A 72,089-nucleotide genomic window follows, 5' to 3' on the forward strand; every position below is an offset into this window, starting at 1 on the left:
GTGTGGCCAATGAACTCACGAACTACGCACAAAGGAGGACGCGGTATATGGAGATTAAGGAGGAGAAGGAAGATTTGGCGAAGCGTTTGATGGCTACACAACTCGAGGGGGAAATGTTCAAGAACCGCCAACGTGAATGGAAGGTGTTTATGGAGCCGCATGACGACATTGTCGATCCCGTCTTGTTGGAATGCGTTTTAGAGGAAAAACGCGCTCTCGGAAAAAAAAAACGGGTGGCCATGTAATTTTTAATTTTAATTTGAAGTATTGTGTTGAACTATTTAATTTTTAGACATTTGTGGTTTGTATGTTTTTTTTTAAAAAAAAATGGAATGTAATGTTTGTTGTGTGTTTTATTTGTTAATGTTTTAGTATTTATATTTATATAGTTTTATTATATGTAATAAAAAAAATGAAAAAGAAAATAAAATTGGGTAGGATTGGGTATGTATTACCAGTGATTTGGGTAAAAATTGAGTAGAATTGGGTAGTTGTGAGTTGGAGAGTTTTGATTGGAAAATGATTTGAGTAAGTTTGGGTAAGAATTGAGTACTCCTTCCTACCTTAACGGCAAATCTAACAAGGTTACGTTGAAGTGGATAACTTTGCATTTCCAATAGGAAGCTGAGAGTTCCAACAAGTAAAATCCATATAAGATACGGAGTATTAAAAAATCAGTTTCTTATCCATTTTACTCATTTTACATATTAGATTTCTTACGTACATAACTTGTTTTACGAGAACCTTCTTCTATTCTAGTGAACTAGAGTGAAGGTCCGTGTGTTGCATGGTCGGGCTTTACGGGTTATTTTGTATGTTTCTTTTATTTAGCGGTTTTTTCTTATGATAGTTTGAAATTTTCTAAACAATACAAAATGATATCAAAAGAACTAAAAGGAAAAAAGGCGTTAATCTTATTCAAAATCAAACCAAAGTCAACCTGATAAACTAAAATAAATACTTCTAAAGCTTGAAATACAACTCTACACACTCTCTCGATCTCAAAGCCCTTCTGATAACCTGCCGTATAAGAAAGAAAAAAGAATACGGCTCAGCAAAAAGCCCAGTAAACGGTATGACAAAAGCTAAAATATAATTTCAAATGCGGAGACGTATATTAAAAGAACGAACTTATTACCTTAACAAACTTATTTCAAATCAAAGTTTACATACGCATAGTTCACAAATACCATATACATTAACAAATCAAATTAGACTATAAAACCAAGTTCCATAAAATAATGCACATAAGAGTCAAACAAAATTACTTGTCAAAGGGTCGAACGCTTCATATGACACTACGAAAACGCAAACCGTCAAACTTACAAAATGCATAGGACCGATCCATACGCCTCCTATCAAAATATCAAAGTGCGCATACCACTACCAGGTAATCAAAAGGAGACGTCGTAGATCAAATCAAATACACCGCTACGGCCGGTGCCACGTCATCGGTGTCACAATAACACGCCCATGGGACCTCCATGGATATGTTACTTTTATATGTATATCTTAAGAAACCATTTTAATTGACTTATATATATATATACTTAAATATATCAAATGACAAACTTAGTTTTCGGACAAATAAATAATAATTACATATATTTCGAGACATTCTAAAATATTAACTTAAAACCACATCTTCATCCACCCAATTCTTATAAAATTTCAATAGAGTCACTTATAAATTTTCGGGCCAATCAATATGATTCATAGTATGCGACTGTATTAATTTCCGTGGCCAATGAATATTCGAGGGACATATCATAAATCACAAAATGCGACTGTATTAATCTTTTGGGGCCAATTAATATGATTTATAATAAGCGACTGTATTATTATTTCGGCCAACGAATATTGAAGGGACATATTAGTGTACAAATCATCGCACCAAATGTAATATACCAAACGCATCTTTTCGGGACCATACTCAAATTGGGTTTGAAGAGATGGTTTTGACACAAATATAAAGAATAAAATATTATGATTCCCAAATAAATATTTCTGAAGGCAACCTCGTTAGTACATCAAAAGTCAGGGATATCACAATATTTATACAAAGGATAACAAACAACTAATTTTTCAAATAACAAGCATCTTTTATAAAAATAAATACACATTTAATCATATTAAGTTTTGAGAGAAAAGATTTTACCGGAAGGATCCTAAAACCAACTACAATATCCGTACAATAATATATACATATATAACAAATAAAAGTCTTTGAAAGAAAATATTGGACCGAAAAGCTCCTAATTACCTTTAGAATATTCGTACCTTAGTAAAGGTCTAAATTTTCAAAAGTCGGTGTACTCCACCAAGATTAGCAAACAAAATTTACATTAAAATAATTTAACTAAAATCAATATACTTTAAGAATTTCTATAAGAATTAGTTATTTAGATTTATAGTATTTTCTTTAATATGGTTAATAACCATAACTTGTTTAAAACATATATTAAAATGATAAAGTTTGTCATATGGCTGACTGGCTTTCTACTTGCATGTACGTATGCGGAAAACTCGTTACAAAGGTTGTCATTATATTGCAACATCGAAAACTAACAGTAATATGATTAATCGTTTAGCTATTGATCAAATTTTTCTCGATCCATTTCTATATAACGTCTTGTGTCTTATTATACTTAAATCGAAAGAAGAACTTTTGTTTTATGCCATCATCGAAAAGTTTTTGTTTTCTGTTTCGCGAGTTTGTATCAATATTATAGATCGATTACCACAAAACGTACGTACATTATTAGTATACTTTTTATATCTATTATATAAACACAAGGTAGATATTTAAATGAGTTGATCTCGATATACCTCTACGGATGAAAGATGGTCCTCGTAAACGAACTCGAATAGATCTCGAAACGAACAAGAAACAACTCAAGGGTGATAGCTTAGCCCGAAGCAGATCTAGCTACGAACTTTCTAACCTATGATCTAAACATAGACTCTTGTTTCTAAATTTCTGATCAATATATCAAGGATTTGCGGTCAACGGAAGAGTGGGACGTACGATGGTGTAGTTTCTGTTTCGAATGGTGAAGATGTGCTGAAAACTTATGATCAATGTGTATTTATATATATCTTAAGGTTGGGTTTGATGGATGAATAAAAGGGAACAAAATCTGACTCTATAAAATAGATTGTAGCTGAGTAATAGAGGATTTGATTTTATCTAATTTGATCGTCTCTTTGATTTATATGACCAAGTTTCTCCAATTTTGATCAAATATTTAGTTTCACTTAATTAACACAAATTGCTTTTGTGCTCAATTTGTCTACTGCCGCAAGCCGTGCAAGATGAGAAAAACTAAAAGAAGATTTAATATTTGTATAGAACTTATGATTATAGTTACAAAGTATATTTATTTGGCTTTATAAATTTGGAATACATGTAGACGTAACCTACACCCAATCGATTTGAATTCTTTCTTTTCACTAATAATAATTATTATTATTTTAACAGTTATTGATTCATACATACATATCCCTTAGTAACTTTTGATTCAATTCATTCCATATTTATTTAACATTACTTCATTTGTTTTTAAAGTCGATGATTCTAAATTCCTTACATGTTGTCTAATATCTTTCTTAACCAACGCTATACATATTCACGTTAGTTTTTAAATTTCATGTTCTATGACACTAATAATTTAATTATCAAAAATAAGGATGTTAGTGATATCGTTTTAATTAGCATACGCGTTATAACAAACCATTCAATTAGTATTATATCATTCTCTTAATACATTCGTGTCATTTTTTTTACGACTTAATCTATCTATCTATATATATATACTTAGCCCATATTAATACTTCTAATTTATATTTACTTAGATATTTAATTTGGGGTACCAAATTATCAATACCAACATACATCTACACTAAACTATATATATTATAATAAATAGATAGATAAGCATTCAATACCCTAATAATCCTATTAAGTCATTAACCTTATTAAGTATCATATAATAAACCCTATTAAGTACATATCGATAAAGCGTCAAGAATACGCTAATTTTTCCACTATCATGATAGAACTTTTAATTATATATAGATTATCAATACCAACATACATCTACACTAAACTATATATATTAAATAGATAGATAAGCATTCAATACCCTAATAATCCTATTAAGTCATTAACCTTATTAAGTATCCTATTAAACCCTATTAAGTACATATTGATAAAGCGTAAAAAATGCGTTAATTTTTTCACTATCATGATAGAACTTTTAATTATATATAGATACAGATAACCAACAAGCCAACCTTCTTCTTGGATTCATTTAGGAAGCTTGGATTCATTTAGGAAGCTTAGAGTTCCAACAAGTAAAATCACATAGAAAAAAAAATCAGTTTCTCATCCATTTTACTCATGACATATTAGATTTCTTACATAACATGCTTTACGACAACCTTCTTCTTATTTTGGTAAATACATAAGCCGACAACCCAACCAACCCATATCACTTGGATTCATTTAACAACGCGAGCCCACGTCGAGCCATCTGGAATTGTTGCCCAATGTTTAGTTGCAATCGAGCAGTACACAAATAAATGTTTAGATGTCTCCTCAATAGTAGAACAAATCGAACACAAAGTTGGGAAGTAAAAAAAAGTAGATTGATCGATGAGAACTCCTTGATCCTATGTACCGAATTAACACCCACATAACCCATCTAAAGATAGAGTTATGTTAATTTAACCATCTATTGATAACTCTTTCGGTCAAATTCACTCGAGTAAGTAAATTTAACTAATGTGAGTCAGGTGCGAATGTTAAGTTTATCTTTTTGAGGACCAAAGGGTCCCATTATGCTGATTAGACAAAATTACCATTTTTTTTTGTTTTTTGAACGGCGTTATAGAACCATTTTGTAGAGGGCTATAACAAGTGTATTGAGTGTTAATCTATCGAAAGGGTTTATGTGGCATAGCAAGATGGATATTTTGGGTATTTTAACATTTGTTTTATTTTTATTTTTTTTAAAAAGTGTAGATTACTCACAACGAATGGTCCAACATACGTTGTCTTAACCGGATCCGCGATAGAGAGACCCCTCACTTCCAATACCTAATAGGAGGAGAAACCCCCAACTAAGCCGCTCAAATACATGACATTTAATTGGGATAAAACTCTGCCCCCTCTGCAAGACTCAAACTCACGTCACTGGAAGAGTTCAATTGTGAAATTCTTTAAAATGTCTTTCCCATGTCTCAAACTCGAGAATTTCAATAAGTAAAGTTGGTGTTTAACAACTGAGTTATAATGATAATACTCTTGGGTTATAAAGTTAGGGTTTTATCACAACTTATGGTATATTTTCTAGAGTTTGTACTTTCTAAATATTTAACATTTTTATATGAATCATAATTAATTATCATTTTTATGAAATCATAAATAGTCATCATTTTTATGAACTATAAATAAATCTATATTTTTATATAGTACAAAGATTAGTCTATTAAATACATCATTACTTATAATCAAGGGCATAAATTAAGTTAGTATAGAGTTAACATACTTGATAGAAGTATACATTTTATGAAGTTGAATTCTTATGTTCAATGCTAAGCAAAATAGCAAATGAATTGTTTAGAATATTTGATATAAATTAAGAATAAATATTAGTGTTAAAAAATATAAACAGATACATTAGTAAAACTCACTTAAAATTTTTAGAGAAAATGTCATAAATAGTCCCTGTGGTTGTTGGTATTTGCATTTTGTCCCCTGTACTTTTTTTCGTTGCAAACAGTCACTTGGTTTTTCATTCTCATTGCTAGCAGTCCCTGACACTAACTTCTGTTAATTTTAGCCATTAAATCCCTCACGTGCATATCACAAATAGTCACTGTGATTACGAAATGGTCCAAAATGCCCTCACGTGATATGCACGTGAGGGATTTAACAGCTAAAATTAACAGAATTTAGTGTCAGTGACTGCTAGCAACGAGAATAAAAATCAAGGGACTGTTTGTAACGAAAAAAAGCACAAGGGGGCAAAATGCAAATACCAACAACCACAGGGACCATTTCTAACATTTTCTCAAAGTTTTAATTGACTTTTAAGTCACATAGAAAACGTGAGATTATTATTAGGGATCAAGAAAATGCCACATCTCCTAGCAAAAATGTTTTGTTCCTTTAAGATTGATGTATCTTTTTTATATATACAAATTATTTATGTTTTTTATATATTTTTTTCATAGGGTATTTTTAAGTTTATGACATCTAAGTACCTAACCTTGATTTGTTTTCAGTTTAACGGAGATTGTCATATAATACTTTTAAAATTAAGTAATCATTTGAAGAAGGAAAGCAAACCGATATAAATGAATCTATATATTCAAATGTAATACCTCGGAAATTTAAGATATTGTTCTAATGATTAAAAGTAAAGTAATGTACGAGTAATATAAGTAGCTAGCTATTGATATGTTTTTTACTTGTTTTTGTTAAATGCCTAGTCGTTTGCTTACAAATACTAAGAAAATAGCCAGTGAAATTCAGGCGCAAATAATAGAAAGGAGAATTTTATTTATTTATTTATTTTCAAACTTGGGACATATATCAAGATTAAAATTAGATTTTTATCTGTAAAGTTAAATTAGAAGGAAGAAGAAGATAAGGTCAGCGATTTTGATAAACTCCAGGTTGGTTTAAAGGGGAAAACAAGGAGTCTGGAATTTAAGAGGATTAGAAATGATTTGTATGAGTGTTAAATATTTCTTCTTAATCCAGATAGATATTAGGATAACTTCAAAAAGTTTAGATAGCAAGTTAGGTTATATTTTGAGTCAAAAAATCATCACCAAAAATTATAAAAAGTCTAGTTTTTTTTTTTACAAGAAGTTACACGTAAATTATATGACCATTATAAATAAATATCTTGGTGCTAAAAACCTTTAATATTTTTATGTCTCATATGCTAAGGATATATCATATCTCAATTAAAATATATCAAAAGTAGAAGTGTGTAGCTTTCCTATCCATTCTTTTCCTCAACTTTACAAGATTATTTCTTAGGAATAATCCAGAACATTTTCCATTTCTTTCTAACACACACACGTACAAACAAACCATACGTCACAAAAAAATAATACTCCGTAAAAGAAAATAAAACCTACAAATACAAAGAGTATATAAAAATTGAAATTGCTAGAAACAGAACCACCACACAACACTCACAAAAACAAAAGTATAACAAAAATATATTCTTTGGAATCTTTCATCATTTTTAGTCCAATAAATTGGCCTTTTTTCTGATATACTTTTTCTAAACCCCAATTCTCATTAAAAAGTTCAGTACTTCTATTCTATTAATTGATCTTTTCATTTAATCCAATTAAATTTCTATTTTCTGATTCTCTTTCTCTTTTTCTGTGTGTGTGTTTTAGTGTTTTGTGTGTGTGAGAGAAAAACACATAAAATCCTGCTTACAAAATAAACTGATACCCAACAATATGTGTGTACAAGATTTAGAAAAGGTTAGTGAAGAAAAAGACAATTTGGGCCTCTCAACAGATCATCATAACACAACTGAATTTCCTTCTGATCAGATCAATCTTTCCAATTCTTTCCCTGTAAGTAATTTTCAAGCTCTTTTTGTTTTTATATATATATATATGTATGTATATATAAGAATTATCATTGAGTTTAGGCAATTTGTATCAATTCCTTGATGGGTTTTGCATAAAGTTTGATAATTTGAAATGGGTATTTTTTATTTTGGATTAATTTTTTTTTTTTGTTTTGGAATTTAAGCTGTTTTTCTTGTGTTGTAGGTAAGTGAATAAAGATTGTAATTTTCTTGAATTTACTGTATAAAAGTGAGAATTACTATTGAGTTTGAGCAAGTTGTTTCATTTTCTTATATGGGTTTGTTGTTATTTTTCATAAAGTTAATATCTTGAAATGTTTGTTTATTTTCTATGTTTAAAAGTTGTGATAGTTTGTGCTGATCTTGAAATTAGCTTGTTTGTTGATGTATTTCCTTAGTAGTAATTGAAGTTTGATTGTGAATTGTTATTAACAAAAGAGTATGTGTTTGGTTGAAGTTGATATGATTGCAAATTTGCAACTTGCAAGACATTTTTAGCAAAGTTTTCTTTCTTGTAAAAAGATTGTGAAGTGTCCAATGGTTATTTTGGATAGAAGTGGACTAATTTGGAAAAAAAGTTGATAACTTTACATCTTTTTTCCATGATCTCATGAAATTTCCATGTATATGTTTAGTTCAATATGGATTGTGAACTGGATTGAAGTGAGTTTTCTTCATTACTTCTACTTATGTGTTTGTATATGGTTCTGTTTATGACTTTGATTTAGTTGTCATTATGCTTATTTAATAAATTTTCATCTTTTGCACTCTTTTCTTTTATTGAATCGCTATCCTAGTTGTAGAAATTTAAATTCATTTACGCTCATTAATCACCTTGTTAAACATGCCTTGGTTCATGACTAATCATAGGATTGTTATCTTATATCCTGTAGCAATATACTTATATCAATGGTTTTGCTATCTAGTTATGCTTATGGCTAATAAAGTATTGTAGGTCTTTTTGCTTCGAAAGTGTGCACTTTGGTCACAGATGCCAATTGTGATAATATTATTGTTTAAAATGAAGCTTGGTATGGAGTGAATAGTGGTGTACAACTATGTTGATGAGAATATGGTTAGAATAGTTGGATCGACAGTTACTAATTTTTCAGTTATATATCTACTATCCGATTTTCTTCCAAAAATTGGGGAAAACAATCTTCTTTTATTGAATGTAGCACTTAGATTTCTCATGAAGTAATAAAAATCCCAGTGAAGATTGAACACCTTAGGCAAACGGTTGAAGTTCATATAAGCCATTTTAGGTTATTTTTTAATATTAATCATAGACCTTCCCATGTATTGTAGGTTCATACTCTTTCCGAATGAATCAACTATATAAACTAAGTAGATGCCTACATATTTCTTAAACCAAACTGAAAATTAGACTATCAGATGATTAGCTTTGTTAACAGTATTACATTTTCATCAGATGGAGAGCATTTGTGAGGATACAGTAGTTGCAGAAGAGAAACAGAATAATTATATCCCCATGCTTCGTTCTGGGGAGTGGTCTGATATTGGTCATCGACCCTATATGGAGGACACTCACATATGCATCCCAGATCTTGCTAGAAATTTCAATAACAAGCTTCCGGGTGAAGATGCTGTCTCATTTTATGGGGTAAGTTCCTTCCCTTTTATATATTAATATTGATAACCCTGTTTTTTCTAAAGATGTTGAAAGCTAAAAATGGTGTCAATTGGGTGGTAACAATAGGTATTTGATGGGCATGGAGGAGAGGGTGCGTCGAATTTTGTGCGTGATAATCTTCCAAGAATTATCGTCGACGATGCTAACTTCCCATTGGAACTTGAAAAAGTAGTCACGAGGTCTTTTATGGAAACGGATGCTGCATTTGCCAGGTCATGTGCTATTGAATCCTCGCTTTCTTCCGGCACGACAGCACTTACTGCTATGATCTTTGGGAGGTCAGCTTTTGTTTCTTTACTTTTCCAATTATAAGCCGTTAGTTCGTTACCAAAGCTGCTCAACTAGCCCATCTTGCCACATATTATTTACAGCTTCTCCACGGATGACAGTGGGCAAGAAATATTAGATTATGATAAGTTGCCAAATATGGGATGTTGGATATCTTCATAATTTAATTACACATCCAGCCAAATATATGGATAACCGACCCATTATTTCTAGACTATAATATGTTTCAGCTTTTATGATCGTAAGAAATTGTGTTTTAAATTCCCATGGTTTTATATTTTTAACAGATCACTGCTTGTGGCAAATGCCGGAGATTGTCGGGCAATTTTATCTAGACGTGGGCTAGCTTTTGAGATGTCAAAGGACCACAGACCGTGTTATGACAAGGAGCGACTTCGTATCGAATCCTTAGGTGGGTTCGTTGAGGATGGTTATTTGAATGGTCAATTAGCTGTGACCCGAGCCATAGGTAACTGGCACATCAATGGGCTCAAAGAAATGGGCGAGCACATTGGCCCATTGAGCGCCGAACCAGAGCTAAAACTTGTCACACTAACAAAGGAAGACGAGTTCTTGATCATTGGTAGTGATGGCATCTGGGATGTGTTCAGAAACCAAAACGCAGTGGATTTTGTTAGGCGGCGGTTACAAGAACATAATGATGTGAAGCGTTGCTGCCAGGAGATGGTGGATGAAGCAATGAAGAGAGGAGCACTTGATAACCTGACGGTGGTTATTGTCTGCTTTCAGGCGGAACCACCACCACATGTGGTGGTACAGAGAGGTAGAGTAAGGAGGAGCATCTCTGCTGAAGGGTTGTTGAATCTTAAGTTCCATCTCGACGGGTAAAAAAGAATCGTTTTTTACCCTTTTTTAACCAATTTGGAGACGATGATGAAAATTAGGTAATACTAGTTGTAAATACATTCATGTGAGAGAAGGAAATAAGGTAAGGGAGGATACTACTTGTATTTTTAGAGCCAGGGGATACAATATGTACATTCATAAAATGGTGATTCATCATTTGAAATTTTATCTTGGATTATTTAAGGATACATGATGAAAGAAGGCAATTTAATGAGAGCTTAATGCATGACATGATGAAAAAAAGGCAATTTAACGAGAGTTTGACGCACGATATGGTGATTGATGCATCAATGGAGGCCTAGACCGCTCTGTTCTGCGACCTTCATGGTCAGGTTGACGGTCACATTTGGTTCAGTAAAGAGTTTACAGTACACTAAAATGGCATGAATATATCTTCGTTGAACCAAGAATAAATTTGTAGCATTTTGATTCTTTTAAACGTCTATAAGACTAAAAGGAGTGGTGCCAACTTTGGCCGACTCTCGCCCCAAGTCACCATAAGTCGCCCCCCACACCACCCCCTTTGCCCGACTTGTGTTTTGTCTGACCTCCACAGCTCACTCCTTTGTGCTTCAAAGTCAGCCAAAGTCGCCCTGAACACCCTCCCCCCCCCCCCCCCCTCCGCCGACTTCTCCTAAATTCACCCATTTTTACCTTTTTTACATACAACACTCCCCTACCCCACATGACACATGGCACAAGTCGTCCTACTCTCCAAAATCCACCCATTTTCACTTTTTTTAATGGGCAACTCTTCTTAAACCACATGACACATGGCACAAGTCGCCCCTCCCTCCCTTTCTTCCCACTCCTATTAGTCTAATATATAAATTTGATATGTATGTGTATAATTTTGTTAAGAGTTAAATTCATTACGTGCCCTTGTGGTTGTCGATAATATCTCTTTCCACCTTGTGCTTTTTTTTTTCCCGTTGCTAGATACCTTATGGTTTATGTTAATTTCAGTACATGCCTTTTTGGCTAACAAACGAAAACAAGGGAGAACTAGATTAATTAGGAGGGAGAATTACGCCTAAAAAGTGATGTCAAGTGTATCCACAAGCTTCTCTTTTAGTTATAGTAAATAGGGATTATGGCACCGGAGTGTTACCAACTATGACTCAATTGTTATGTAATGTAATGATCTTTTAAACTAGCTACCTGATGTAAGAACCTCTCATTTTTGTTCTTTTCATGTATCGGTTGACTTGTTGTATCGGTAGCCGGTAACGATGTTAATTTTATCTGGGATTATGGAAACGTAGTGTAACTAACTATGACTCGATAGTTATGTAATGTAGTGACCTTAATTCCCGTTAACTCATTTTTCCGGTGACTCATATTTTTCTGGGCCACACACCATTATCAACAACCCATACCTTTAACAAGAAAAATTCAGATCTTTAACAAAAAGAAAAAAAACACACATATATGACGACGATCATGGTTACGGTTGTGGGTGGTGAACTCCGACAAGATGGATGGTGAATGGTCTTAGACTCCGACGAGGTTGTGGTGGGTGGTCTCAGTCTAATTTTTTCTTTCATTCAAAAGGTGCAACCATCTCTCCACCGTCTTCACATCCGGACACATGCCACCGCTGACTGTCACAAAATCCTAGACAACCACCGTCGTCATCCTCTGTCAAAATCCCCCATTTTACCCCATTGTAAACCAACGTTGCTGGATCTTGATGGTGGATGAGATCATAACACAATCCGATTTGGGGATTAGGGCTTGTCACCATCAAAAAGTGAAAGATGGAAAATGATTGTTATTATCATTACTTGATCTTGGAATGAAAAAAGAAACAAGAGCTTTGAAGGGGATTTTGATTGGATGACAAGTAGATAGATATAGATATATGGCATAGTTTTCGTATATGTATATATACATCTATCTATTTCTAGTGTTGAATTGTGTTCGAGATTTTCACATTTGCTCTCCGGAAAAAAAATGTTCTTACTTAAGATAGTGTCGGAAATAAACCGGAGAATATGACCAGAGTATAAAGTTGTCGGAGTAACCCCATAGCATACATCAAGTGAACAAAACAGAGAATTTCCTACATCAATTTAACACTTTTGTAGGTCATTACATTATATAACCATTCACTCATAGTTGGTTACACTCCAGTGCCTTAATCCCTATTCTTTTTTTTTTTACGTCCAACCCACGATGGAAGGTACTTACATCATATACCAATTTGAAAGATCACTACATTACATAACCATTGAATCATAGTTGGTTACACCCCAATGTCATAATCCCTAGTATAGTATAGTACAGTATAGTATAGATAGATAGAGAGATATCGCTAAGTAGAAACACTTATAACTTAACGTATATAAAATTACCTCAACTATACACTACTATGTTACATTAAAACTTAACCTCATAACGGGTCCGAAAATTTGTTAGTTAAAGATAATCGGAGCTGATCTTGAGTGTACAATTGTCTGCCCATTTTCACAGTAGCTTGTTGGGTCATCAACTCGTTTACCACTGACACACTCGAGTGTTTCACTTCCAAATCGAGGTCCTTCAATGCCACCATTAGTCTTGCAGCAGGGTGGTTTTTCTTGTTACTTTGTATCCTAATTATAGCATCCCAACCAATGACCTTCACATCAACTTCCACATCCGCCATATCTTCCGGCAGTGAAATGGCAGCGGACGATGATTGCTTCGAATTTTCACTTAATAACTCTTTCTTTAACACATCAAGTTGGTTTCTTAGCTCTTCTATATCACTTTCTGAGGTCTCAACTTCCAACTTCAACTCATTGATGTACGAGATCGCGTCGCCAAGGAGAGACGACTTGTCCATCTTCGAGACGTTTGGAAGAACAGCTCGAAGAGCATAAAACTGTTGGTTTATCTTTTCTCTCCTTTGTCTCTCTGCTTCCACATGATTCAATGGTTGTTTACTTCCATTAGCAGGCTCTCGCCCTCGCTTTCTAGTCTTTTTCTCCAATTCCACCATTCTACTATTCTTCACTTCTTGAATCACAGACGCATCAAGATCTGAGTGATCCGAATCAGCTCCAGTCAATCCTCCACCACCACCACCACCACCTGGTTTCACAGTACTCGAAGACGGAAGCACGCCCGAGACAAAAGAGAGCATCCCATCTTCGTTACTCCCACACGAAGTAGAAGATCTTTTCTTCTTATTATCACTGTTATTGTTATTCTCTTCATTTCCAAAATGAGATTTACCCAAAAGCATGCTACCTGTAGTCATTTTCTCGTCAATACTCGATATCTTCTCTGATTCGGATTCGGTATTAGACAAAATCCCAATTCTCTGACCCAAAAAATTCAACTCCCTAGCCCTAAATAATCCATGAGAATCAGGGCTAAGGTTCTGGTTTTGAAGTGGCTTAGACGAGGGGATAATTTGAGGAACCATCACATCCACCGAACCCACATCCCAGGCATCCGATACAGTAGACGAAGAGGGGTCAATTTCATTAATATCATCATCATTAACTTTATTATCACCAACGGGGAACTGCATCAGAAAAAGAGGTTAAGAAGAGAAGAAATAAATCTTATCAACAAGTTTTAACCTCCATTCTTATATGGACTCTAGTAAATATGTGGAAGAGCAAAACTTTCTGGTTTTCTAGGCAATTACTTCGTATTTGGATGAGCATAACTCCCTGGTATTCTAGTCATATGAGAGAATGGATTAAACATTTAAACTACTTTGTTGTATGACTTGTATCTAATAAGTATAAAATTGGATAACCTGTAGAGATAATCTTGTCAAGTCAGATTCTAAAGGTTCAATTTTGTCAATGAGTGAGCTTGAAGTAGACACCATGGTTTCATTGATGACCATATCCTGTGGATTGTAAAGTTTCTGGGATGAGTAGATGGAGCTAAAATCTTGCACAAAGAAAGGTTAAACTGTTTTCATTTATAACCTACTAAACCCATATATATATGATTACCATTGGTAGTGCTTTATTAAGTTTAGATGTGAACTCCATACTTTTATCAACAATAGATGATTTTGATAACTCTGAAATCTTGTAACTTTCCTCCTGTGTTGTTTTTACAATACAAGTGAGAGATAATTTATCAAACTCTATTATAATACACCCTAAAATCACCACAAAAAGAAATCATGACACTAAACCTAATTATAATTGTTCAGTTAGCTCATGTAATAGAAAAGGGAAAAAAACTCTATAAAGCATTATCCGTGAGCTAACATATTAAAACTGCAAAGGGAATTAGAGATCTTAGATTTTTATTTATTTTTTCTATACATTTATTACTGTAGCTCATTTCCTTTCTATTCAGGCAATTAATCCCTATATTTATTACTTACCATTTCCGGACCATACATGACGCATCTAATGGTCTTGACTTCTGTATATGATTGATACGGGTGCTCTTGTTTACCAGTCATTCTCCATCCTCCTACCTCTGTTACCATTATAAATTTTCTCTTTATAAAGCTTAACTTTAATGCAATTACCCAACATTAGCTTTGATTAACAGGAAGTACCTACCTGTATAGTCGATTTTACAATCAACCAAAATCCTGAACCAATCAGGAGTGAGTTTTCCAGCCTCCATTAACTCAAAAAAATCACGGCGGCAAAGATAGTAAGCCCCTGTACTAAGTTTAAATTCAGGAAAATCTTCTCCGAGAACTGCAACACATTCTTTGTTCTCTTGCAAGGCTTCATTTGCTGCTTCATCAGTGTACACAAGAGTGGCACCGCACCAATGTATATCCAGAAGACCCTTGATCACAACGATAGACACAGTAACTGTCTCTTCAATTTGTAATGCTTTCCCCATTGGCCAATAGCTTGACCACATACCAACCTCATCAGGTTTGCCGAAGACTCTGGGGTTGTACATCAAGTTTAAACCACTGGGCGTACTAATTTTTGCAAACCATACCCAATCTTCACCGTGCGCTGTATATTGAAAAGTTATGAGTAATCCGTCGAGGCTCTTGAGCTCGGGGCATGCAGGCACTTTAAAAGACAATAATGTCGATTGTGATGTATACATGTAATCAGTATCAGTCATCATGTTTGAATTCTTTATGTTTGGCAGAGATGTGCTCATTATATTAAATTCGTACAGCATCTGTGACACAGAAGCGGAGGATTCCAGTAAGTCATGTGTTCCCTGGGTGGGGTTATATTGTATATATAAAATTATTTTTTAAAAAGGCCAACCTGGACACACGAACTCCTGCCTTTGGTAAGCTCGGCATCTCCAACCAAGCACACGTTAAGATCTTGATATTCTCTGAGCCAAGTCATGTGTTTCAAATCAGATTCTTCAAGCTTGGTTAGTGGGATCAATTTGAAAAGGCCTTCAACTTCACACAAATTGACACAGCCTTCATAGCCAAATTCTTGCAATGCGAATCGATGTGACTCAAAAGTTACTACATTCAACGAATTACAATAATAAATGTACAATTCTGCAAGTGTACTCGGAAGACATCGCAGCTCTTTAAGATCATTGCAACCACTGACATCAAGGACCCGAAGACATTTAAGATAATTGTAACTAGGCAGGAAGTCAAACGGACTATTGACTAGATTCAAGTATATCAAAAGCTGTTGGTCTTTGAAAGTAAGAGGAAAATAATCAGTGTCACTAATATTGCAGTTCATTAGGTATAACTTCTGTAATGAATGCGGCAAAAGAAAGGAAGTCTGCTGACTACTTTTTATGGTATGAAAAGATGATCCTTCTTGAGTTACTATTGGACTTATTTCCTCCCTCATACAAAGTTTTTTACATCCTGTTATATTCAATATGTCAAGACAAGTAAGATCTCCAAGGGCTACGTGAGTCAGACTTCTACAATCCCAGAGAATCAAAATCTCAAGACAACGAAGTCGATGGATATTTCGGATTTCACGTAGCTTCTTTGAGCTTCTAAGATTTAAAATCTTGAGTGAATGAAAATCCTGTTTCCAAAGTTATATGAAAAATGAGAGGGAATGGCTAGTAAACATCAAGACCATGAAAAACTAAGGAACAAACTGTAGAAAGAGGATGCTGAGTTCTCTACCGCAGGCGGTTCAAATTCTTCCAAGCAGCTATAGCTCATATCTACAGCCACCAAGTTTTTCATGCACAAGCTGGAGGGTATGGCTCGTAAACTGAATCCAGTCCAGCAGAGCCATCTTAACTGTTTTGAAAAATTCTCGTAGGGTCCAGTGAGATCCACAGAGTTTAACTGGAGCAATTTTAATTTGTCCATCTTCTTAAATGACTCTGTAGTTAGGTCCGATGACTTCAATAACATTGAAAATTGTAAAAATTACATACAGATGTCCGTCACTAAGACAAGGAAAAGCTTCAAAAATCATAAACTAGGTAGCTTTTGACAGCTCTATTACCTCATACTCATATGACTCTTGTTGATTTAGCAGCTTTATGTCAAGAGCCAGACCTTCGATTTTTTTTGAACCCTAAATAGAAAGATGACAAACGTATAAAACTAAGAAGGCGTGGAAGGTAAAATAAGATGCAATTAATATTTTTCATACCTTTCCTTCCTGCAATATATCGTAGGACTCCTTATCTCTCCAAACTCTGCTACGTTTTGCAGGGTTTTTGGGTGACTCTTTATAAATAATAGTTCTTGCCATTTCTTGAATCAGTCGGTGCATCATCAGTGTTTTGTTTGGTGAAACAGAGAGAAGGCAGCTTTTAAAAAGAGATTCTATTCCAGACAAAGCCGAGTAATCAGGCTCTAATATCTTCACTACATAATCTATGTGTTTGCCAACAAAGAAACAGGCAATATGCAAAAACAAATCTCTGTCAGAGTCAAGTGGCAATGACTCATAGCTCCCTATGAGTACCCTATGAATTCCAGAATGAAGCTCTTTTTCACACGATTTCAATCTACTTTCCCAAAATTGCTTGTTATTCTGAGATAGGGAGGAACCCAATACTTCAAGAGCAAGTGGATTTCCTTCACAATACCAAAGTGCCTTCTCTATAAGATGGTCATAACCTTCAGGTGGAGCTTTGGATCCAAAAGCATGAAGACTTAACAGTTCTAATGAATCATTAATATCAAGCGATTTCATTTCGAGCTCTTGACACCTCCAATAAGTAGACTGATCAAACCATTTATGTGCATTACTTTCCCTTGTTGTTATTATAATCTTGCATTGTGTTTCAATTCCAGCTCCAAGTAAGAGAAACAAGTGGCTCGGTTCAACAATGTTATCAAGAACAATGAGTGCCTTTTCTGTTTGTAGGGCATTTTCAATTTTACAGGTACCTTGCCAAACACTAGGAATTTTTCTCTTCTTGCCCTGTAAGATATCACTAAGAAGCTTTTGTTGTAGCTCATGCAATTGTTTTGTTGATTTACTACCAATATCTTCCAAGATGCTTATGCTTCCAAAATTTTCCCAATTAGAGTAGACAATGTGCCTGGCCAAAGTCGTCTTACCACTTCCTCCCATGCCCCAAACTGCTAGTATTTGGGCACTGGATTTTTCTAACCAATTATCGATCTCCTTACGCCAAGTATCCATCCCTACTAGATTGGCTTTATGATAAACTTTTTTGAGATCAAGCTTTTTCTCAATGATGCGAACAACTTTTTCCGAAAACTTCGTTTCAGGCCTGCATCAAAACACAGCAAGCACATAGCTCTGAAAATCCAAGAGTGCGCTCCCTTAAGTCTATACATAACATATGAATATAGCTCATCACATGACAAGAATGTTTTAACAACTTTAGAGAGGAAAAAGAGAGGAGAAAGGGGAGAGTACAAACTAATAGTCGTTTTGTTAAAAAGTATGCAACAATCAAAGCATAACAACATACATTCGGCTAAACATGTAATTTTATTAAAGTGTATCAAAGAACTACAAGCTACATCATAATTAGAACTCTAATCTTACTAGTTGAATGATATATTTTCAGTTAAATGGGTAAAAATTGAGAAATCTGTTTTGATATTTAGTGAAAGAGGTTCCTATCAATGTTTCAAAAAATAAAGGGTTATTATTAATTTTGGATGTATTTTCTAGTTAGGTCACCCGATTTTTGGGTCAGCTGACGACGTTCATCAACGCCACCCCAGCTCACTATAGGCACAGTTCCTTTAAATCTTCACCAAAATCCTCCTCAGACACAAAAATTTGATCCGTGTGCGTGTCATACCTCCCCATCTCAATCCGACTCTATACCCGCTACCTTTGCTCTTCTTAACAAAAACCCTCTCTGGCACAAAGCCAATATGAATATTCTTCTCTTATGAAAAACGACATATGGTCATTAGTTCCATGTGTTCCGGAAAAAATGTAGTTGCTTGTAAATGGGTATACAAAGTTAAACGTGATCAAAGGGGTATTATCAATCGCTGTAAAGCAAGACTAGTTACTAAGGGTTTTCATTAGCAACAGGGTATTGACTACACTCAATACCCTGATACTTTTAGCCCTGTTGTCAAGGCTATCACTATACAGGTTGTTCTACATATTGCTATAGCAAATCGTTGGTCCTTAAGACAATTAGATGTCCAAAATACGTTCTTACATAGTGACCTAAGAGAAGAGTATATCTATAACAGCCACCGGGTTTCATTGACATATCCAAACCTGACCATGTGTGTTTATTGCACAAATTATTGTATGACCTAAAGCAAGCACCAAAAGCTTGGTTTTCTCGGCTGTCTCAGGTTCTTCATAGTATTGGTTTCAATGGATCCAAAACTGATCCCTCCCTTTTTCATCTATTGTGATCATAGTACAGTGTTATATCAGTCAGTGTACGTTGATGATATTATTTTGACAGGTATCAACCCTTTCGGGTTGTTCATAAGCTTAGTCGTGCCTTTGCCATTCAAGACATGGGCTCTATATCCTATTTTGTGGGTGTGGAAATCACACGTATGGGTTCAGATTTGTTTCTCTCTCAACACAAATACATTACAGACCTCTTGGCACACACGGGTTTGTCTAAAGCCAATCCCGTTCCATCTCATTTTTCTACCTCTGCGGTTTTGTCTAATGGTGATATCGTTGCTTTTCTGGACCCGGTAAAATCCCGGAGTATTGTTGGGGGTCTCCAATATGCTACCCTTTCGAGGCCTGATATTGCCTTTGCTATTAACAGAGTGTGTCAATACATTCATTCACCAACCGAAAATCATTGGTTAGCTGTTAAGCGTATTCTTCGTTATTTACAAGGGACATCTGATTACTGGTTTACTCATCTCTAGCAACTCCGCTACTCAGTTACATGCTTATGCTGATGTCGCCTTCAATAATATTAATGCCTACTCCGATGCTGATTGGATTGGTTAACCTGATGACCGTCAATCCACGGGGGATTTGCTATATATCTTGAATCTAATCTTGCAAAAAATAGCAACAAACTTTGGTGTCATTATTAAATCTAGAAACCATCGATCAAAATAACTCGTAATAGAAAATATCTTTCAATTATTATCGAAACTAGGGATACGTAGATAACCTGTTGAACATATCATACTTGGGATTATTGCATAAAATAGAAACAAACTTTGGTTACCTTAGGGCGCACGGAGTGGACAAAGGCTTCAAGCGGGTTAGCCCAACCCTCCGGGGAACACCACTGCCGGTCACGCGGGCTCCAAGCGGGCTGGGTTTGGGCGGTTTAGAAGCCAGCCGAGGGTTGAAGTGTGGGGATGAGAGATATGACCGTTCAACAGTCAAAAAAGTGGGCCCCATTCGATTTAGATGCAACGGATATAAAAAAAAAACTTTTTCCCTATTTAAACCCATTATTTTCAAACCCACAACTACAAACAACTAAATATACATTTTACACACACTTTTTACACAACTTTCACCCCAAACATCTCAATTTTATCACAAAATGGATTCATCTTCCAACTCGTCTTCGTATTGCGTTCCCCCTTCTCTTTCCGACTCATCAAACGGGAGCACTTTTCAATTTTTCCAAACGGTTTTAGACGCGTACGAAGACACCAGAAGCTCTACTAACACCCGTAGGTACATCGACCGAGATCGGGTAGACGCGCACGATAGGCTAATGCGCGACTACTTTGTTGAAGACTCCAAATTCGACGAGCCATTTTTCCGTCATCGTTTCCGCATGAGCAAAAGGTTGTTTTTTAAGATTGTTAATGATGTTGGAGCTAGGTTCGAGTACTTTCAAACACGATATGATGCTCGGGGAAGATGAAGCTTCACGGCTCTACAAAAATGCACATCGGCGATCAAACAATTGTCCACGGGTGAACCACCAGACGCGTATGATGAGTATTTATGCGACGCGTATGATGAGTATTTATGCATTGCGGAAAGAACATCACGTGAGAGCCTCGATTATTTTTGTAATGCGGTCATTGGTTTATACAAGCCGGAGTTTTTACGCAAGCCGACATCTCACGATGTTGCTCTCATCACACAAGCGCATGAAGAAAGACACCACATTCAAGGAATGCTTGGTAGTCTTGATCGTACACACATCGAATGGGCTAAGTGTCCTAAATACTTAAAAGGGCAATACACAAGGGGTGATCATAAGGTGCCGACTATTATGATTGAGTGTGTTGCTTCTTACGACTTGTGGATTTGGCATTCGGTTTTTGGTCCCGCTGGATCAAACAATGATGTTAACGTTTTGAATCAATCGCCATTGTTTAATTCCTATCGTAATGGAACCGCACCAGACAATTCATTTACCGTAAATGAACGAAATTACAAGCGTGGATATTACCTTACTGATGGAATATATCCTAGGTGGTCTACGTTTGTTAAGGCATATCCCCATCCAATCGAAGAGGATGAAAAGAAGTTCAAAAGACTCCAAGAGGCGGCAAGAAAGGATGTTGAACGGGCTTTTGGTTTTCTCAAAGGGAAATGGAAGATTTTGGAGCGTCCCCCCCGGTTCACGACAAAGGAGAAGATTGGGAAGATCGTCGCTACATGTATATTGCACAACATGATAATAAAAGACGACGGGAGGGCAATATCACCGGTTCGTATTATGGATCCACCCGCCCCTATTGTTTATGACCGGAACGTGCTGAGGGAGTTACATGACGAAGAAGTCAATCATCACATCAGGTATGATCTGACAACGCACGTATCGGGTTTGGATTTAGCATACCTTGACGACCCACATGCGCAGTCACCACCGATTGAGGCATTGATTTAGGTGTCTTTATTTAGTTTATGTATTTTTTAAATTATGTTTATGTTGTTTTTAAATTAAGTTTATGGTTCTGTAATGTTTAATAAAATGTTTGTGTAGTTTTAGTTTATTTTAATAAAATGTTTTAAATTTATATTATAAAATGTTTGATTAAATTAAATGAAAAAGAAAATAAAAAAATTTGGGAGGGTTGAGAAAGTGATGAATGCCTAAAGAAATAAGTTGGGAGGGTTAAAAATGAAAAATGAGTTGGAAAGAGGTGATTGGTGGGATTTGGGAGGGTTGGATTTTTGGGCTACATGACTCCTTGTGCCCTTAGCCTGTGTTCTTGAGTTTATATGTAAAGGAAGGGGAAAGAAGAGAAGAGGGATGAATGGAAGAGAAGGGGTGGAGTTTCCTTCCTTCCAAATCATCCCAAAAGTGGGAGGAAAATATCTTTAACAAATTCTATAGAATTCTCCTTCCAAATCTTTTCCCTTCTTTTCTCTTCTTCCCTTAAATAAAACTCAAGAACCCAAATATTTTTAAAATCCTTTACAATCTTTTCCTTTCCTTTTAAAACAAAACTCAAGAACATACCCTTACGGAATCTAGAAATCATCTATAAGAATTACCCATAATATAAACTATTATGAAACAGATCAATTCAAAAATAAGATTAATTTCTAAAAATAGTAACAAACCATACATAAATTCCTATATATAAAAAATCAAGTATAAGATATTTTATAGGTAGTATAGATAAATAGCTTTTTCTTTATTTATAATCCCCAAAATTGTGGCTGATGTGTATTAGCATATTCAGGAAGAAAAAAGCTTTGGCATAACACAAATAAGCTAAGCTAGACACTTCAATCCTTCGAGTAATCTAGCACACCCTAATTTCATTGCAGGGCCATGATGGTGGATTAATTTGCAATAAAGGTTATCAATTGATCAACTCTAGAGACATTGCACTTTGTTTATGAGTTTAGCCTAACTTCGTAGGATTATACCTAAGGATAGGTGAATATTGTTTCGACCTGGTCTTACAGAATGATCCGTTGGTATCCGAAGTCATACGGGGTCGAGGGCTTTTTCACCAATTTTAAATCATATGGGAAAAAAAACTTAATACTTTTATCATAACACAATAAGCAGCAAGCCTTTCGGTAAACCAGGCCAATGACTAAACAGAGGCTCAAAATTTTCCATGTAATATATAACAGGAAACATAGACACATACCCACTAGGAACTTCGCCAGCCATATTGCCAACCTTCTTAAGGGCTGCCTTCCACCTTTCAACGTTATCTTCTGTCCACTTTGTATCATTGGGTATCACATTTATTCCAAAACTCTCCTCTTGATTCCTAACATGTGCAGGGTCAACATGATAAAAAATCGGTAAAACAAAATGCCTTCGCTTAGTTGCTTGATCCAGGATCAAACAAAGCTCATCAAGACACCATCTAGAAGTTGCATAGTGTGTAGATAGTACAACTATTGATGCTCTTGATTCTCTAATACCTCTCTCGATTCCTGGCTGCAGGTCTTCACCTCTGTCAATCTCTTCATTATCCATGAAAGGGACAAGTCCTGCATCTTGTAACGCCTTATACAGTTGATCCGTAAAAGTAAAACGAGTTTCGCCTTGAAAACTTAGAAACACGTCATATCTGCAAACTCTATTATTAGAAACTGGACATGTATTGGAAGAAGTAGAAGCCATTGAAGTGTCTAGTTTCTGCTTGGATGGAAGATTAAAGGCTACGAAAAGTCTTCGGTCTCATGAACAATTAGAGAGGTAGGCTCGTCAACTAAATTATTAGTGCAGCGTGGTTTACCACACAGCAAATAACAATCATTTTATTATAATTAAATTACCTGATTGGTTGGTTTACTTTGTCATATGTTTAATTGATAATTTATATTTTAATAAGCTTCCAGATCCAGAACCGGAAGTCATAAAGAAAAGTAAAACTAAGAATAAGAAATGGTACACTTGGCATAAGACCTTTTTTAATACAGTAGGTAACAACTTGCTACGAGGGACCACCCACTACAAATTAATGGGTTTTTGTTCCTAATGAATTGAAGCCTCGTTAGTTGCAACAGTTAATTAGTTTAATAATCCTTTGACTGTTTTAAAAGATAAATAAAAAAATTAAAAAATTTACAGAAAATAACATAGCTTGTCTGGGGGGAGAGAGTGGAAGGGGAGATGAGGAGGGACATTGAGGGAGATGAGGGAGTTTCGGCCGCCAGCCTCGCGAGCTCAGAGGGAGATGGGGGGCGCGAGCTTATAGCTCGCTGGGAGATGAAGGCGACAGGAACTGGAGATGTAAATTGGGGTGTACCGTTGGGGGACCTGCAGTGTAAAGTTAGATGTGCCAGGGGTGTAAAGTGACAAGTCTGTCAAACTGCTCTTTCTTTCTTCTTTTTTTTTTCTTTAGCTGCTGTGCACTTTTTTGTTAATTGGCAAAGTGAAATAATTTTTATTTTTTTTAGCAAAGTGAAATAAGTTTTTTCTTTTTTTTTTCCCAACAATTTTTTTTGCATAATATAAACTTTTTTTTTAGTTATGTAATGTTTTACTTTTAATATGTAATGTGTTTTAAGTATTATGTAATGTGTTTTATTATTAATAAAACATATAAATTTAAAAAGGGTTAATTATGTAAAGTTTATAATGTTAAGGATAAATTATTAAAATGTGAAGAAAAGGTTGAGAGTTTCGGTTGCCACTAAAAAAAGGTTGAAAAAAAGGTTGGAGGGTTAAAATGAGGTGGAGTAATTTGATTGGGTATTTGAAGGGAGATGGGAGGGTTGAACCCTCGGCTCCCTCCCCCCTCATAAATTAATGAAGGCCCACAAACTGTGTGGCTTTTTCTTTTTTTTTACTACGGTGCTGTTTGTTTTTAAGATAGAAATTGTTTGCAATTTGATTTCACCTAATTTCATGTCTACAACTAAAAATTTGGTTTGAAAGTCTACAAGCTCAACATATAATACTGTCTGTTTTATAAAATAAATATTTTTTTTATAAATTGTAACCACCAAAATATTTTTAAAAAATAACTAAATTAGTATCTACATATATAATATAAAAATAAATAAATTGCTAGATAATGCTATCTATATAACCATATTATTTCCTTTTTTTTTTTCATAAAAAGAGATAAAGTTGGTCATAGATAATGCTTAATACGTGGCATAATAAAAAAAAAGAAAAAAAGACAAGGCAGCCATTTTCTTTCTCAAATCATTCTAACCACATTATCCCTTTCCCCATGCTTCAATTATAAACCATTCATCCCCACTTCTTATGCTACTTCTAAAATTTCACTAAAAAGTCGAATAAATCAATCAATGAAATATTATATATTAGACATAGTATTAGTTTCCATTTATCAAATTTCTATACTATTAGTTTTCTTGTATGAATTTAGGCTACTCTATAAATATAGCCTCTTGTAATCCCTATTAATCACAATTAAATACAATAACCTACAATTACCCATTCATATCTTCGAATTAGAGAACACTAGCACAACCATTAGATTCGGAATCAATATCTGAAGAAACCCCTAAAATTTCGTCTTCATTAGACCTCACACGTGCCGCCACACGCCGCTCCAATACTCGCCGGAATTTTTTGAATTCCGGCAATTACTCCTTCTCCGGCGAGTTAAACCTAACTGCCACCACCATCTTAGTATCTTACTCCTTATCGAATTCCGAACAAAACCTACCAATTTGATTTTACTTCCGCCGCCATTGACCGCCGCCGCCGCCGTTGACCACGCCGGAAACCTAATTTTTTCAAAAACAGAAATATTCACTTAATATTCTAATGGCGATGCTTGCTCTTATTTTCACACAAGACAAAGCAATTCACAACTCCTACAAATTTGCCTTCAAAATATCTCCAACTAATTATGGATATTGGAAATCCTGCTTGAAGCTTTTTTCACCACACATGGTTTATATGGGTACATAGATGGTACAATTCCATGTCCTTCTCCAACAATACAAGAAAAAGGCAAAGAAGCTACATCCACCTCACAACCAAACCCGAATCATCCGATTTGGTTGTCTGATGATGCCCATGTATGTATGCTCATTATGTCTACTATCTCTGAAGCATCGTTCCAACATGTACAAGAAGGTACTTCACGTGAACTGTGGTTATCCCTTGCTCGCGCATATGCCCCACAAACCTCGTCTAGGGAATATACCCTTAAGTCCTAACTCCTTCGACTTTAGATGAAAGACGGTGAATCAATGTCTACTTATCTTACTCGAGCACAAGAGTATGCTGATGCTCTTGCAAATATTGGCGAACGAGCGAAAAACAAAGATCTTGTGATGCAGGTTATTATAGGTCTTCTCGATAATTACAACAACTTCAAATCAACCATACTTGGCCGACCAACCCCCTTGGCATTCTCTAAGCCGAACGGGCTTCTTTTGGATCTTGACTACATGGTCAAGAAACTCGTGGCTGATTTAAAACCTGCTCAAACTTTATCAATGGCTACATTGCCACAGTCTTCTAGCCATAGTGGAAATTCACCTTCGCTTCCTAATGATACTATGGAAGCCCTTCAACAACTGGTAGCCCGTCTTGGTTTTCAGCTTCAACCATCATCTGCCCAATTACCTCAAACTTTTTATACAAATCAGGCCAACAATAACCGAGGCAACAATCGGAACAATCGTAGAGGTCGTGGCAATTATCAGATTTCCCAAAATCGCGGTGGAGGTAACTGAAATCCATTTTCTTGTGCAACTAATCAAAACATTATATATGGTACTTGTAGCAAGTGTGGAATTAGTCATGTCCCGCCACAATGCCCAAATCGGGACCCCTCCACAATACGTAATAGGCAGTCGTCTGCTAACTTTACTCAAACAAACTATGCTGCTAACACTCACTCTCCTGCATCAACTTCATGGCTTCCTGACTCAGGTTCTAATTACCATGTTACTCCTAATCTCTCTAGTTTTGACACGTTCCAGCCGTACCTTGGCGATAACAATGTTCATGTTGGCAATGGTAAGGGTCATCCTATTTTAAATATTGGCTCTTCAACTTTCTACTCACCTAACAAAAGTCTTTCTTTCCGAGATATCCTTCTATGTTCCTGAAATTAAACAAAATCTTCTTTTCGTTCAAAAGTTTTGTTTAGACAACAATGTGTTTTGGAATTTCACGCAACTTTCTTTTCTGTGAAGGACAAGGTCACCCGTTCTACCCTCCTCACTGGTCCAAGTAATGGAGGTCTCTATTCCTTTTGTCTGCCACACTGTCAACCTATCCAAAAATTTGTCTTCACCACTGTTCAAATCTCTCCGGACGTGTGGCATCAAAGACTGGGTTACCCTCATTAGAAATTGTTTTCTTCCATGTTATCTAGATTTAAGTTTCCGCTTTCTAGTAATAGATTTTTTAAGTCATTGTACTGCTTGCTCTATTGGCAAGTCTTCGAAACTACATTTACCATTATCTCGCAATAAAGTTTCATTTTTGATCTTATTTATTGTGATGTATGGGGTCCTTCACCCGTTCCTTCTTTTGATAGTCATTCTTATTTTTTGTTGTGTGTTGATGCCTTTTCACGTTACATGTGGTTCTTTCCATTGAAACGTAAATCTGATGTCTATCATATATTTACTCAATCTGTTGCTATGATAGAACGTCAATTTAAAACAAAATTGAAATCAGTCCAAACCAATGGAGGGGAAGAATTTCGCAAATTGTCTCCTTTTTTCTCAAATCTAGGCATCATCCAGAGATTCTCTTGTCCACACACAAGTGAACAAAATGGCTTTGTTGAAAGACGACACCGACATGTCGTTGAAACTGGTCTAACTCTTCTTTCTCAATCCGGTGTCCCGTCTAAATTTTGGCACTTTGCATTTGACACTACAGTCTATCTTATCCATCGCATGCCCTCTTCAAACACGGCTCGCACCTCTCCCTTCGAGTTTTTGTTCAAACGGACACCCAATTACACTTTTCTCCGTGTTTTTTGCTATCAATGTTTTCCTCACCTACGACCCTATAATCTACACAAAATGGATTTTCGGTCTACTCCTTGCACATTCTTGGGGTATAGCACCTCCCATCACGGGTATCGGTGTTTTGACCAAGAGTTTGAGCGTCTCTATATTGCTCGCCATGTCCGCTTTAATGAACACTTCTTCCCATTTCGTCAACCCACCTCGCCTTCGAGACTTACCTCCCAACCAAACGAATACTTCTCGTTTTATCCATTACCTCCACCTCCTATGTTTAACCCAATTTCCGATGGGCCAGCTGACGGTGTTGACTTACCTCCTCCACCTGAGCCTACAACTACGCTCATTCCTCCCCCCAACCCATAAAACAATCATCCGAACCCACACAACCCGTTGATCCTAATCCCTCTACTTGCTCACAATCTACATCATCACCACCTCAGCCCACAACACGCACACGTCCTTCAAATCTTCTCCAAAATCCGCCTAAAACAAAAATATATGATCCTTCTGCATATCATACCTCCACATCTGTTTCTGACTCTGAACCCGCTACCTTTGCGATTACCAACAAAAACCTTCTCTGGCACAAGGCCATGGAGGATGAATATTCGACTCTCATGAGAAATGACACATGGTCATTAGTGCTAGGTGTTCCTGGAAAAAATGTAGTTGATTGCAAGTGGGTTAACAAAGTTAAACGTGATCAACGGGGAATTATCACTCGCTATAAAGCGCGCCTTGTTGCTAATGGATTTCATCAACAACCTGGCATTAACTAGACTAACACCTTTAGCCCTGTTGTTAGGGCTACCACTATCCGGGTTGTTTTATCCATTGTTACCGCTAATTGTTGGCCCTTGAGACAATTACATGTCCAGAATGCATTCTTACATGGTGATCTTAAGGAAATAGTGTATCTACAACAACCGCCGGGTTTTGTTGACATATCAAAACCTGATCATGTGTGTTTGTTGCAAAAATCATTATACGGTCTCACGCAAGCACCGAGAGCTTCGTTTCATTGGCTCTCTTAGGCTCTTTATAACATTGGTTTTAAAGGATATCCGAAACTGATCCCTCGCTTTTCATCTATTGTGCTCATGGTACAGTGCTATATATGCTAGTGTAAGTCGATGATATTATCTTCACAGGTAACAACCCTTTGATGCTTGATCGGGTTGTTCAACAGCTTAGTCGTGCCTTCGCCATCCAAGACATCAGCCATCTATCACATTATCTAGGTGTGGAAATCACACGTACAGGTTCAGATTTGTTTCTCTCTCAATCCAAGTATATTATAGATCTCTTGAAACACACAAAATTATCTAATGCCAAACCAGTTCCATCTCCCCTTTCTACATCTGTGGTTTTGTCTAATGGTGGTAGCACTGCTTTCTCGGATCCAGTCAAATACCGGAGTATTGTTGGGGGTCTCCAATATGCTACTCTCTCTAGGCCTGATATCGCATTTGCTATAAACAAAGTGTGTCCAAGGCTTTTCCTTTTAGTTATACTTGTGTTTAGTAATTATTTGGTAGGCCTTTTTGCTTTGATATTATGCACTCCTCTAGTAATGGAAGCCGATTGTGATAATATTAATGTTTAAAATGAAGCTTGATATGGAATGAAAATTAGCCCAACAACTATCTGAATAAAAAATGGTAACAATATGGTTGGACAGACCAGCTTGCTAGGATTTTTCATTTCATTTTGTCTTATATATCTACTATATTCAAGTTTTCCCCTAAAACAGAGGCAAATAATCTTCAACTTCTATGATGATAGTCAGCATACTAATTATTAACTCAATTTTGATTTCTGTTTGGCTACAACAATTTATTCCTGATCATCGTAGCAATGGTTTCACAAACATCAATACCCTGTCGTGGACATCTCTAGTTATGCATTCGTGTACAGGAATACACATAGTCGCAGGAATACTTACATGACTTGGTGCTCTGAGAGTGTGTCCAAATGGCCACTTGGCAATCCACATCAGATCAGCATCAAGCGGAATAGGATTGATGTCCTCACTTTCTAGATAAAGGGACATCAAAGTCTGGTTCTTAAAGCTTTCATCTTCAATAAGCAGTAGCGGCTCTTGCTTGTCATCGATGAACCTAGATTTAAAATAGGTAGATTCGAGAGTCTTTGACTCTTAATAAGATGAAAATTTAATAGTTGAGTTATCGAGTAGCGTACCACAGCCCCCATTTCTATATTTAAAGTTGCATGTCGGGTCAATCATAAAGTGAAACCCACTCTTGCAGTTAGTGAGAGACCTTCAGTATGTCCAAGGTACTAATCATGTTTTAGATACACTATTTTAGAAATCAGTTTCACCTAAACTTCATGTTCATCTTTTTTTATGGTAATGAAATCTTATCAAGAGGGAGGAGCATGGAATTGCTAAGAATAATGCTTGAACTCCCTTAGTAGATATGAGTCAGGTCAGTAGGAGTGATCTTGATATGGGTTACTGGGTCAGAATACACAGTCAGGTCCACAAACGTTTTTTTGTCCCTTTCTTTTGAGTCTTGAGTTTTACTAATATCCAATATCATATATTATTACCAAATCTAACTTGTTATAAATATTATCTAATTCTATTGTATAAAGAGATCTACAAGATTGTAAGCATTTAAATACACTATTGGTCAAATTTGATGGGTTTGTCAATTCCAATTTAAACCTTGTTTTGATTTGACCCGTTAGGAGCAAAAATATAACCCAAATCAACCCGTTTCTAGCTGAAGAGGTTGAAATTAGAACATTATTGTGATATCAGGCGACATTTACTTACCAACCATCCAGAAGTGACAAACTCATGTCCGGATTCTGAACTGAAGGATTTAACTCCATCACCGTTACTTGAAATAAGAAAACAAAAAGTTAAGAACCATCAATATATATATTCCTACTAATAGCATCACTGTGAAGGTGTTAAAGACTTCAAACCAACATATATTGCCACACAGAAAAGCGACCATCATACTTGAATTTGCAGGCTGCAGCTTCAGCTACGGTCCCCCCATTAGTCTCTTGAAAACTTATGTTCCAAGTGTCGACTCAAACCGAATTGCAGCAGCCTGATCAACTAAAGATTCTACTCAGATTTAAAACATAACCATCAGTTAAACCCACCTTTTATGATGTTTCAGAAAATAAAAGAATATTCATTAAGCGTTAGAAGTTATTTGTAAACTCAAGTCATGGTGGTTTTGAATTCCGTATTCGACAAAGCAATGCCTATGATGAAAAAATAACTTGACTGGCTGACTGGAGCGGTAAATGGCAGGAACGTGGGAAACGTGTGGATATTGTGTCAATTCTCTATAGTATATATAATTGAAAAAACACAAGGGTGCATATGCGTTTGGGCTTATATGTAAATGATAAATAACTTGTTATTGAACAATAGAGTTTGTATTATAGTTAGCCAACAAAGTTTATAAAATATAAGATAACTATGACCCCATAATCGCTGCTATAATGCCCATAAGTGCGTATGTCTCTAGTCCGAATACTGAAAAGAGGTACGACTAGAATGTACGAAACATATGATGGGATGCAACTTACATTACTTTCCGTTATCTAGACTACTTTCCGTCAGCATTACATGTTGACATAAAATAAAAAAAGGTGAAAGCACTACATTCCAGAATATTTTCAAATGCAGTCATAATTATGAAGAAAAAAAATTGGATAATAAAAGCCCTAAGTACGCATTTGGAAAGAATGTGGTAAAAGAAACCCATAACCTTGATACAAACACTATTCCAACTGATATCTACTAATCAAATTAGTAATTTGTTGTATATACACATACATCGACATATATATATATATATACTAGGTCTTTTACCCGCACGATGTGCGGATTTTTTTTAAAGCAGTATAATAATAAATTATATTATGAAACATGAAAAATATAGTGACCTCTAATCCTTGGATGATAGATTATGTAATGTGAATTCCATGCATAATGTTTTAACATACAAATAGACCTAAATTTAGGTTGAAATTTGGCATTGAGGACTTTTGCTATACTTTAAAGAATTGTTATAGTTGGTCAAATACCCGCAACATACAATTAGGTCAACAAAACAAAACAATGAAGTGTAGTGTAGACCTACATGTAAAGTTGAAACATGCGAATTCGATTTATTGGAGTGCCCAGAGTGTATGATCAAGAATTAGGTGAAGATGTCTGAACTCTGAACTAACCTATTTTGATACATCTATTATCGTCTATTAGTTCATATAGAGTATATTAATTCCACATCATGATGATTGAATCTTTTGACTACATAAAGCTTGATGAATGTTTAACTATTTGTTAAATAGCAATTATAAAATACATACACAAAATAAAGCTTAAAAAAAACCTTTTTATAGAATTACTAATGTGATTAGATTATATTACCATTCATCCTAAATACATACAAATATGAATCAATTAACAAATGAATTTGTAATCGTACGTACAATTCTAACAAATATAAGGATTTAGTAATGTAGAATTTGTAATCGTACGTACAAAGTGACGATTTTATTAAAAATAAAAATAAAAATAAATAAATAAATAATAATAATAATAATAATAATAATAATAATAATAATAATAATAATAAGATTTGTAATATTCTTGCCAAATTAATGTTGATCAATCTCATAAATATATTGTTTTTCATATACGATATATCGAATTTTATAGTTTCTATATTCTAATTTATACTATATTTTCTATAAAAAAGATTGATAATTTAAAAAAAAAACATGGAGATGCCACATAGGATAAATCTTATGTGGCAACATTTAAGCATAACTTTAATTTAGGGAGGATGGCTTAAAAGGCTAGGATTCCTACTGTTTTAATATTTATATAGATATATATTAGGGATAACGGCATACGAATGTAACCACCTATGACTAAATGGTTATGTAATGTAGTGACATATTCAAGTAGTTATGTAATGTATGCACCTATGTTTTCTTGGCTATACTATGTAAGGTTCTTTTTATTTGGGTCAATCAATGTAAGAACCTATGTATTTTTTTTGGCTATACTATGTAAAGTCCATACATATTTTACATAGTATAGCCAAGAAAACATAAGCGCATACATTACATAGCCACATGAATAGGTCATTACATTACATAACTATTTGGTCGTAAGTGGTTATATTTGTATGCCATAAACCCTATATATTAAGCATGAAATTAAAGAGAGAAATGAAAACAGAACCTTCTAGAAGAATAAATCTTGGAAGACGAGATGGCAAGTTCCAACGATTGTTTCTCCACAGTGGCGGTCGGGTTGTATACTGTGATAAAAAAAGAAAAGAAAATGTATACTGTGTGATGACGTGGAGGAGATTTGTGGATGTTTGACTAAACACACAAATTAAAGAAAAAGAAAGAATAAGGGTAAAAAAGTGCATGTGTTTTTTATTTTTGACTTTGACTTGAAGAAAAACATCATAAAACAAGGAGGTTCCGAACGTAATTCCTTTCAACATTTTCCTTGCCTCCCCCCAACATTTTTATCAAGACCTGAAAACAAAAAAATGGGATTAGCCTTACACCAATCACTTACTCCTGGCCATATGCTCATCGCAATTTCGCAAGAACACACCAACAGATTGTTCAACCCGAGCAATAGGTAACTGGCAGATCAATGGGCTCAAAGAAATGGGTGAGCACATTGGCCCATTGAGCGCCGAACCAGAGCTAAAACTTGTTACACTAACAAAAGAAGACGAGTTTTTAATCATTGGAAGTGATGGGATCTGGGACGTGTTTAGAAACCAAAATGCAGTGGATTTTGTTAGGCGGCAGTTACAGAAACATAATGATGTGAAGCGTTGCTGCCAGGAGATGGTGGATGAAGCAATGAAGAGAGGAGTACTTGATAACTTGACGGTGGTTATTGTGTGCTTTCAGGCGGAACAACCATCACATGTGGTGGTACAGAGAGGTAGAGTAAGGAGGAGCATTTCTGCTGAAGGGTTGCTGAATTTTAAGTTCCATCTTGACGGGTAATAAAGATTCGATTTTTACCCTTTTCAACCAATTTGGAGACGATGATGAAAATTAGGTAATACTAGTTGTAAATACATTCATGTGAGAGAAGGAAATAAGGTAAGGGATCGAGGATACTACTTGTATCTTTAGAGCCAGGGGATACAATATGTACATTCATAAAATGGTGATTCATCATTTGAAATTTTATCTTGGATTATTTAAGGATACATGATGAAGAAAAAGCGATTTAATTAGAGTTTACCGCACGGTATGTTAATTGATGCATCAATGGAGACCCAGATCGCTCTGTTCAGCGACCTTCACGGTGAGGTTGATGGTCACGTGTGGTCCAGTAAGAGTTCACAGTACACTAAAATGGTATGAATCTGTCTTTGTCTTTGTCGTACCAAGAATACTAATCTGTCTTTGTCGTACCAAGAAACGTATATATATGCCCTTAAAGTTAAACATTACAATTTTCTGCAAATCTTGTATATTAATTACATTTATTGTGCGTGAACAATTCTTTTACCCTTTAAGAGGAGAAGTGATATTCGTAATACAACTCATAATTTATTCACTACAAACATTTTTTACTGACTTGTATAGTTTGATACTAAAACAAGTATTAAGATAAATCAAATAGGATAAAATTTTGACATTTAGATCAATGCACGAAAATTTACGAAGCAATTGACACATGATGATTTTTATGATGCACTATTGTTTTATTTGTTTTACTTTAATACTTGTGTATTTTCCCTAAATCCCAGTTATATAGTAGTCATTCCACGTTCGCTACTATACTCTTCTCACTTATATATATGTATATATATTTAGGACTAAACGACACAGATCGTCCCTGTGGTTTGTCAAAATAATCACGTTTCATCCTTTCTTTATCAAAACCTCACTAGCAATCCTTTAGAGGTGGATAAGGTTCACAGATCACATGTATGCAAGTCGATCACATGTAATCATAGCAATATTCGTGCACATGTGATCAAGAATCCAAATCTCCACATAATTGTATAACGGATGATAATACATATCTTCAAACAATTATAAACTTCAAAATCACACATAAGTTATTCAGAAAACAATCAAAAAACAATTTTCATGTAAAAAATAATCATCGGTTGGGCTTGATTTGAAAAGTTCTTAAAGGTTCTCGCAAAAAAAAGTCTCTCAAAATAACTTTTCTCTATATATATATATATATATATATATTATGTGTGTGTAGATCTACAAATCCAAATCCTCCTGTGTATTTGGAATTTTTATTTTGGATCCAAAGTGTAGTTGTTTATATATATCTCCAAATATGAATACAATATATATCACCATTTGTGTTTCGATTCCGCCCATTAAGGTCGGGTCGGGAAAAGAGATAAGAGATACGGTGGTGGTGATGGATCGATATAGAGATAATGAGAAGATGAATGGTAGTGGTGAGACTATGTTGAAGGTGATGGCAACTATGGTATTTATATGTATAGATAGTATATAGGTAGATACAGGTTTTGTGTTGTATACTCTTTTGGAAAAAGAATGTCATCTTTCAAAATCTAGTTTTGATGAATTTAAGAGCGTTTTCTTCTAAGAGTTTGATTTTTGGTACAAGTGTTTTGAATAAAGGTAATTTGATTTCATGTAGATATATATATATATATATGTCTACATCTTGATGTATATATATATATTTTTAGAGCAATAAAAAAAATGAACAGAATATCATTATTGGTTAGTTTGAAGAGGGAAATGACCTATTTATCCCTCACGTGGGTGGCACGTGGGGGGTTTAACGGATAAAAGATAACGGTTGACCGGTCAAAGGACGATATGTGAACTTTATCCACCTATAAAGGATTGCCAGTGAGGTTTTGATAAAGAAAGGAGAAACGTGATCATTTTGACAAACCACATGGACGATCTGTGTCGTTTAGTCTATATTTAGAGATGCTGAGTGTTATTCAGTTTTGTTAACTTGAATAATGTGTCAGAACTTTTAACATTATTTTCCTGTACTTGGCTGCTCTTAAATCCAACATATTTTAAATCCGACATATTAATGAGAAGGATTTGCTCTAAATTACATCTCTTTTGTAATTAACATTTTGGACTTTTAATTAATGAGAAGCATTTGTAAAATAGTTGGCTCTAGCATACATTTAGAGCAACACATTTAACATTGGCTTTTTAATGGTTCTTCAAAGTTCACAGCAAGGATCATTCCGGGTAATACTGACTTGAACAGAATTTTTACCTTGCAAATCTTTGGCAAGCCAACCCACTATTGCCCAGTAAAATAACAACACTGATAAAGTAACATGAACATTAACACTAATAAATAACCCATTTAAGTCATGCGATGAGTGGATGAAGGTAAAATGTTACATGAAGAAAAGTTAAACTGTTTCCTTTTTCTATCAATTAAACCTATATATAATCAATTACTTTTGGTATTATTGCTTTACTAAGTTCAGATGTGGACTCCGTAGTTTTATCAACAAGAGATGACTTCGATAACTATGTAATCTTGTAAATTTCCTCCTAGGTTGTTTTTACAGAAACAATGAGAGAGAAGTTAGCAATGCTTAATCATCATACTAAATTTACCAACATAAGAAGTCATAAGACTAAACCAAGTTATAATAGTTCAGTTAGCTCATGTAATTATAAAAATATTTTTTGTTATATCAAACATGAATGGCGATATATCAATGAAAAATGAAAAGGGATTACAGATAGATATACTAGATAAAAAATTGTACCTTAAAAGTTTCATCTAGCCTTTACTTTTCCATAATTTTTGAACTGGACAATCTATCCTACTCCAATTCCTAAACTACATGAATATCTAGGATGCAATCTAGTATTCCTGAAAAACACCCCTATCATCCACCCCCATTATGGAGAGTGAGACTTGAACCTAGGTTTATGTATCCTCACAATCATCTACCCTTCACTTGTATGCGGGTAATTAACCCATGTAAGGGAAGGAATATAACACTGCTGAGTTACGTACCATTTCTGGACCATACATGATGCATCTAATGCCTAATGGTATTCAATTCTGTATATGATTGATACGGGTGCTCCAGTTTACCAGTCATTTTCCATCCTCCTACCTCTGTTACAACTAGATTAATACCCGGTCGGTGACCAGGTTATCAAGTAAACTTAAAAAGCTTTTTACTCAAAAATAAAGTAAATTATAAAATCAGCATAATATTAAATCAAAGTCTTAAATCTTGTACACTTTTCGATATAACATATATAGAGTGGGTTTGATATATATTAAGATTGTCAATACTTGACCTTATCTGAAATTCGACTTGAAACCGACTCTAAAAACTGGGTTAGGGTTGTTAAATCCATACCCTGTAACTCGTCGACTTAATCACCCCCTTTGACTTATCACTCTCACGAGCTACCCTTTATTAATACCATTAACGGCGAAACTCGTACCATACCCTTATATATATGGTTCAATGGTGTATTTGTTGTAATTTTTTTTTTGAAATAAGTTAACTAAAAAAAATAAAAAAATTGTCAAAAAACCAAGTTAAGAAAAAAAAATTAAAAAAGAACTTTGTTGATATGTTATCTCATTTAAAAATATTTTTTCACGGTCCGTACCCTATTATGATGTTTCATACTTAACTTGGTTTAAAAATCTCACATGTTATTTTTTATATAATAAACAAATAATTGGACCCATCTTTTTTATGTATTGAAAAATAAGTATATAAAGGGATTTTATAAACAAATTAATTAGGTACATGCATGACAGTGACACATTCATTTTTCATATCTATACTTGTATACAACTATATTAGTTGGTGTTTGTTCATTTACATCCTTAATTTTTCATGAATCTCAAGGGCTTAATCTTAGCCCTTGGATCATTCTCATCAATGGTTAAGATTAACATTTACCTCTAATTAAAAATAAAACACGGAGGGGTATTTTCGTAATTTACACCCAAAAAAAGAATCTTATCTTCCAATTCTCTCTTCTCTATTCACCTGATCAAAACACACACACACACACACAGTCTCTCTCTCTCTCTCTCTCTCTCCCCCTATCTTCTCCTCCTTGGACAGTGACCACCACCACCACCACCATCACCATATCCGACCGCCGCCACCACCACCACTACAATCTGGATCTTCATCTCAAATCACTAGCAACAATAACAAATGGAAGATGATGTTTTAGATATTATTAGAGTGATATTTTATGTAGTTTATATAAAAAATGGATAAACAAACCATTTTTATCCATGATTTGTAATTTTTTCTTTTATTTTTGTTTTTTCATATAATAAGAAGTTGTATTTTTAGTTGTTGTTGTTTAAAATTTTTATAATGAGTTTTGCCCACAAAGTGTTTAATGAAATGTCTAAACCAAAGTGTATGTACGAAATCAAATTTTGATTGTACAAAACAAAGTTACAATGTATGATTAAAATCATTTATGATTATGAATAAGTTTCAATATAAGAAACTCATTTCATTTTGTCACATTGTGCTATACAGAATCATATTTGATTTTCTATAACTATTACCCATGTATACGTAAAATCATTTTTGATTTTGAATAGTTGATCTTGTATAAGTTATGATTGTGTATGGAAAGCATATAGAAAATCATATATGATTCTAAATAATGATTTTAAATATTTTTCTTTGTAATAAAATCAAATATGATTTTGTATAGATATGTCACAATGTATGCTTAAAATCATTTATGATTATGAATAAGTTTCAATGTAAGAAACTCATTTCATTTTGTCACATTGTGCTATACAGAATCATATATGATTTTCTATAACTATTACCCATGTATAAGTAAAATCATTTTTGATTTTCAATAGTTGATCTTGTATAAGTTATGATTCTGTTTGTAAATCATATATGATTCTAAACAATGATTTTAAATATTTTTCTTTGTAATAACATCAAATATGATTTTGTATGGGTATGTCACAATGTATGCTTAAAATCATTTATGATAATGAATAAGTTTCAATGTAAGAAACTCATTTCATTTTGTCACATTGTGCTATACAGAATCATATATGATTTTCTATAACTATTACCCATGTATACGTAAAATCGTTTTTGATTTTCAATAGTTGATCTTGTATAAGTTTTGATTGTGTATGGAAAGCATATAGAAAATCATATATGATTCTAAACAATGATTTTAAGTATTTTTCTTTGTAATAAAATCAAATATGATTTTGTATGGGTATGTCACAATGTATGCTTAAAATCATTTATGATTATGAATAAGTTTCAATGTAAAAAACTCATTTCAGTTTGTCACATTGTGCTATACAGAATCATAAATGATTTTCTATAACTATTACCCATATATAAGTAAAATCATTTTTGATTTTCAATAGTTGATCTTGTATAAGTTATGATTTTGTTTGGAAAGCATATAGAAAATCATATATGATTCTAAACAATGATTTTAAATATTTTTCTTTGTAATAACATCAAATATGATTTTGTATGGGTATGTCACAATGTATGTTTAAAATCATTTATGATTTTGAATAAGTTTCAATGTAAGAAACTCATTTCATTTTGTCACATTGTGCTATACAGAATCATATATGATTTTCTATAACTATTACCCATGTATACGTAAAATCATTTTTGATTTTGAATAGTTGATCTTGTATAAGTTATGATTGTGTATGGAAAGCATATAGAAAATCATATATGATTTTAAACAATGATTTTAAATATTTTTTTTTGTAATAAAATCAAATATGATTTTGTATGGGTATTTCACAATGTATGCTTAAAATCATTTATGATTATGAATAAGTTTCAATGTAAAAAACTCATTTCATTTTGTCACATTGTGCTATACAGAATCATAAATGATTTTCTATAACTATTACCCATGTATAAGTAAAATCATTTTTGATTTTCAATAGTTGATCTTGTATAAGTTATGATTTTGTTTGGAAAGCATATAGAAAATCATATATGATTCTAAACAATGATTTTAAATATTTTTCTTTGTAATAACATCAAATATGATTTTGTATGGGTATGTCACAATGTATGCTTAAAATCATTTATGATTTTGAATAAGTTTCAATGTAAGAAACTCATTTCATTTTGTCACATTGTGCTATACAGAATCATATATGATTTTCTATAACTATTACCCATGTATACGTAAAATCATTTTTGATTTTGAATAGTTGATCTTGTATAAGTTATGATTGTGTATGGAAAGCATATAGAAAATCATATATGATTTTAAACAATGATTTTAAATATTTTTTTTTGTAATAAAATCAAATTTGATTTTGTATGGGTATCTCACAATGTATGCTTAAAATCATTTATGATTATGAATAAGTTTCAATGTAAGAAACTCATTTCATTTTGTCACATTGTGCTATACAGAAAATATATGATTTTCTGTAACTATTACCCATGTATACGTAAAATCATTTTTGATTTTGAATAGTTGATTTTGTATAAGTTATGATTCTGTTTGGAAAACATATAAAAAGTCATATATGATTCTAAACAATGATTTTAAATATTTTTCTTTGTAATAAAATCAAATATGATTTTGTATAGGTATCTCACAATGTATGCTTAAAATCATTTATGATAATGAATAAGTTTCAATGTAAGAAACTCATTTCATTTTGTCACATTGTGTTATACAGAATCATAAATGATTTTTTATAACTATTACCCATGTATACGTAAAATCATTTTTGATTTTGAATAGTTGATCTTGTATAAGTTATGATTCTGTTTGTAAATCATATATGATTCTAAACAATGATTTTAAATATTTTTCTTTGTAATAACATCAAATATGATTTTGTATGGGTATGTCACAATGTATGCTTAAAATCATTTATGATAATGAATAAGTTTCAATGTAAGAAACTCATTTCAGTTTGTCACATTGTGCTATACAGAATCATATATGATTTTCTATAACTATTACCCATGTATACGTAAAATCATTTTTGATTTTGAATAGTTGATCTTGTATAAATTATGATTGTGTATGGAAAGCATATAGAAAATCATATATGATTTTAAACAATGATTTTAAATATTTTTCTTTGTAATAAAAATCAAATATGATTTTGTATGGGTATTTTACAATGTATGCTTAAAATCATTTATGATTATGAATAAGTTTCAATGTAAGAAACTCATTTCATTTTGTCAAATTGTGCTATTTAGAATCATAAATGATTTTCTATAACTATTACACATGTATACGGAAAATCATTTTTGATTTTGAATAGTTGATCTTGTATAAGTTATGATTGTGTATGGAAAGCATATAGAAAATCATATATGATTCTAAACAATGATTTTAAATATTTTTCTTTGTAATAACATCAAATATGATTTTGTATGGGTATGTCACAATGTATGCTTAAAATCATTTTTGATTTTGAATAGGTTTTGTCACAATGTATGCGTAAAATCATTTTTGATTTTGAATAATTCGTTATATATAGGATTTTCACACTGTAAGAGTAAAATCAAATATGATTCTAGGCATAAGAACACAAGTAACTAAAACCTCAATACAAAATCAAATTTGATTGTACAAAACAAAGTTACAAAACACAAATCTATAGAATCTATATACAAAATCAAATATGATTTTACACATACAGTTACAAAAACAGAAATTTCTATAATCTTTATACATAATAAACTATGATAATGAACATAAAAGTAAACAATAACAGATAACAAATCGAATTTGATGTTACTCATACATTTCCACAAAACAAATGGAGTTTATATCCACAAACTTATACACCAATTTAATACAGAATCATAAAGTTGATTAAATCATATTATCAAACATTGATTTAGACATTTCATCAAACACCTTGTGCAATACTCAATCAAATGTGATTTGATATTAAATCATATATAAGAAACTTTGGTTCAGACATTTCATCAAACACCTTGTATGCAATATTGTACCAAACAACAAAGTCAATTGAATAATTAATAAAATTTAACAAGTTCTAATGTTAGAATAAATCTAATCACATATTATCAAATTACATTTGATTATCACCTGAGAAAATTAGAATTCACATAACAAAAAGTCGTAATGTTCGTATTCAATACATCCTTCAATGATATTAATTTCTCAAGATCCATTGATGATGAATGATGAAGATGATGATGACGACGGAAATGATGGTTGTGCCATTTCGATTGGAACGCGACGGTGACCTAAACACGATGAGGGTAGTGGTGGTGGTGGTGATTTTCCAAGAGGGGGAGTGAGAGAGAAAGAGAGATCTCTGTGTGTGTTTGGAACTAGAAAAGAAAAAAGTGGGATAATGTACAAAATTACCAAAGTACCCCTCCGTGTTGTTTTTTTTTTTTTAATCTCAGCCGTGGATTGCTTTTGATCCAAGGGCTGAGATGCAGCCCTTTGGTTTCACCACTTTTTGTAGTTTCACATAAGTACAACTCTATAAAAGTTATAGCTTCCATGCTGAAAGTTAAGAAAAATGAAACATGTGACTTGAATAAACTATCATTAATGAATTAAATCACCATTAGTTATTAATATTAAATTAAACCATCGGTCATTTATATTAAAAAATATCTCTATTAAATGCCATCAAATCAAATATTTTTACATTATTTACCTTCACCATTTGACATCACCACAACCATCATCATTCATCGTTGCTATCACACCGCCGTTATCGTAGTCGTATTGCGTGGGTACCGATTAACGTATCCAAACCTATCTACTCCCGAACCAACCTTGTTTATCTTAATTTATTGCATTGAATAAGTTTTATATAGAAAGGTTAATAAATAAAATAAAATCATTTCAAATTTTATATATATCTTTAATCGAAATCCCAAAATCGGCATATTAATAAAATAATACTTATTATATATATTGCTATAATTATAAATGAAATACTTTCTTAATCATGAAGCCACCATCTTCTGCAAAAGATCGATCGCACAACTAATTAAACCAATTGTTGTGGGGTCAATTTTGGCTCCAATGAATCAAAACTATTAACCTAATTCAAAGAGCCAACTTCATGTAAACCGTACGTTAATAAATATCATTATCCAATGAATCACAACTAATGGTCTTATTAATCAGATTCTAAAAAATTTACACTTATTTGTAACTAAAATGTCTGTCACAGATTTAAATTTAAACTAAAATGTCTGTCACAGATTTAAATTTAAATTAATCAAAAGATATTTTTTGCAATTATTTCTCTTACTCATATTTTGTAAAAATGATACAATTCTTCTTTTTATATAAAAAATAGTTGACTATACAAAAGAGCTAATAAAATATTTTATTTTTTGTTAAAAATTATTATTATTATTATTATTATCTTTATTAATTATATAGAGTTAAAAAAGACCCCGTGTATTAGAAATCTGTTTAATGTTTAGCTAATATTGACTACTATTATAATCTACTTAATATTTTTATTTCAAATTCTCGCAAATGTATACCGTTTTAGGTGATGTGTAAAATGAAAATTTCAATTCGAAGTTTATTTTCTTAACTTATAAATTTGTAACATATAATTATTTAACAAGGATTGAACTCTTAACGTTCTACAACGTTATAAGCTTTTAAGTGGTTTGATTACAAAATTATAATAGAGGGCAATTTTTTGCTATCAAGCCCTGAGCATCAAATAACTCACGACCGGCCTTGGATACTGCCAAACAACAAAAAAAAGTCACAAACATTCAACAAAAATGAGGCTTAGCACTGAATATATTTTGTATTCAATACAGACACAACAATAAATATGTTAACTGTTTGTTTTTTTTTTTTGCGTTTTCGTATCTTATGTATTTTAAGAGGAGTTTATGCTCTTTTAAAAGGTGTTTATAGCTTATATTTTTAAAACGATTTTGTTTGTACGCAGGAAAGACATAGTGGAAACTTGCTTAAGATCAAAGGAATTTAGTGCAGCAACAATCACAAGATTGAACATGATTTGGTAAACAGATTCTTCTTTTTTTCTTAAATAAAGATTTTTACTTTTCTTTTGTTTTCTTATTATATTGAAGAAACCCGCTTCATTTTGTTTGATTTTGGATAAATCTTGATTTCTTGAAAATGTGCTTATGATTGATAAATACATTTATCATATGAATAAGAGCTATTGCTAATTTCAAGATTCTAATTTTTGCCCAATATGTGTATAATATACACAGATTGATTAGCATTAAGAATTTGGTCTTGTTTGCATGCACATATTCATAGAACAAATTGTTCCATTTAGTTTAATTTTGACCGAGTAAGGGTGATGACCGATAGATACAAAGTAACTGTAAATTTTATTACCGTAAAAGTAGGTGAGAGTTTTTTTAATAATTACCAGCATTAAAATAGTTACCGTGTTTAAAAAAATTGTATATTAAATAAATTAAAAGAGTTACCATATACAAAATAGTTAAAGTTGACTTTTATTTTTAATGGCTAAGATCGATTTATTTAAAAATTTCAAAGGCTAAGATCAAAAGATAAGTTTTATTTTTTTCTCTCTACCAGCAATATATATATAATATAATATATAATATATAATTACAAACTTTCTCTTTATAAATCTTTGATTCAATAGAAACACCCAACATTGGCTTAATTAACACAAAGTACATACCTGTACAGTCGATTATATCATCAACTAAAATCCTGAACCAATCAGAAGTGAGTTTTCAAGCCTCCATTCATTCAATGAAATCACGGGGACAAAGATAGTAAGCCCCTGTGCTAAGTTGAGTTTGAGAAAAATTTTCTCCAAAAATTTGCTATATATCCTTTGCTCTCTTGCAAGACTTTATTTGCTGCTTCATCAATGTACACAAGATTTGCACCACACCAATGTACATCCACAAGACCCTTGCTCACAATGATAGACACAGTAACTGTCTTCAATTTGTAACGCTTTCCAAATTGGCCAATAGCTTGACCACATACCAACTTGATCAGGTTTGCCAAATACTCTGGGGTTGTACATCAAGTTAACACCATTGGGCGTATATTGAAAAGTTATATATTGAAAAGTTATAATTAATCCTTCAAGCATCCTGTGGGCATGCAGGTACTTTGAAAAGTTATCAATCATCCACCCGATTTGGACGCAAGCTTGGGATGACTTGTGCCTATAGCGTCGAGGAGGAATCCCCTCCTGGACACTCCCCCGAGACGTCTATAGGTTAAGGACTTACTTGATTAGCAAATAACACAAGTATTAGGATTTTCATCTTCATTAGGTTTGGGATAATATAACGAATCATAAGGTTGACTTCCTTGATATAACGAATATCTTAACTTTATAGCCTCTTCTTGTCTCTTTTCTAACTCATCTTCTTTTTTCTTGTCACGTCCATCTTCCTCTTTCTGTTTTCCTGGCTCTTTTGCAGGCCCAACTGACAAAATCTTTATACGACATATTTTTCTCAGTTTTAACACTACTGCAACTGGATCTACATCTCCTATTATAGTCAGTTTCTTGTCTTTCATGTCCATTGCTATTGAATCCACCCCTGTGTTTTTTTATCAAGTGATGTCACAGATTTAATCTTTAATTATAAACTAAGATCTGGGTTGGTTTATTTTTGAAAATTATGATAACCCCAGATGAATACATTTAATAAAGTTTGTATTGTAGTCGTTATAGACTATAGTACCTGGGAGTGTTGAGACCTGTTTCATTGCCTTTTTCTTGATTTTTTCATCCAAGATATCCAATTTGAACACAACTTTCTGCAATATAATTGAAGAAGTTGAAATTATTTCAAACACCTATTTAGGATTTCACATAATATGCTCGTTAATTGTATAATTTGTAAAATATATCTCGTAGTTGGGGAAAACACCCTTTGTTTTTCAGTTTTGATTTTCAAGAAAACAAACAAAAAACAGAAAACGTGTTCAAATAATAGTTTTCCAAAAATGTTTTCCAAGAAAATTGAAAACGCTATTTTTCACTTTTCTATGTGAAATTAGAAAACACTTTTTTTTTTTTTTTTTTTTTTTTATCGTTTTCCATTTTTAAATTTTGAAAACCTTAAATTATATTAATTCTCCTCCAACGCCCACGTCTGTGCCCCCCGTAACCCTTCGCCCTAAGTAGTTAAGGACCGGAATTTCGGTGTTTCGGTCAAGGACCGGTAAGCAAGATATTGGTTTTTCGGTGGTATTTCGGTAATTTTAAATATTAATATTTTATATATTTATATATTTTATATAATATAATATACTTATACCTTTTTAGTATGTAGAAGTTTGAATAGAATATTTCATATATATTTTTAATTTTAATATGTAAAAGATATCAGCATATTTATTTAAAAAAAAGTCAGATTAAAAATAATAAAGTATCCTCGTTACAGATATTAATATACATTATTGGATGTCTAAACTTCTTTTCAATAACAAAAGTCACCTACTCTGCTGCTGTTGAAAAAAAGTCACCTACTCCCCCATCTTTATATTCTGGCTATCTCTCTTTTCTTTTTCTTACTTCTACGTTCTACCACATCAAGTAGCACGCGAAGAGATAGCTATTTTTTGTGGTGGGTGTACTGTGAGCCTTTCAATAGTCTTCAGAAATTATCTTTTAACTTATTCTAGGAAATTCCTTAATATCAGATCCAACAAAAAGGTATGTACTGTGTATTCTATTCGATTTTCTTTGGCCCGAATCTCTAGATTGACGGTCAAATTTGTCTCGCACCTGCTACCTCTACGTGCTATCCCCTTTTCCTCTCTTCCACCTTTTTTTCTCCCTTGATTTATTATGTTTGGCCCAAAAAATTGAAAAATAAAATCAAAACCCGTAAAACCACCGAAACCACCAAAGTTAAAAAGGTTGAATTTCGGTCATATTCTGGTCAATACCACTGGTATTCCCAGAAACGTAAACGAAACCGATATATGAAACCGAAATTGTTTCCACCCTTCGAAAACTGGTATACCACCGAAATTGATAACATAGCCTTCGCCCTCTCCCCGTCACTACCCACCCTAGAACATGTTTTTTAATATGGTAAATAATAATAGCATATTTTAGTTTTGAGTCCGTTTTCAAAATTTTCAATTTATTTCTAAAAATGGAAAACTCCTTCTATTTTCTTGAAAATTAGAAATGGAAAACTAAAAAACATTTTACACAACTATATGTGCCCTAAATATAATAAAAGACCAAATTGTCATCTACTTTCTTGAAGGATCAAACTTGCCATTAAATAACTTTAAAAGGAGCAAATTTACCCTCACTCTTTTAGAAATTATATATATATTAGGTTTCACTTATTGTCAATAAACGTTAGTGTAATTGTTTTGTTTGGGGTGCTAAATGCGCTTTAACATATAAAATGAACAATGTGAAAACTGAAAAGTTGCATAAATTTTTTCTTATTTACATTAAAATATGTACACATAATACTCTAAATCAATACACCTAAAATTTATGACAGAACAAGGTGTTAACATTATGTCGTTGGAGTTCAAATCGATGGCTTTGGATGTGACCGTGGAAGAGGTCGTTGATTTGTGATGAGCCAATACATTGGTAAACGGTTCCAACAGGATGCCATGTGAGATGTTACAGTGTTGGGAAATTATTTTTATGTCAGTGTTAGCTTTGGTTATATTAGGAAACGTTCAAATGAGGGACTACAGGTGTTCAACTGAAGAAAGTCGAGAAGAATGAAGACTGAAGTTAAATGGTCAAAGAGGACTAATATTGAAGACATTGGGTACTTGGAGGACTGTTATCTATCTTGAAGATAAAAGACTTGATATTTCGAAATGTTTATCCTGATGAGAGGCACCGATTATATAATATATCTTCAAAAGATCATCTCAACATTATATTCTTCTCTTATTTTTGCTATTTTTGTATATACATTCATATTAAAGAATCTGTATTCTATATTCATATGATTATCATCTTTATCATATGATTTATTTCTAATAATAATTCTGTAATAACTTGTAAACTCTTTGTATTGTGTTTATATACATAATAAATACTATAATTGATTCTTGGTTCAATTCCAGAGATCTTACATACAGGTGTGGTATCATGATTCAAGTTGAACTGAGAAGATGATCGAGGTGGAGGTCAGGTGTCCAGGAAAAGTTGAGATGGTTTGAGCCTTTGAGGTGAGGCTATTTTGACGGGATCCTTACTATGAAGAACATCGATGGTGATTGTTGGGTTAATCGACTTGTTCATGGGTCACGAGTCAGTGGGTCAGACGGGTAATGTTTTCACGGGCTGTGAGGTTTGGATAAGGGTCAGATTTGACTCTAAACTAGCAGCAGAAGCATTCCATATTGCTCATGTTTTATTATAGTTTAAATAAGTAAACTTTGGGTTTCTCCTCCAAGGTGATCACAATACTTACATACTCTTCCATATTTCATTTTGCAATTCCTATTGTAGCCTTCCTTCCAATCCTTATATCTTTTTATTAATTTCTTCTTCTATTTTGCCACTTAGTTTCTTTACAACGGGGTTAAAAATACCCGCTTTTACCTGTTTACATCTATTTTCCTTTACTTTGATGTCAAACCCTTGACATCTAAGTTGCAGAAGACTAAGTACATTCATTTATTGTTGGTGCATTTGACACATCAGGGATAACTAACTTGGTACCATCACAAGCCACAGTGGCCTCACCAACGCCATAAATCAGACCTCAGAACTCAATACCATCACAGAGCACAGTGGTCTCACCGACCCCATCAATCATCGTAGGTTTTCCATTCAACTCTTCTTGATGGTTATTTAGTCTAAGTTACATGTCGTGGGTTTTTGATACAGGTTACATTTGGCTCTATGCTTGGAGCAGAAGACCGCGTTGAGGTTTGTAAGTATATGTTGCAGTTGTGATTAGGGATGTGCACGGGTCAAAACCCGGCCCGACCCGGCCCGAACCGTCATGACCCGTGACCCGAAAGTGCAAGAAAAATGGAACCGAAACCCGGCCCGTTGACCCCCCGGGCGGGTCGGTTCGGGCCCAGGTTCTACCGGGTCGGGTTCGGGTTTTTAAGGTTGACCCGGAAAATAGCTTGCTTGAACTTTTGTCTTGAGAGAAAGGTAGAAACCATGAGAATGATGATATACTGATGAAGACTTTTCAATGGGGTATTCCACTATTGATGTTCACTTTGTTTTTAGTAGGCGTTTGATTTGAAAATTAAAATGAAAGATTTCTGATAGATTGAGGCTTCGATGAAAGTGATAGATTTGAGGCTTCAATATAGAGATGAATATGGTTGCGGTTTTGAAAATGGATTGAGGATGTTTCAAGATTGTATCCATTCATATCTTCTTTATATATTTTAAGTTTTAAAACCAACGAATCAAGTTAGTCCACGTCTATTTTTTTTCTAAGGTAATATGTGTAAAATATATATATATATATATATATATATATATTAACATATAAAAAGAAAATATGGGACACAGCTAATGGTTTTTGTTTACATCTATCTAACAATATAAAAATAACCTACTCTAGATATAGATGCTCACGTGTGGACATAATAACACCAGGTACACCCCACCTCCATTTTGGTTTCTTGATTCATCATTTTATTTTCTATCCTTTTCACATCTCTTCTAACCTCTCTCTTTCCATGCTTTTTTCTAGTAATATAGTGGGTAAACATGAAAGATCCCTAACCTTCACCCTCTCCTTCTTCGTTACTTCATCTTTGTCTGTCTAGTATCTATCGATATATACACACATCACATATGTGGGTTGTGTATCAATTGTGTTATTATATACATCACAAGTATCTATCTATATATATACACACCCATCACCCATCTATCAATATGTGACTGTCGGGTTTTAACGGGTTAAACCGCCAAACCACGGTTTTGACCCGGACCGAACCGAGAACCGAGTATCACAAATTTTATGAACCGAGAACAGGCCCGTCTGGGTACCGGGCGGGTCGGGCACGGGCGGGTCACGGGTGGGTCACGGGCGGGTCACGGGTTTCGGTCCAAATGCTCATCCCTAGTTGTGATGCATGTTGTGGGTTTTTAACATAACTTTGAGTATTTTACATTTAATTTTGGGCCCACGATTTTTGTGTATGTGAATGGCTATTTAAAGCAACATTTACTTAGTTTAATTTAGATTTTCATATTCAATTATCTCAAACGCATATTATATACATTTAATTAGTTAAGCACTATGTTAGTTTTATGGACTTTTAATGCATCAAAATAATGTTTTTTAAGTGTTCTCACCGTTTTTATTTTTAAAACTGTTCTTATTTGATTGTCCCCCTATATATATATATATAATATATATATATATATATTAGAGTGTGTTGTGTGAGTTGCAAGGGGCCTGAAACCTACATCTTGTAAATTTCATCCTGTATTGTTGAAGTAATTAGACTGACTTCGTAAATTAGTGAACATTGTGAGATTTAGAAGAGTGAAATGAAGGTTTCGGAGTCCCGTAGAAATAAATGTCAATTATTGAAGGAAGGAGGAGGATATATATATATGGGGGAAGGGAATATGAGGCTGTTAGGCACCCAAGTTGGGTGAAAAACCCCTCACATACCTTTTTTTAAAGGGTAAAAATCATGGGGGGCCATGTATTTATTTAAAATATTAAAATATTAGTATGTGAGGGGTTTTTCACCCAAATTAGGTGCATAACAGCCTCATACTCACTTTCCCTATATATATATATATATTAGAGAAATTTGGAAAAATATTAGCAGAATATGATCAATTACCTTTCCTCTTCCTTTATGAAGTACAGATGTGGATTCCGTAGTTTTATCAACAAGAGATGATTTCGATAACTCTGCAATCTTGTAACTTTTCTGCTGTTTCATTCAAAAAATTAGACTGATTCCATAAACTAACATTTTGAGATTTAGAAGAGTTAAATGGATGTTTGGGAAGCATGTTGAAGTAAAATCAATGATTGAAGGAAGAGGATATATAAATATAAATATTAGATAAATTTGGAAAAAAGTAGCAGGTATATAATCAATTACCTTTGGTATGGCTTTATTAAGTACAGATGTGGACTCCGAAGTTTTATTAACAAGAGATGATTTCGATAACTCTGCAATCTTGTCAATTTCCTCCTGTATCGCTCAAATAATTAGCACAATTCCATAGTGATCACTGTGAGATTTAGAAGAGTGAAATGGAGGTTTGGGAGTCATGTAAAAAAAGTTCCAATGATGGAAGGAAGGAAGAATACATATAGTTACTAGAGAAATTTGGAAAAAAGAAGTAGCGGAAATATAATCAATTACCTTTGGTATTCCTTTACCAAGTACAGATGTGGACTCCATATTTTTATCAACAACAGAAGATTTCGATAACTCTGCAATTTTGTAAACTTCCTCCTGTGTTGTGTTTACAATAAAAATTAGAGAGAAGTTATCAAAGCTTTATTATCAAAAACGCTAAAATCATCAAAATAAGATGTCATAAGTCTAAACCAAATTATAAAGCAGGTTCAGTTAGCTCATGTAATAAAAAAGAAAAAAATATTACTATCAAACATGAACAGTGAAATATTATATTCAAAACTGCAAAGGGAACTAGAGATATTAGATTTTTTATAAAACTACAAACATGAACGGTGATATAACAATGAAAACTGAAGAGGTATTAGAGATAGAGATACTAGATAGAACTGTAGCCTAATTCTACCTAGGCGTTCCTTGTATTCAGGTAATTAGTCCTGTTAAGTCAAGGATTCACTAACGTGACACATCGCTAATGATAGTCAGCGCTATCAGTTGTTATTTAGAGTTAACCTTAAGTTTGATGACTCATCCCATATCTTGTAAGTCAAATATGGACTGGAAAACAGAAGAGAAAAACTTGGTCCCAAAGATTTAGAAGTATGACAGAGTGATCTGTCTATACCATTTTAAGAAGAAAACAATACAAGTTTTTCTCTCTCACCAAAGATGGAAACAAACAAGGAAGACTGCAAAGACGACAGACCGAGTTCTTCATGATGACAACCTTCCTCATGTCAACATCCATATCCTCATTGTGTTGCCCAATCTCGACAACAATATAAAGCAACACTTTGTGAAGACAATTCTTCTTGTTGGTGTGTGCCATAAAGAATCTACTTAGTGTATATGCCATGTTGTAAATTGTTGAGTTTTCCGTTAGTCAAAAACTCAACAAGTCTTATTATTAATTGTTGAGTTTTCCATTAGTCTAAAGGAAGGAATAATTTTTTTTTTTTTTTTTGAACAGCAGTAAAATTATTCAATGATAAAAATAAAAACCGTCTAGCAAGATGCTAGAGGCCAAAAATGCAAAATTTAGAATTACAAACTAGCTACACACACTAGATTCATCTGGGACTTTAACTGCTAGGATTGCAAAATGAGTGAGAAAATTCATGCAAATTGCAAAAGGAAAGAGAATATTACACAGCGCACATACCACTTCCGGACCATGCATGATGCATCTAATGGTCTTCACTTCTGTATATGATTGATACGGGTGCTCTGGTTTACCATCCATTCTCCATCCTCCTACCTCTGTTACAATTATAAACTTCCTCTTTATAAAGCTTAATCTCAAGGAAAACGCCCAACATTAGCTTAACAGGAAGTACATACCTGTATAATCAATTTTATCATCAACTAAACTCCTGAACCAATCAGGAGTGAGTTTTCCAGCCTCCATTAACTCAAAAAAGTCACAGCGACAAAGATAGTAAGCCCCTGTGCTGAGCTGAAATTCAGAAAAATTTTCTCCAAGAATTGCTACACATTCGTTGTTCTCTTGCAAGGCTTCATTTGCTACTTCATCGGTGTACACAAGCCTTGCACCGCACCAATATATATCCAGAAGACCCTTGATCACAATGATAGACACAGTAACCGTCTCTTCAATTTTTAATGCATTCCCAATAGGCCAATAGCTTGACCACATACCAACTTCATCAGGTTTTCCAAAGACTCTGGGGTTGTACATCAAGTTAACACCACCGGGTGTATTGATTTTAGCAAACCATACCCAATCTTCACCGTGTGCTGTATATTGAAAACTTATGATTAATCCTTCGAGCCACCTGTGCTCGGGGCATGCTGGCACTTTAAAAGACAGTAATGTCGATTGTGATGTATACATGTAATCAGTATCAGTCATCATGTTTGAATTTTTTATGTTTGGCATAGATGTGCTCATTATATTAAATTCGTACAGCATCTGTGCCACAGAAGCAGAGGATTCAGTCAGTCATGTGATCATGGTTGTTTAAGCATGTGTTATATTGTATAGAAAAACGTTAACCTGGACACATGAACTCCTGCCTTTGGTAAGCTCAGCATCTCCAACCAAGCACACCTCAAGATCTTGATATTCTCTGAGCCAAGCCATGTGTTTTAAATCAGATTCTTCAAGCTTGGTTACTGGCATCAATTTGAAAAGGCCTTCCACTTCACACAAATTGACACAGCCTTCATAGCCAAATTCTTGCAATTTGAATTGATGTGACTCAAAAGTAACTATATTCAACGAATTACAGTAATATATGTACAATTCTGCAAGTGTACTAGGAAGACATTGCAGCTCTTTAAGATCATTGCAACCACTGACATCAAGGACCCGAAGACGTTTAAGATAATTGTAACTAGGCAGGAACTCAAACAGACCATTTACTAGATTCAAGTATATCAAGAGTGGTTGGTCATTGAAAGTCAGAGGAAAATAATCGGTGTTACTAAGATTGCATGACGAGAAAAACAACTGCTCTAATGACTGTGGCAAAAGAAAGGAAGCTTGCGGGGTATTTTCTATAGAATGAAGAGATGATCCTTCTTGACTTACTAATGGACTTATTTCCTCCCTCATGCACAGCTTTTTACACCCTGTTATATTCAATATAGCAAGACATGTAAGACCTTCGAGGGTTACGTGAGTCAGACTTGTACAATCCCAGAGAATCAAAATCTCAAGATAACAGAGTCGATAGATATTGTGGATTTCCCGTAAATTCTTTGAGCTTCTAAGATTTAAAATCTTGAGTAAATGAAGATCCTGTTTCCAAAGTAGTATGAAAAATAAGAGGGAATGGCTAGTAAACGTGAAGACCATGAAAAATCAAGGAACAAGCTAAAATAAGAGGATGTTGAGTTCTCTACCGCAGGTGGTTCAAATTCTTCCAAGCAGCTATAGCTCATATCCATAGCCACTAAGTTTTTCATGCACAAGTTGGAGGGTATGGCTCGTAAACTAAATCCAGTCCAGCAGAGCCATCTTAACTGTTTTGAAAAGTTCTCATAGGATCCAGTGAGATCCACAGAGTTTAGCTGGAGCAATTTTAATTTGTCCATCTTCTTAAATGACTCTGTGGTTAGTTCTGATGACTGCAAACATAACATTGAAGAATATGATGCCCAGTTATCGAGTAAATATCAAGGCTAAAGAAAAACAAACGTATCATGAGGAAAATCACCAACTTATACGAAATGTGTAAAAGTGAACATTTAACCCCCAGGATTATTATTATTTTATTGCAGAAAAATCATAATACATTAGCTAGCTTTTGACAGCTCGATCACCTCATACTCATACGACTTTTCTCCTTGGTTTAGCAGCTTTATGTCAAGAGCCAGGCCTTCGATTTTTTTAGAACCCTAAATAGAAAGATGACAAACAAATAAAACTACAGATCAAACTAAGAAGGTATGAAAGGTGCTATGTTACGTTCCTGCAATATATAATATGACTCCTTTTTTGTATCAAACTACAGATCAAATAGAAAGATGCAGTTAATATCTTATCATACCTTTCCTTCCTGCAATATATAATAAGACTCCTTATCTCTCCAAACTCTGCTACGTTTCGCAGGGTTTTTAGGTGACTCTTTATAGACAATTGTTCTTGCCATTTCTTGAAGCATTCTATGCATCATCAGTTTTTTGTTTGGTGAAACAGAAAGAAGGCAGCTTTTACATAGAGTTTCTATTCCAAACAAAGCCGAGTAATCAGGCTCTAAAATCTTTACTACATAATCTATGTCTTTCCCAACAAAGAAACAAGCAATATGCAAGAACAATTCTCTGTCAGAGTCAAGTGGCAATGACTCATAGCTTCCTATGAGTACATTATTAATTCCAGCATGAAGCTCTTTTTCTAACGAATTCAATCTACTTTCCCAAAGTTGCTTGTTATTCTGAGATAGGGAGGAGCCCAATACTTCAAGAGCAAGTGGATTTCCTTCACAATACCATAGTGCCTTCTCTACAAGATGATCATAACCTTCGGTTGGAGCTTTCGACCCAAAAGCATGAAGACTTAACAGCTCTAATGATTCATTCATTTCAAGAGATTTCATTTCAAGTTCCTGACACCTCCAAGAAGTAGACTGATCAAACCATTTATGTGGATTACTTTCCCTTGTTGTTATTATAATCTTACATTGTGTTTCAATTCCAGCTCCAAGTAAGAGAAACAAGTGGCTCGGTTCAACAATGTTATCAAGAACAATGAGCGCCCTTTCTGTTTGTAGGGCATTTTCAATCTTACATGTACCTTGCCAGACACTAGGGATTTTTCTCTTCTTGCCCTGTAAGATGTCTCTAAGAAGCTTTTGTTGTAGCTCATGCAATTGTTCTGTTGATTTACTACCAATGTCTTCCAAGATGCTTATGCTTCCAAAATTTTCCCAATTAGAGTAGACAATGTGCCTAGCCAAAGTAGTCTTACCATTTCCTCCCATGCCCCAAACTGCTAGTATTTGGGCACTGGATTTTTCTAACCAATAATCGATCTCCTTACGCCAAGTATCCATCCCTACCAGATTAGCTTTATGATAAACTTTTTTGAGATCAAGCCTTTTTACAATGATGCCAACAACTTTTTCCAAAAACTTTGTTTCAGGCCTGCATCAAAACACAGCAAGCTCAGAGCTTTGAAAATACAAGAGTGCGCTCCCTTAAGTCAATATAGAATATGTGAATATAGCTTATCACAAGACAAGAATTTCATAACAAGTTTAGAGAGGGATTGGAGGAGTTTCGGTAACTATTAGTCATTTTTAAACGCTTATGTTTTAAAGAAACAATTTGGTTTTATTCTTAACTTAAATCTAACATTTTTTAGAGATTCCGTAGATAGAACAGTCCATTTTTCAGTATACTGAACTTAAATTAGACTTAATAGATTATACAGATTTTTTAGATAAGACAGTCTAAAACTCTAAATTTTATAAATTGATTTGCTGGTATAGTGCTAGGTCAAATAATTATTGCTCAACTAGATTTTAGACCAAGTATATTTTATAATTAAGTTATATATATATACTAATTCTAATACTCGTACGATGTACGGATTGACTATGTATATATATATATACTAATTCTAATACTCATACGATGTACGGATTGACTATGTATATTCTTTTTCTTTCCTTTCATGATTTTGCGACACTACCTTTATTTCTTATATAAATGTGATTGTTTATGTGACCTCAGAAGTCAGAAGAAGGAACGTTTTACACTTTTTAAAGCAATCTATCGGAAAGTTATAAAAATTGCTTTTATTTATTGTCGAAACACCAAAAAGCATATCAAAATTTCCAAAACACAACTCAATTTTTTACCAAACACATACCAATTCACTCAATACTTTCTTACCAATAAAGACCAAAAACACCGCCTAACTTTCTCAAACCAACATCATTTCCATTAATACAAATCCAATATCATTGTGTACAACTAACTATGCATGATGAATGTGTTCCTCACGTTCATTGTGAGTGGGAGAATGAGTTTAGGGTTGAAGGAAGGGAAACTTATACGTGGAAGGATTTAGAGTTTGAAGATGTTTTTGATGATGTTTTGATTGTAGTGTTTGAAAAGAGTTCAAGGATGATTTGTGATAAATAATGATTTTTAGGAACAAACGCCACGTTGATTTTAAGCTTCAAAGAAAATAGATCAAGTTTGATGATCAAGTATGTTTTATAATGTGCTTGATCTGGATTAGAGGATGTTTAACTTTTAAGATGATTATTGGTTTGAGGTGTGCATATATGAAACATGAATTGCTTAAATGATAGAAGTTTCTAAGATAGCTATTACTTTGAGGGGGAGCTTGATAAATGAAGAATCAAGATCAAGATCAAGCTTCCACACTCCAAAATCTAACAAATTAAGATAATTCTTTTAACAACATTGTGTTGAAATCTACATTTTATATCAATAGGTCAAAGCTCGAATTAGAAAAAAAAAATCAAAGATGCATTGAAGAATTAGTGTTGCAGATGAAGAACAAGATTAATGATTAGTATGCAAAGTACATTTTTAGAGAATTCATAACTAAAGCAAAAATTGATCGAAGACCTTGAATACAACAAGAAAGATTCAATGTCCTCTCAACAATTAAAGATATTCTAAACTTATGGGCTTATCATGAAGACATAGAGATTGAAGACGGTGCCCGGTTTACAAATCAACGCCAATGGGGGAATGTTAGAACTAAACACTAGTGTTTTTTAATTGTAAATTTAGTTCCATTTGTATTATTTTGCAATTACATGAGGTTTAGATGTAATTAGTAATTCATACTAAGTCTTTATAATAATCATACAAATTCACACGCATTCTATCATCTCCAATTTTATAACTATCATTTCACCAAGAACATCTAAACACACACTAAGCCAAATTCTATCAATTACACACGATTTCTCAATATTATAGGTATTATAGATAAATATAGATGTTTTAATTTAATTTAGTTACATTAGACTTGTTTAGTAGTTTACAATTGCAAAAAGTTAGATAGTTACAAAGATGTTATGTTGAAAGGTAATTAAAAAGTGGTTTTATTTAATCATACATCATGTATAGAAAATTAAACTTAATCTTAAATGAACAAAGTAAACGCTTCATAGGTATAGATATAGATTTATTGGTAACAAATTTAAATTAGTAGTTTAGAGTAGAGTTGTTGATGTACATGTTTGGTTCGGTTTTGTCCAAATTCTAAACCATACCGGTACGTTGTATGTTGTCAGACCGAACTAGACCAAACCAAACCAAACCATTTATATGTTGTCAGACCGAACTAGAGCAAACCAAGCCATTAAAGCTGGTCTTGTTTGACCAATCTGACAGTTTTAACTTTTTTTTACACTATCTTTTATCTCTATATAAATTTTTGTATATTTGTCTTTGCTTTAGCCAAGAAGAGGCACAAAAATACTCAAAACTAGAACATTATATCCCTTGCATTGTATAAGGGTTGATTTTTAAACCATACACCATAGCATCTTTTTATTGTGATTTTTAGATCTTCTTAAGATATTAAATTTAATTGTAGCACATAATATTTTTTGTTTCTTGTTTCAGTGTTGTAATTGGGCTAAATCTTATATACATAAATGTTTTGTAGGTAGTATAGATTAATAGCTTTGCTTTATTAATAACCCCCAAATTTATGGCTAATTTGTATTTAGCTTACTCAGGAACAAAAGAGCTTTATCATCGCACAAATAAGCTAAGCCAGACACTTCAAGCCTTCGGGTAATCTAGCACACCATAATTTCATTGCTAGGCCGGTGTAGTAATTTGCAATAAAGGTCATGGGTTCAACTCTAGAGACATTGCACTTTGTCCATGGGGTTTGGCCTAACATCGTAGGATGGGTGAACATTGTTTGGATCTGGTCTTGTTGGCATATGATTATATTATTATAAGTCGCATGTCCGGGAATATTTTAAGCCTACGGGGTCACACGAAATGACACGGTAACTTGATAATAACAATTGATATATTAAAGTAATATATTAATTAGTTTGATCACGAAATAATTAATTAAACATAGTTAAAGGATTAATTATACTTAATTAATTAAAAAGGAGGATTAAAATGTGAAAATTGGAAAGTGGGCTTGGACCTTGGTCCATGTATGGGGGACGGTTTCATCAAGGCTTTCCATAGCCTTGATGTTGCTTAGTTTCCAAGTTATGTTTAACCTAAAATTACCCTATAAATACAAGGGCTAATTCCTAGGTTTTTCATTCATTCATTCACAAACAATTCTCCTCTCTCTCCCTCTTCTTTGGTTCGGCCGAACTCCCCACCTCAAAGGGGTTTTCGGTTTTTCAACTTTAGTTTAGGGTTTTAAACAAAGGCTTGTTTAGGTTCGTGATTGGGGTACTAGCATACATTATTCGAGGTGTCTAGTGTGCGATCGTGGAGGGATTTTGCTTTAAACCCTAAGCATTAATAATAATCTTATTATTATTATTTCAATTGGATCTTTGCATATAAGGTACACGTTTCGATTCTCTCTTTGTTAATTAATGTGATTGCATATATGTTTCGATTTCTTCCGTTGCGCTTATTCGTGATCTTGTATGTTTATATGTTCATATATTCTAACAGGTCTTAGAGAATAATCCATTGGTGTCCAAAAGCTTACAGGGTCAAGAAATTTTTCGCCAATTTAAATCTGGTCTTAGAAAATAATCCGTTATATTATGATACAACGAATTTCTTCGCCAATTTCATTACAGAAATTAGTTGTATGCCTTTCGGTAAGCTACGCTGCTAGGCTAAAGACTAAACACTGCTTCAAAAGTAATTTCCGTGTAATATAATTAAGAGAAAATTGGAAACATACCCATTTAGAACTTCGCCAGCCATATTGCCAACCTTGGTAAGGGCTGCCTTCCACCTTCCAACGTTATCTTCAGTCCACTTTGTTTTTGTTTTTGTTTTTAATGGCAAAAACCAACCTTCTGTCCACTTTGTATTGCGTTCCACTTTAATTTCAAAACTTCCCTCTTGCTTCCTAACATGTGCGGGGTCAACATGATAAAAGATCGGTAAAACAAAATGTCTTCGCTTAGTCGCTTGCTCAAGGATCAAACATAGCTCGTCAAGACACCATCTAGAAGTTGCATACTTGTCAGATAGTACAACAATTGATGCTCTTGATTCTCTAATTCCTTTCTGGATTTCAGGCTTCAGATCTTCACCTCTGTTTATGTCATCGTTATCCCTGAAAGGGACAAGTCCTGCATCTTCTAACGCCTTATAGAGATGATCCGTAAAAGCATGACGAGTTTCACCTCGAAAACTTAGAAACACGTCGTATCTGCAAACATTATTAGAAACTGGAGATGTATTGGAAGAAGTGGAAGCCATTGAAGTGTCTAGTTTTTGCTTGGATGGAAGATTAAAGACTACCAAAAGTCTTCGGTCTGATGCACAATTAGAGAGGTGGGCTCGTCAACTAAATTATAATGCAACTTGGCTTACCACACGACAAGCAACATTCTTTTTTATCATTACATGATTGGTTCGTTAGTTTATTTTGTCGTATATTATTTTAATACAATATTTAATTGAGAGTTTATATTTTAATGTGATTCCAGAACCGGAAGTCATAAAGAAAAGTAAAACTAAGAATCAATGTTTTGAAAACCGGACCGGATACTGAATCGGTCTTACAATATTTTACTGGTTAGACCGGTCGGACCAGTTGAACCGGGTTTTTGATTACATATACATTTTTCAAAGTAATTAAAAAGTACCTTAATTTAAACATAATATGAGTTCAATAATATTATTATTGACATCAATTATCCAAAATAAAACCAAATTCTTAGCAAAAAAACCATAATCTATATATTTTGACACTGATAAACACATTAGCATAATATAAAGTACAATTATCATTTTTTGCTTTAAATTATCTTTGTTCTTATGATAACCAAATAAAAGAAAAATCCAAATACACTATTCTAGTACTATATAGTTACTAATGTTAGAGTTACAAAGTATGTCCATATGCTCACTAAATTTATAAAAGAATAAAAGATTAAAATGGATCATACGAGTAAAATATCAGATAGGTGTACCATCATATTAGGTGTACCACACTATCACTAAGATCAGCCTCACTCATTGATAAAAAAAAAAAAACTCAACTAATACACCCACACACGCAACCATACGCCTATACACACACTCATAAACACATACATTTAAACACTCACAAACACAGCCACTCACACACTTTTCGATTCCTTGTTAATTGTTATTATAGATCACTTTCCATTTCTTATTATTTAATAGATATATACATAGATTTCTGTCAGCATCCTTAAATTCGATCAGTGGTTAGTGGCGGCGGAGGTGAGGGCAATGGTGGTGGAGCTATGGTGGTGGATGGTCAGATGAAGATAGATAGTGGTGGCCAAGGTTGTTTTTTCATCTTTGTTGCTCGTCTAAAACTCCAAACTTATGAAGAGGAAAAGAGATTTAGATGTTTGACCAAGCATTGACCGGTTTACACCGGTTCAACTACCGGTCCGGTTCGATCTGACCGTCACGGTTCAGGCGGTTCACAGCGGTTCAGTTTCACCCTTCCAACCGGAGTTGGTTGAACCGGATTCTTCAAAAAAGACGGTCCGATCGCGGTCCGGTCGGTTGAACCGGCCGGGTTGAAAACATTGCTAAGAATAAGAAATGGTACACTTGAATGAAGACCTCGGCCGTACTTGTGATAGGTAACAACTTGCTACTAGGGACCACCCACTACAAAATAATTAATGAATTGAAGCCTGATTAGGTCTGTGCTTATAAGAGCCAACTTCTTAAAGCTTCTTCATTGCCACATCAGCATTACATAATCCAAGACTCTCCTCAAGACTCTCACTGCCTATAAGGACAACTTTTTCAGAACTTCTTCGTCATATTATCAATACTTTTATAATTTCTTATTACTTAAACATTAAACTAAATAACTATTTTCATTAATTTAAAAAAATACAAATAGATTAATAAAATCTAAAAAGTATAAAGTAAAAATAATAAATTAAATTTAGGGGCTAATTTGATAATTTTCAAAACTCAAATTAATATTTTATACATGTATTATATTTTAGGGGTAGAATTGAAAATTGTTTAACTATTATATAATATATGCAAATGTTTGTCTTCTTCAATCCACCTGCAATGACCACATACAAAAAACTATATCTATACTTCATATACATATATATGTATTAAAGCAAAAAAAAAAAGAAAAAATAGAAGAAACCAACCGTTGGCCCTATAAGCAAAACGTCTTCCAACTTCTTGGTGGAGAACAACCACAAGGACGCAAATGCAAGGACGATTGATGTTTATAACTCGTCCGCGTCTTCGCCATTTTGGACGCTCGCAAAACGGTTCTATAAGCACCGGCCTTAGTTGCAACATTAATTAGTTTAATAATCCTTGATTGTTTCAAAAGATAAAAAAAAATAAAAATTTTACAGAAAATAACATAGCTTGTCAGAAATTAATGAAGGCCCACAAACAGTTTGGCTTTTTTTTCTTTTTATTTTTTTTTTACTAACAGTGCTGTTTGTTTTAAGATAGAAATTGTTTGCAATTTGATTTCAACTAACTTCATGTCTACAACTAAAAATTTGGTTTGAAAGTCGGCAAGCTCAAAATATAATGTTGTTTGTTTTATAAAGTAAATATTTTTTATATAAATTGTAACAACTAATATATTAAAAAAAAATTAATTAGCATCTACATATATAATATATAAAATAAAAATAGATTCCTAGATATGCTAATGTTAATAACCATATTATTTTCTCTTTCTTTTTCCATAAAAAGAGATAAACTTGGTCACATAGATATGCTTAATACACGGTATAATAAGAAACAAGCCAGCCAGTTTCTTTCTCAAATCATTCTACAGTGATCACATTATCCCGTTCCCCATGCTTCAATTATAAACAATTCATCCCCACTTCTTTGCTACTTCTAAAATTTCACTGAGAAGTCAAATAAAATCAATGAAATATTAATAATTATATATTATATATATATACTAAAAAGCAAGTTTGTTTTGTGAGACAAATGTACTGTAGTTAAAAGTATAAGCTATAAAGCTAGAGATACAACTATATAATGCATAGATAAAACAAAAATTAATGGCGGTTTGTGAGGGCAATTCACTGTAGCTAATAGTACACTTTTAATTGCAAGATGTACATGCAACTCTTAGACCGTCCGGAGTAGCCCGTTCATTTTCGAAACTATCACCCGGAACGCCCCCTGAACGCCTGACATCGGTCCCGGGGGGGCGTTCCCCAGGCATTCCACACATTCCGAATTGAAGCCTCCGGATTTTGAACGGCCTCCTACTTTTGTTTTTTTCTTCCTTTTCCCCTTCCCAATGCAAGTCTTTATTAATTTTTTTTTTAAACTCTAACTTACACACTATATATACATACACATACCACTTATCAAACCAATTCTCATTTTATCTCCAAAAACTTCATAATTCTTTCATTCTTCTTCTAAAATTTATACACTCATTCAACAAATGGCTAAAACTTGGACAGTGGATAAGACTATGAATTTAGCGAGAGCTTGGCTTGACGTAGCCGAAGATCCAAATGTAGAGGCTTTTCAACAACAAAGAACTTTTTGGAGCCGTGTAAGGGAGGTATTTATTAATCTCCAAAATCATCAAGGCGAGCAAAGGAGCCTTGAGAGTGTGCAAGGAAAATGGCGGAAAATGCGCCACTCTATTCACGAGTTCGAGCACATCTATGCTCGTTTGCACGTCTATGAAGATGACCCGAGGCATGTCGAACTTGCTTTAGAGGAGTATCGTATGACGCATCCTGATTTTCAGTACCTCCCAGAGTAGGCATTGCTACGAGCAAGTGCAAGATTTATGATGTGATGTTCTCGAAGATATTTTAAGTTTCTATGTTTTATGTTTAAAATAAATGTGTGTTTAAATTTTGTTTAATGTATTTATGGTTTTATTTGTTAAACACGAAATTAAAACACTTAAAACATTACATTTATTAAAAACGAAAGATTACAGTTATTTCAAACACTTAACACTTAACACGAAATTAAAACACATAACACAAATACATTCAATAAAAATTAAACATCAGGAGGAGAGAGTGGCGGGTAACGCCAGCCATAAAGGGAATCGGTCGATGAAATGTCACTGTCACCGTCATTACGGCGTTGGTACTCATAGTGATAATCTTCCTCTTCCAAGGGAAAGTCATTGACGTATTCTTCAGCAGGGTCAGTTTCGTATCCTTCAGGTCTCCCGTCATCGTGAATTCGGTTCTGAGCACCATTTGGCCGTAGTTCTCCTCTTTCAAATCTAGCCATGGTATCAACATAAATCTCGTTGAATTCTTCATCGGTCATGTCGTTCGTTGGTTGCAAGTTTGGTCGGACAGAAATTTCCACCATCAGGGTGAATTGAAGGTGTCGTGGGTGTAACCCACGAGGTTCATGTTGAGACCGAATGGATGTTGGAATGGGTGATTGAACGGGCGCACGACTTGATTCACCTTGTGCTCTTCCCCTTCCTCTTCCTCGTGCTCAGCCCCTTCCTCTGCCTCGTGTAGGTTGCGGTTGTCCGACAGGACGGGTTGGTTCATTTCGCCCAAAGTTCATGGTTATAGGTGCTTGTGTGTTATGTGTTTTTTTTAAAAATTTTTAGTTGGGGTTTTGGAATGAGAATGTGGAAATATTTATAGGTGAAAAACTAGCCGTTACTGTTCAAACTATATAATGCATAGATAAAACAAAAATTAATGTCGGTTTGTGAGGGCAATTCACTGTAGCTAATAGTACACTTTTAATTGCAAGATGTACATGCAACTCTTACATGGACTCTATATAACTAATACTAATATTTTAAGCCAAAAGGTACAACAAAAAAACAAAAAACAGTATTTCTGCTTCTTATGCATTACAAATTCCTAAACAGCAGGTACAACTCTTAAATGCATCACACCCTATACAACATATATACAATAATACATATATATACACCAACCCTTACAATGACCGTCGCCGGAAAAACTACGGCTGCAACAACCACGGGAATGAGAGCATCAACACTGACGACTGATTCCTCCGCTCTTCGTCATCGGCATTTCTGATGACTAACTCAACACTCGTTTCATATATCGATAATAATAACATGATACACAATAATACATTCTAAATATATTAAAAAATATGTACCTAAATATAATTTCAAATCATTGATATAAGAATGTGATAGAGAAAACAGAGATACAGGCATATAGTTGTTGCGTCGGTTTGTCTATGCTTCCCGCCGGAGGTATTGGCCGATGACAACGGCGGTGGTGTCAACGTTTGATAGTAGCAAGGAGTAATGTTTGCTTTGTATATTATATGACACAACATCATAAAAAGCTACCTCTGCCGCTTCAAAGAAAAAGAAGAAAATTGACCGATGACTTTGTGTGTGATAGACAAAAAGGGAGAGTTTGGTAGAAAGAATAAAATGAGATCTGGCAATGGAAAAGTGGGAACAGAAAGATGAATAAAATTCACTTTTGCCGTTTCAAAAAAAAAAGAAAGATGAATAAAAAGTTCTAACGTACACGTGTTAACGTGGTGGTGAAAGCATGTGACTACCCTTTATCTTTTTTTTTTTTTTTTTTTTTTTTTTAATCATCTTTCACACTTTAACAGCATAATAGCCTAAGCACCTACTCTTTTAAAAAGCTCTAACTTAATCAATATTTCTTTATAGTATTTCATTTTTGATAATGAGCTTGGTTTAAAATAATAACATACTAATTAATAATCAGTTATTTACATTGAATATGCATACTTAAAACGTTAGTGTTACAAATGGTGTTTTGATATCTATCATTAAACTTAACTTATACGAATATTTTACTATTTAAGGTGAGTGTTTACTTATATTATCACTTTTATTGTTTCAGGGCCGCTGCAAAGCGCGGGTAAATAAAACTAGTTATAGCTAACAGCGAAGACCTAGATACAATTAGCTAGAATTATCAAGGAGGAGAAAGAAAAAAAAAGCGCTTGAAAAATTTGTGACTACCTAAGATATTCTATATTCGACTTTGAGCTACAATTTTGATTGTATTATTACGAGTTAAAGAATTCAAAAAAATAAGGAAAATAAACTGAAAGAAAAGAACACAGACGGTTTCGGTCGACAGTGTAAAGAGCCCGGGGAAGAGGTGGCTGACTGCTGGTAGCATGGAATTGACAGAGATTAACAGGGCAACTTCTGAGAGCTAAGTCTCCGTGCCCGCATACGTTTGAAACAAAGACAAACATGAACGACGTCTACATTTAGTGTTATATAACACGAACAAAGAATCAATCACAAAAATGAATTACTAGAAAATAGAGATACACTCGTGTCCAAGGCTTTTCTTTTTAGTTATAATTGTTTTTAAAAAATATTGGGCTTATTACTTGAAAAGTCATCCAACTTGTCCCAAATATCTTTTTTGAGGTCTCAACAAAAAAAAAGTTTTAATGTAGGGAGAAAACCCGGCTAAAATCTCTTTATTGGGCCTGTGACCTGCTAAAGCTGATGTGAAGTCTAATTAACCGGTTAAAACTTATTTTTTTCACATAACATCTGCCATGTTGGAGCCTATGTATCCACCTATATTTTCACACTCTTTTTCTAGTTTCTAGATCTTCAATTATCTATAACTACACCTACATCTTTATCTATATAAATCAATAGAATTTATATATCAAAATCTTTCTATACATAAATCCATCGATCCATTTGTACAGTTCCTAATCACAATTACTAGAACTCGGACAAATCCAAATCAACAAAACCACCAGATGTACAAATCCATCGATCCATTAGTACAAATCCCAAATCAACAAAATCCCCCAAATTGAATTCCGGCTACCATTGATGTCGCCCTACTTTGCTGGAGAACTGGGACACCCCATGATGCCACTAAAATCATCTCTATCATCACCTAAACAACAAGGGACAAACATCCAAATGTATTTTTGAATAAGACCCACAAATCTAATATTTTTTTGGTTGAGATTTCAACTATAAATGTGTAATAGTTGTGTGTTTAAAGTCGTTTTGTATGTGATGTTTATTGATGTGGGGATCCTATATTGCAAAAGGAGGATGATGATGATAACTGGTGCTACTTCTTGGCGCTTAGTGGTGTCCGGAAAAAACTGCCGGAAAAGGATTTGGGGTTCTTGGTGGTGGTGGTGACATACAGTGGTGCTTCTATTTGGGGGATTAATTGTTCACGAATGAGTAAGTGGATTTTTTAGGGTTTTGAGTAATGAGGATTTTGAGGAAAATTTGATCGATAGATATAGAGATAGAGATATAGATATAGGATTTGATGTGATGAAGTTAAATGGAGATGTTTTCCATTTTGTTCATCACGTGCACCATTGTAATTATTAGGGAATGTATATAAACCAACTTGTTTCTCCTTTGTTGGATTATTTTATTTTTATTTTTATTTTTTTTTTGTCTTGTGAACGTGTACAATGATTTTGGTTTTTAAGAATTAAATGAGATGAACAAAGTACTTGTCATTGTAATTAGTGATGTGGAATTGTTTTTAAAAGAAAATGACATGTGATCAATAATTGGAATAAAAGAAAATAAAAATAACTTTCAAAATTATTTTTGACTGGCTACTTACTCTCGACCCCATAATAGTCATTTTAGCCGGGTATTCTCCTTACATTAAAACTTTTTTTTGTTGGGACCCCGAAAAATGTATTTAGGACAAGTTGGATGACTTTTCAAGTAATTAGCCCAAAAATATTTGGTAGGCCATTTTGCTTTAGAATTATGCAGTCCTCTAATTATGGAAGCTGATTGTGATAAAATTAATGTTTAAAATGAAGCTTGATATAGAATGAAAATTGGCCTAACAACTATCTGGATCAAAAATGGTAACATGGTTCGATAAACAGTTTCCTAGGTTCTTTTTTTTGGACTTGTATATCTACTATTAACTATATCAATATATATTCCCTAAAACAGGGGCAAATAATCTTCAGTTAAAGATAATGAATCCGTGATTTGATAAAAAGGATCATATTAATATTAATTGTATTAATTAATAATCCAGATATAAAAACAAAGATCAAGAACTCCAAAATTTTAGAAAAATATAGCAGAACTTATGCACCTTCTTTTCGATTCATATGGGTTGCCTGAATTCCAATTTGAATTTCTTTGAAACCAATCAACCCTTAGACTATTCTTAGACTCCAAAACTAAATCCATTACACAATGAGTTATGAATTTGAGCCAAACATGATACAAGTGTTAATTAATCCCTATGCAATTTCAGTTTGTCTACACAAATGTTTATACCACAGTAGCGGCAAAACTAATAACTTTAATTAATGAGACGTAGCTCATATCAGTATTCCAACACTAAAAAGATATGTTTGTTGTTCGAAATTCAAAATTTAGAACTAATGTTGATTGCATGCTAAGTAATCCATACTTCTACCACAACTATAGTCAGACTAAGTCATCTAGAGTGAACTGGGAAAGATGTAATGTGGTACCTAGAATTCAGTTTCTAAATCAATACCAAACAGCCTGAGTTTAGTATACGAATAAATACGTATCAATTAGAAATAAACTTCTGAAATAATTTATAATGGATTAAAGTCAATATGCACCCCTATTTTGGATTGAAACCATGTTGACAATACTTAAAGAAGAAAAAAGAATGTAGAATGGATTTAACGTGCATTTGTGTGATCAATAAAAATATGTTACCTTAAGTGGGATACGACTTCCCAACGTCCTCGCAATGATGATCATAAGAGTTGTTAACTTCCATGATGATAGTTAGCATACTAATTATTAACTCAAATTCAACTTTTGTTTGCTACAGTAATTCGCTCCAGAATCATCGTAGCAATGGTGTCACTAACATCAATACCCTTTTGTGGACATCTCTAGTTATTCATTCGTGTAAAGGAATACACATAGTCGCAGGAATGCTTAAATGACTTGGAGCTCTGAGAGTGTGACAAGATGGCCACTTGGCAATCCACGTCAGATCAGCATCTAGCGGAACAGGATTGATGTCCTCACTTTCCAGATTAAGGGGCATCAAAGTGTGGTTCTTAAAGCTTTCTTCTTCAATAAGCAGTAGCCGCTCTTGCTTGTCATTGCTGAACCTAGATTTGAAATAGGTAAATTTGAGAGCCTTTGACTCTTAATAAGATAAAATTTTAATAGTTGAGTTATCGGGTAACGTACCACGGCCCCCATTTCTACATTTAAAGTTACATGTTGGGTCAATCATAAAGTGAAACCCACTCTTGCATTTAGAAAGAGACCTTCAGTATGTCCAAGGTACTAATCATATTTTAGATATACACTATTTTAGAAATCAATCTCACCTACACTTTATGTTCATCCTTTTTATGGAAATGAAATCTTAAGATGAGGGAGGAGCATGGAATTGCTAAGATTAAGAATAATGCTTGAACTCCCTTTGTAGATATGGGACAGGTCAGTAGGAGTAATCTTGATATGGGACAGAATACACATACATTTTTTTGCCCCTTACTTTAGAGTCTTGAGTTATACTAATATCTAATATCATATATTATTAACAAATCTAAATTGTTACAAAATTAATCTAATTCTATTGAATAAAGAGATCTACAAGATTGTAAGGATTTAAAAACACTTTTGGTCAAATTCGATGGTTTTGTCAATTCCAATTTTAACCTTGTTTTGATTTGACCCGTTAGGAGCAAAAATATAACCCAAATCAACCCGTTTCTAGCTGAAGGGGTTGAAATTGGAACCTCATTGTGATATCAGACGACATTTACTTACCAACCATCCAGAAGTGACAAACTCATGTCCAGAATCTGAACTAAAGGATTTAACTCCATCACTGTTACTTGAAATAAGAAAAGCAAAAAGTTAAGAACCAGCAATATATTCCTACTAATAGCATCACTGTGAAAGTGTTAAAACCAGCATATATTGCCACATAGGAAAGCAACCATCATACTTGAATTTGCAGGCTGCATCTTCAGCTACTGTCCCCCCATTAGTCTCTTGAAAACTGATGTTTCACGTGTCAACTCTAACCGAATCGCAGCAGCCAGATCAACTAAAGAATTTACTAAGATTTAAAACATAATCATCAGTTAAACCAAACTTTTATGCTGCATCTCCGAAAACAAAAGAATATTCATTAAGCATTAGAAGTCATTTGTGAACTCTAGTCATGGTGGTTTTGAACTCCATATACGACAGAGCAATGCTTATGATGAAAAAATAACTCGACTGGCTGACTGGAGCATTAAATGGCAGGAACGCGGGAAATGTGAGGAAATTGTGTCAATTCTCTATAGTTTATATAATTGAAAAACACAGGGGATGCATATATGTTTGGGCTTATATGTATATGAATAATTAACTTGTTATTAAACAAGAGAGGTCGTATTATGGTTAGCCAACAAAGTTTACAAAATATAAGACTAATGAAGGAATACCACCTAAAACTTGTGTCTAAACGAATTAGTGGATACCACATGTATTACTTGTTAACATAAGGTGAAAGCACTACATGCCAGAAAAAAGTTATACGCGCCCATTTTAAACGGATATCAAAATATTTTCAAAACAACGTTTATGCATTTCAAATGCAGTTATTAATTATGAAAAATAAAATTGGATAATAAATGCCCTAAGTACGCATTTGGAAACAATGTGGTAGAAGAAACCCATAACCTTGAAACAAAAGCTACACCGATATTCACTGTTCAAATTAGTAATTTGCTGTATATAAACATACATCCACATATATATATATATATATATATATATATTAAGCATGAAATCAAAGAGAGAAATGAAAACAGAACCTTCTATATATAATAAAATTGGAAGAAGAGATGGTAAGTTCCAACGGTGGTTTCTCCACAATGGCGGTCGGGTTGTAATTTTGTAATTAGTCAATTTAGGGATTTAAAATTCAATTGTGATAAAATTTAGGCAATGGGGGCGGTGGTGATGGTGACAATGACTTGTTGGTGAGGTGGTTAGTGATGGAAGTCGAGTATTATAAATAATAATTGAAATTGATTTATAGATAAGGACCTTCTAAAATTATACCTCCTCCGTCTCATTTTAGTTGTCATGTTGACTCACTTTACCGTAAATAACTTTATTTGTATCATGTAACATACTTGATATAAAATATATGAATGGATTGGGTTTTTAATGCACTTTTCGTTGATATAAGTTTCATCAACTACTAGATAGTACAAACAAAGTTATTTACGGTCAAAGTTAGTCAACATGACAACTAAAATGGGACGGAGGGAGTACCAACTTTGTAAGTGAAGTGGGGAGAAAATAAAGGATTGCTAATGACATTTAATCATCTCTAAATATAATATATATATATATATATATATATATAGGGGGTGAGTTATTTTGAAAACCATTAAAAAAAAAAGAACGCGAGAACCAATCTCAGCTCTCCATTCATCAAGATCAGGAAGGACATGTTTGTCATTATTAAAAAAGTTGTCCAGCACTCTCTTTCTCTCTCCTCTTATTAAATCAAAAAATATCTAAATCATTAAAAAACTTTTATCTCACAAACCGTACATCGTTAGACGGAAAAAAAAGCATGGGTAGTCTTGAAATTTCGTCCTCTTTCATTAGAGATGCGATTCGATATACTTTTGACGACTTTTTAAATTTCATTTTTGTTCCATCACGTTCACCCTACACATGTGTAAGTACAACCTACACATGTGTAGGAAAGACCTAGAAGTAGTGAGTTGTATAACCTGCCCATGCGTAAGTACAACCTGCCCATGGGTAACTACAACCTACACATGGGTAAGTTACTTATAAAGTTCAAAAAAGATGAGGACGCATTGTAAAACCCTAAATGCTAAACCCTAAAGCTTAATTTCTAATCCGAGGGGGAAACTACTTTCTAAAAACCCTGGAAAATCTAAACCCTAACGGCTAACCCTACAACTTCAAACCCTAAACCCTAAAGCTTAATTGCTAATCCGAGGGGGACGCTACATTCTAAAAACCCTGGAAAATCTAAACCCTAAATGCTAAACCCTAAAAACCTAAAAAGGATGGGGGTTCACACTCTAGGGTTTAGGGTTTGAAGGTCGAGGGTTACGGCTAACCCTCGACCTTCAAACCCTAAACCCTAGAGCGAGATGTATTAGGGGTAAGTACAACTTGCCCATGGGTATGTACAACTTACACATGTGTAAGATGAACGTGATGGAAAAAAAGAACGAAATTTAAAAAGTCGTCAAAAGTATATCGAATCGCATCTCTAATGAAAGAGGATGAAAATCTAAGACTACCCATGCTTTTCTTTTCGTCTAACGATTTACGGTTTGTGAGGTAAAAGTTTTTTATATTAAAGTAAGAGAGAGAAAAAAAGGAGCTGACGAAAATACCCCTTTAGTGTTGAGAGGAGTTTTTTTATTTTTAATCTTGTC

At 33.8% G+C, this 72,089-nt stretch overlaps 3 protein-coding genes, 1 long non-coding RNA gene and 1 pseudogene across 6 annotated transcripts; 2 read left to right on the top strand and 3 right to left on the bottom strand.

Moving 5' to 3' along the window:
- Positions 1–7,343: 7,343 nt before the first annotated feature.
- LOC122599754 (probable protein phosphatase 2C 27) lies at positions 7,344–10,628 on the top strand. Its single transcript, XM_043772315.1, has 4 exons — positions 7,344–7,614; positions 9,064–9,255; positions 9,352–9,563; positions 9,861–10,628. Exons 1-4 carry the CDS (start codon positions 7,495–7,497, stop codon positions 10,420–10,422), a joined length of 1,086 nt encoding a protein of 361 aa, XP_043628250.1. The 5' UTR covers positions 7,344–7,494; the 3' UTR covers positions 10,423–10,628.
- Positions 10,629–12,639: 2,011 nt separating this feature from the next.
- Positions 12,640–59,940, bottom strand: LOC122598900 (annotated as a pseudogene).
- Positions 44,368–51,128, bottom strand: LOC122598903 (heavy metal-associated isoprenylated plant protein 39-like). Its single transcript, XM_043771383.1, has 5 exons — positions 51,027–51,128; positions 50,760–50,852; positions 50,493–50,585; positions 45,401–45,476; positions 44,368–45,256 (listed from the first exon to the last, which is right to left on the bottom strand). Exons 1-5 carry the CDS (start codon positions 51,063–51,065, stop codon positions 44,943–44,945), a joined length of 615 nt encoding a protein of 204 aa, XP_043627318.1. The 5' UTR covers positions 51,066–51,128; the 3' UTR covers positions 44,368–44,942.
- Positions 46,123–49,084, top strand: LOC122598905. Its single transcript, XR_006323774.1, has 2 exons — positions 46,123–46,377; positions 47,192–49,084. It is a non-coding gene; the product is annotated as an uncharacterized LOC122598905 (long non-coding RNA).
- An 8,429-nt stretch (positions 59,941–68,369) lies between the features above and the next one.
- Positions 68,370–70,645, bottom strand: LOC122598904. 3 transcript variants are annotated; one of them, XM_043771385.1, is made up of 4 exons: positions 70,470–70,645; positions 69,611–69,712; positions 69,430–69,496; positions 68,370–68,759 (listed from the first exon to the last, which is right to left on the bottom strand). In XM_043771385.1, exons 2-4 carry the CDS (start codon positions 69,627–69,629, stop codon positions 68,543–68,545), a joined length of 303 nt encoding a protein of 100 aa, XP_043627320.1. In that variant the 5' UTR covers positions 69,630–69,712; positions 70,470–70,645; the 3' UTR covers positions 68,370–68,542. The 3 variants fall into 3 exon arrangements, with proteins under 3 accessions (XP_043627320.1, XP_043627322.1, XP_043627319.1); XM_043771387.1 differs by lacking the exon at positions 70,470–70,645 and having other exon boundaries at positions 69,430–69,490; positions 69,611–70,394; XM_043771384.1 differs by lacking the exon at positions 70,470–70,645 and having other exon boundaries at positions 69,611–70,394.
- Between the last annotated feature and the right edge of the window lie 1,444 nt (positions 70,646–72,089).

This window comes from Erigeron canadensis, chromosome 5 (genome assembly GCF_010389155.1).
Source record: "Erigeron canadensis isolate Cc75 chromosome 5, C_canadensis_v1, whole genome shotgun sequence".
NCBI classification, from domain to species: Eukaryota; Viridiplantae; Streptophyta; class Magnoliopsida; order Asterales; family Asteraceae; genus Erigeron; species Erigeron canadensis.

Bases quoted from the DNA above. Each gene is read 5' to 3' on its own strand.
- LOC122599754 (XM_043772315.1), top strand. From the start codon at position 7,495: ATGTGTGTACAAGATTTAGAAAAGGTTAGTGAAGAAAAAGACAATTTG. The intron at 7,615-9,063 runs GTAAGTAATTTT...CATTTTCATCAG, and splicing joins ATCTTTCCAATTCTTTCCCT to ATGGAGAGCATTTGTGAGGA. The intron at 9,256-9,351 runs GTAAGTTCCTTC...TGGTAACAATAG, and splicing joins ATGCTGTCTCATTTTATGGG to GTATTTGATGGGCATGGAGG.
- LOC122598903 (XM_043771383.1), bottom strand. From the start codon at position 51,065: ATGGAGTCCACATCTGTACTTGGTAAAGGAATACCAAAG. The intron at 50,853-51,026 runs GTAATTGATTAT...TGAGCGATACAG, and splicing joins TTGGTAAAGGAATACCAAAG to GAGGAAATTGACAAGATTGC. The intron at 45,477-50,492 runs GTAATTGATCAT...ATTATATTGCAG, and splicing joins TTCATAAAGGAAGAGGAAAG to AAAGTTGTGTTCAAATTGGA.
- LOC122598904 (XM_043771385.1), bottom strand. The intron at 68,760-69,429 runs GTAAGTAAATGT...TTTCAAATCTAG, and splicing joins TTGTCACTTCTGGATGGTTG to GTTCAGCAATGACAAGCAAG.